The sequence below is a fragment of the Bombina bombina genome, chromosome 5, assembly GCF_027579735.1.
Source record: "Bombina bombina isolate aBomBom1 chromosome 5, aBomBom1.pri, whole genome shotgun sequence".
In the NCBI taxonomy this organism is placed as follows: Eukaryota; Metazoa; Chordata; class Amphibia; order Anura; family Bombinatoridae; genus Bombina; species Bombina bombina.
The window spans coordinates 1,029,392,653-1,029,464,741 of NC_069503.1; the positions used below are offsets into that span (position 1 = coordinate 1,029,392,653).

The 72,089-nt window shown below is 38.2% G+C and overlaps 2 protein-coding genes across 13 annotated transcripts in view; one reads left to right on the top strand and one right to left on the bottom strand.

Annotated features, from left to right (window-relative positions):
- The first annotated feature begins 8,300 nt into the window (after positions 1 to 8,300).
- Positions 8,301 to 48,810, top strand: EBAG9 (estrogen receptor binding site associated antigen 9). Of its 10 annotated transcripts, none has more exons than XM_053715290.1 (10): positions 8,303 to 8,610; positions 10,111 to 10,167; positions 12,108 to 12,146; positions 13,518 to 13,578; positions 18,646 to 18,744; positions 21,372 to 21,447; positions 29,701 to 29,850; positions 34,936 to 35,043; positions 35,836 to 35,924; positions 48,363 to 48,810. In XM_053715290.1, the coding sequence occupies exons 5-10, from the start codon at positions 18,662 to 18,664 to the stop codon at positions 48,481 to 48,483; spliced, it is 627 nt and encodes a 208-aa protein (XP_053571265.1). In that variant the 5' UTR covers positions 8,303 to 8,610; positions 10,111 to 10,167; positions 12,108 to 12,146; positions 13,518 to 13,578; positions 18,646 to 18,661; the 3' UTR covers positions 48,484 to 48,810. The 10 variants fall into 10 exon arrangements, with proteins under 10 accessions (XP_053571270.1, XP_053571271.1, XP_053571273.1 ...); XM_053715289.1 differs by having other exon boundaries at positions 8,303 to 8,532; XM_053715291.1 differs by having other exon boundaries at positions 8,303 to 8,489.
- Positions 48,811 to 65,972: 17,162 nt separating this feature from the next.
- SYBU (syntabulin) overlaps positions 65,973 to 72,089 on the bottom strand; it is a 58,658-nt gene continuing 52,541 nt past the window's right edge. For 2 of the 3 annotated variants that reach the window (XM_053715301.1, XM_053715300.1), the window contains 3 exons: positions 71,265 to 71,465; positions 68,986 to 69,138; positions 65,973 to 67,955 (listed from right to left, as the gene is read on the bottom strand). In XM_053715301.1, the coding sequence (XP_053571276.1) occupies positions 66,857 to 67,955; positions 68,986 to 69,138; positions 71,265 to 71,465 (1,453 nt within the window). In that variant the 3' untranslated portion in view covers positions 65,973 to 66,856. The remainder of the gene's footprint in view (positions 67,956 to 68,985; positions 69,139 to 71,264; positions 71,466 to 72,089) is intronic. The other variant, XM_053715302.1, reaches the window with a different exon arrangement.

Here is a 72,089-nt window from a genome sequence, read left to right on the forward strand (position 1 = left end):
TACTCCCCCTTGCCTCAAAACTTCTGGAAAAGCTAGTATATATACATGTGTATCATATTTCCTCACATTAAAATCCCTCCTTGATCCATTGCAACCTGGATTTTCCCCCAACATTCTACAGAGGCTTCAATCATTAAGATTACTAATGACCTACAAACAGCAAAATTGAAAGGCAACTTTTCTCTGTTAATCATTCTCAAACTGTCTACAGCCTTTAAACCTGTTGTCAACCCTCTCATACTCCAAACCTTTTAATCCTTAAGCATTTGCGACATAGCCCTTTTGTGGTTCTCCTCCTACCTGTCAAACCATACATTTAGTATAGCCCTCTCTGGCATTTCCTCTTTACCACTTTCTATTGGGATACCACAAGGTTCTGTCCTTGGTCCACTCTCTTTACAATCAATACATTATCCTTAGGTTCGTTAATAAAGTCTCATGGGTTTCAATATTATTTGTATACTAATGACACCCAAAAATACCTCTCTGCACCAGACCTATCCCCTTTCTTGATAACTGTCACACACTGTCTTATATTTAATTTAAAATGTCATATGACCTTGTAAAGCTATGTTCTGTAACTCTATACACTAAAGTATACATGTTGTATGCCTGTTTTTTACCACCTCAATAAAAATATAAAAAAAAAAAAAAAAAATGTCATCTGACTACCTAATGCTAAATCTCTCCAAAACTGAGCTCCTTATTTCTCTTCCCCCTTCTTCCAAAATCTATACCCCCTAACTTTCTATAACTGTAGATAACATCATTACCCCAACCACATATCTTGGGGGTCACACTTGACTCACATCTTTTATTCACTCCTCACAACCACTCTTTGGGAAATTCCTGCCGCTTCCACCTTAAAAACATCTCCAAAATTCGCCACTTCCTCACACAAGACTCAACTAAGATTTTAATCCACTCTCATTTCCCGCCTTGACTCTTGCAACTCCATGCTCTCTTGTCTCGCTAGATGCAGTCTATCTCCTTCACAAGCCATAATGGATGCCTCTGCCAGGCTGATCCTCCTTACACATTCCTCGTCATATGCTGCACTTCTCTGCTAATACCTTCACTGGCTTCCTCTAACCTCCAGAATAAAACACAAAATCCTTACCCTAACATTCAAGGCCCTTAATAACACTGCTCCCCCTATATCTTGGACCTTGTCTCCAGATACTCTCCATCCTGTCCCCTTCGCTCTGCTTATGACCTCCATTACTTCTTTCTTGTCACTTCCTCACATTCCAGTCTATTAGCGCTGCAGAATCTGTTGGCACTCTATAAATAACCGATAATAATACAGGACTTCTCCAGAATGGCCCCCAATTTTGTGGAACGGTCTGCCTAGCCCACAAGACTCTCCCTAGTTTTAAAAATTTTCAAGTATGCCTTAAAGACTTTACTGTTCAGGGATGCATGCAATGTACGCTAGCCTTTTCCTATCTCAGTTCCTCTCCTCCTTCTGGCATCCCTTTGAACCTCCTTAGCATGTAAGCCAATGAGCCCAGCTGTTTTGTAAATCCCCATCATAAGAGAAGGCACTGTACCCATTTGTTCCTATAAATGCTACTTTGCATAGTAAACCTATGTTTACAGCACTATGGAATCTGTTGGCGCACTACAAATAACTAATAATAACTTAAAGAACTGAAGAAAGACCTTGCGGAGGGGGTCCTTTTTTAGCTGACAGGATTGTATATAAGTAGCCTAATGCACAATTATAATGATTATATTCAGAGAGCAGAGCATTAGAGACAGTGGCATATCTATTAAAGGCTTAAGAGCAGCCATCTTCTGTTTAGGTTATTATATAGTTCATTTTAGCTAAAATATCTAACAAGATATTATATAGCAGAATCCAAAAGATATTCATAGAATGAATCTACGCAGTTTGGAGATAATTCTAGAATGTCTTGCTGTATTTTCTGTGTGTCTTGTTTGAAATTTTGTTATACTATATGGAAAAATTAAGTTGCATATGATGTTTAAAGTGCATTATGTGACCATATCTGATGTTTGTGCTGTTTATATTTTACAAGTTATTAAAATGTCAATACTTAATAGGAGCAATAAATGATTTATGTGAACTACAATTACCTCAATAATTTTTTTTTTAAATTGAAACCCAATCATGCACATTTCAAAATGTACTATTATGTCCTTTTAGTGTTTGTTCATGATGATAGTCAAGTGAAGGGTCCTTCAGAGTTTGAAATATTGGTAGGTATTTGTTGTGCATATGGTTGCACGGTCAGGTAATATTTGTTGAACAAAACTTGACATTTAAATATCCAGTTTGGTTTTTTTAGCCCTTACTTTTGAATATTGTGACACTATGGACATGTTCCACCCACTCCTTCCGGCTGCGGTGCTGCATGTATTACCCTGGCCCACTAACTGTCACTGACTACCTTGGTCCCACTCCTTTCTGTGTGAGTGAAATCTGTCAGTGGTAACTTGGTACCAGAGCAGCAGCGCGCTCAACTGTGACATGTCACATGATCATACAGCTGAAAGTGACATCACCTAGTAGAGTAGACTCGCATGGCCCATACATGCTGTCTGAATTCAGCAAGGAAAACACTATCTGGTTGTGGCTGACAAGTAAGCTGTTGTAGACTGTGGCTCTATGTGTAAACTGACAGCCTGTCAGTCAGTGTAAATTTTGCAGTCTATCAGTGACAGTTCACCTCACCATGCATTTATATATATATATATATATTATTTTTAATAATTTATCACCCACACAAATATATATACAGACGCACCTCAGAGATATTGTGGGTTTGGTTTCAGACCACTGCAATAAGGTGAATATAGCAATAAAGAGACTTACACAAATGTTTTTTTGTTTCCCAGCGCATTTAAAAGTTATATTTACACTATATTGTAGTTTATTAACCCTTTCCTGTCAGGGTTAAAGTGTCTACATTGGAAGAACAGTTCCGATGTAGACAAATTAAAATCACACGATCGTGCATACGATTGCGAGATTTCAATTATTGGATCGGGTCTGGGGGACGTCCCTATAACCCTAGGAACGCCTTTCAGACCGTGATCAAATCCAGGAAGCGCAGAAGTCTTCATTCAGGACAGCCGTTGGCTATGACGTTCTATTCCGTCATAACGGCTCTAAAGCCCAGTGTAATTATGACGGAATAGAACGGCATAAAGGCGTTAAAAGGTTAAGAGTGCAATAGCATAATGTCTACAAAAACAATGTATATACCTTAGTTAAACAATATTTTTTGCTAAAAAATGTTAACCATCATCTGAGCCTTCAGTGAGTCATAATCTTGTTGCTAGTTGTGTGTGTACATAGGTATGTATATATGTGTATTTATGTGTTTATATTTTTATTTGTTGGAAAAATTGTGCAGAGACTTGCTCAACACAGGGTGTTGCCACAAACCTAAATTAGTAAAAAGAACAATATCTGCAAATCACAATAAAATTAGGTATGCCTGTATATATATATATATTTATGCATATATAAACTGTAGCTTTGTGTATATATATATATATATATATATATATATATATATATATATATTAGAGATACACATATATACAGTGTATCTCTCTCTCTCTCTATATATATATATATATATATATATATATATATATATATATATATATATATATACATACATATACATACATATACATATATACACACACACATATATACATACACACAGTGGGTATTGAAAAGAATCCCTCCACTTGAAAATAATCACGTTTTGTTGATTTGCAGCCTGAAATAAAGACAGACACAGTTTTTGTTTATCCAGTTGTAATTACTCAGTGCAACTTATAACATCCAAGTGAAAGATAGAACACGAACATGTAAAAAAAAAAGAATCACTGAGTTGGAAAAAGGATAACCCCCCTTGTTACAGTATTTTGTTGAACCACCGTCTGCTTTAATTACAGCCTTTAGTCTGTTGGGATATGTCTCTACTAACTTTGCACATCTAGACTGTGCAATCTATGCCCACTCTTCTTTGCAGAACTGCTCCAGTTCTGATACATTTGATGGTGACCGTTTGAGGACTGCAGTCTTCAAGTAGGGTTGACAAAAACCTTAAAAATACCAGTTGTGTCTGTAAAATACTGGCTGGGTGGCAACCCTATCTTCAAGTCATGCCACAGATATTCAATGTGGTTTAAGTCTGGGCTCTCACTAGGCCATTCAAGGACATTAACATTTTTCTCCTTCAACCACTGTGTAGTCATTTTTGCTGTGTGCTTTGGGTCATTGTTATGTTGGAAGGTAAACCTTCTTCCCATTGACAACTTGCTGGCAGAGGGCAGCAGACTTTCTTCAAGAATTTGACAATATTTTGCCCCATCTGTTATTCCTTTTATCCTGACAAGTGCTCCAGTGCTTGCTGCCGAGAAACCCCCTTGCTTTACTGTAGGTATGGTGTTATTTAGATGGTGAGCTGTATTTGTTGAGGCCAAATAATTAAATTTTAGTCTCATCTGACCATAACACCTTTTTCCATGTGGCCTCAGAATCTCCTAGGTGTGTTGTGGCAAAGCTCAGTTGTGACTGCATGGGGCCTGTCTTGAGGAGTGGCTTTTTTCTTGCACCCCCTTTCATAAAAGCCACATTTGTGGAGAATTTGTGATATTGTCCCATGCACACAATGACCACTCTTTGTCATAAATTCCTGCAACTGATTCAGAGTTGCTGTGGGCCTCTTGTTAGCCTCGCTGTGTACCCAGTCCAGCCCCCTTCCATATTTTGTATATGTCTAGGGTGATTACATAAGTCTGTGACCCCTTGACTTGTTCACAGTTTGTTTGATTGTGAGCTTGCATTTGAACTGTCCAGAACTGTCAGGTTACGAAATGTCCAGAAGACCCAAATGCTAGGGCAAATTTAAACACCCTTGCACTCTGAGTTTAATCCAGGACGTGACCCCACGACAACCTCTAAAAAACAATGTACTCACGATATGGAGCAGAGTTAGCCTGAGTCCAAAGTAATACAAGATAACAGCCAAATAGACTTCTGAGTAAGGAACTGGTTTCAGGAAATGTCTTCCACAGAATCAGGAGAGCAGGGATAGTCCACTTATACTCAAAGAGAGGAAGGATAAAACAAGAAATAGTTAATAATGCAGGAGTAGGTAACTTGTTATCAGGTAGTTTGAGGGTTAACACTGTGTAGTCAGTCCTTGCAGAGTTTGGCAACAGGTGATCAGGCAGTTTGAAAGTTAATAATGAATAGTCAGTCCTTGCAGAGTTTGGCAACAGGTTATCAGGCAGTTTGAAGGTTAATACTGAATAGTCAGTACTTGCAGAGTTAGACAACAGGATATCAGGTAGTTGGAAGGTAGCACAGATTAATCAGTACTTACAGAGATTGGCAACAGGTTATCATTCGGTATGAGAGTTTACACTGAATAAACAGTATTTGCAGAGTTTGGCAACAGGTTAAAGTGAAGGTAAAGTGACACGCTCTATTCTAATTAATAACAGATAATAAACCAAATAAATATAACTTTCATTCATCAAATTTTTGAAAGATTTATATTACCGGATATATCTTAATTTATTATCATGTATTCGGCTTTCCGAAAATCAACCCGTATAATTGTTTTTATTTATAAACAACGATCACGTTGTTCTGTTGTCCAATTGATTCTTTGGCCGTTAGGCGGCCGTCAATTCACGTCATAATAACATGGCTCTTTATGCGCATGCGTGACATCTTCCACTGCGCATTTGTCAAGCTCGCGCGCCCACGTTTAGCGCATGCGCACTATAAAATTCCCGATATTATACTAATACTTACAAGCGCTGCAAAATAGAAGGAAACGATCGATCGCAAAAAACACAACTATTCTCTATGTGGTCCAATCTAGTATTGAATGAATACGGTAACTCATTCAATACTATGTTGCAAAGTTTTTTCGCATGCGCAGTAGAGACAGACACCCGCGATTAACGCATGCGCAAAGATCCATGGCCAAAACTTAAGTGCATGCGCAGTTACTCCATGCTCGGTGTGCACGAGCAAACTAGACACGTATAGAGCGGGTGGGACCGCTCTATACGTCACAGTATCAAAATCCAGGAAATGGAGGATGGGAGGAGATTCTGCAGGGAACGGTATGACAAATATAGTTAAAATTATACCGAAATATATTTTTTGACAAAACAAACCTAGCGACTGGTTTTGACTTAGTAAAAGGTACATATATACAATAGCTAGTTAAGAAAACTTTACCTTCACTTTAACATGCAGTTTGAGAGTTTCACAGAATAAACAGTACTTGCAGTATTTGGCAACAGGATATCAAGCAGTTTGAAGGTTTACACTGAATAAACAGTATTTGCAGAGTTTGGCAACAGGTTAACATGCAGTTTGAGAGTTTCACAGAATAAACAGTACTTGCAGTATTTGGCAACAGGATATCAAGCAGTTTGAAGGTTTACACTGAATAAACAGTATTTGCAGAGTTTGGCAACAGGTTAACATGCAGTTTGAGAGTTTCACAGAATAAACAGTACTTGCAGTATTTGGAAACAGGTTATCAGGAAGTTTGAGGGTTAACCCAGCTTAGTCAGTCTTTGCAGAGTTTGGCAACAAAAAATCAGCAGTTAGAGAGTTTCCACAGCGAAGTCCTCACAGGAGCCACAAAGAGTAACAAACAAACTGGCACTGAATAAACAAGAAGCCCAGAATAAAAAGCCTGGTAGTGACATCAGGAAGGGGCGGCTCAGACTACCTGCCAATCAAGCACACAGAGAGGACCGCCGGAGCTTCCCAGCGGCCGAGCGTGACAACATGTGCCTTTCACAAAGAAGAACTTTCCTGAAGCATAACAGTCTGATCATGACTTCACAGTACAGTCCAGCCCCGAAATACCAGGCAATCCCTCTCTGAACGAGAGAAACAGCAAAACCCCAGACGTACGTTTCGGCCTATTGTGGGCTTCGTCATTGAGGTGCAGCTATATCCCTCTAGGCACACTGAGCAATGGGTCCACGTCTGGATTCCCGCATCACACTTAGGGAGACTTCCCTAAGTGTCATAATTTGCATAAATAAAAAGATAGAAGCGCTCAACATGGGAACGAACAATAGCATAGTAGATTGTTCTATGGCTAGTTACCACCCAAGAAGCAGCCTCTTTTTGCTCAACATGTGTCTTTCACAGAGAACTTTCCTGAAGCATATCAGTCTGATCCTGACTTCACCGTACAGTCCAGCCCCGAAATACCAGGCAATCCCTCTCTGAACGAGAGAAACAGCAAAACCCCAGACGTACGTTTCGGCCTATTGTGGGCCTCATCAGTGAGGTGCAGCTATATCCCTCTAGGCACACTGAGCAACGGGTCCACGTCTGGATTCCTGCATCACACTTTGGGAGACTTCCCTAAGTGTCATAATTTGCATAAATAAAAAGAGAGAAGCGTTCAACCTGGGAACGAACAATAGCATATTAGCTTGTTCTATGGCTAGTTACCACCCAAAAAGCAGCCTCTTTTTGCTTAACATGTGCCTTTCACAGAGAAGAACTTTCCTGAAGCATATCAGTCTGATCCTGACTTCACAGTACAGTCCAGCCCCGAAATTCCAGGCAATCCCTCTCTGAACGAGAGAAACAGCAAAACCCCAGACGTACGTCATAGGATGTGTACCCAGGCCAGTCTGAGAGTGCAGTCCCCTTCTGTGTTTATATATATACATATATACATACACACACATATATATGTAAAAGAATCCAAGTTGCCATGCTCTTACTCAATAACTTCCATGTATATGCGTGGGTGCAGCCTCTAGAGTTTTAATGGATATCGCAATGCAGGTTGAGGATACTAACAAGTGCTTAAAAAAATCCTCTCTTTATTGCAGTATCTTTTTATAAAACAAACATCAAAAACAGACGACGTTTCGGCTTACATGCAAGCCTTTTTCAAGACATTATAATTCAAATTGCTCAGTTGATATTATGTGGTTTTCACCAAACTTTGTATTCCCCTTGTCCTATATATGTATAATGTCCAATATATATCTATATTTATCTATAGTCGGTTTTGGCCGTTAGCTGAAGGTTGTCCAACATCATAGTCTTTTATAAAACCCGTGTGATATCTATTAATTTTACATGGCCGAACTCTTATAAAAAAATAACACAAAAAAAACAGCCAAACCATATGATATATCGTCCAAAAATAGAATATCGCAACTTCTCAAACCATTCCTCACAAAAAAACAACATTACTTTGTCCCGCCCCTACAGCGTGATCGTGATGCTTCAACGTCATCGACGTGAAGCCAGCCAGCAATCTACACACTGGTTGGCCAGAACCTTCAGGCTTGTGAACAGCTCTAGCCCATTCTAAGCAGCGCGTAGCGCTGGACAACCAACCTCATGTCTCCCTTATCAAAGGCCTGTAGCACCGCCACTTCCTGCTGAGCCGACCTACCTGTGTTTGCCCATTCAGGCCGGGGATTTATGGGTAAGAGGAAGATCCGGTTCCGCTGGCCATAATACACAAGGAGGTGAATTTGGCTTCTGTTTGGGGTGCTGCACTGCTTATGTGTCTCGTCACTGTGTGACAGGGAGCTCGCGTAATGCATGTATGTCTAATGCATTGACATGATATCGTATTGTGCAAAATGGCTCGACCTAAAATGTTTGTCAGCTTTCTATCGTCATTGTCTATACGTATTGTTTAAGATCATTTGCTTTATCCCAGGAGTTATACATTTATATGAATCAAAGAGCAGTCACTTCAGTGTGTGTGTGTATATATATATATATATATGTGTATATATATATATATATATATATATATATAATCAATACAAAATAGTTGGGCAATGTAGTTCTGGGATCAGCTGTAAGAGCTTGTTTGTAATACACTATAGTTGCTGTAGTGTTTGGATAAGCAAGATCTTGTGCTTCTGTATTAAGCATTGTTAAATTTATAAAAAAAATATTTACTTCAACTGCAAAAGTGTTTAGAATTCATTCATTATAACTGAAGCAAATTCCTTACTAGCTAAAGGATATGAAAATTACATGACCCAGTTTATATTTTTTGATCTATTGCTGCATTATTTTGAAGTCGTCAGAGACAAACAAGGCCCATTTAAAGTGCTATTATAGTGGAAACTTAAAGGTCTCTTATTTGTAAGAGTAATTGTAGCTTTAGTGTCCCCAGGACTGCAGAAGTATTAAACAGCTAAAGTTAAAGATGCAAAGAACAATAAGCAGCAGCTGTTTCGTGTCATCAGTTTCTGTTTGGGTCCAGTAGTTCTTTGCGGCTCCTGAGCAGTAACACTTTTACTTCATGTATTTTTTTTACTATAATGTCCATTAAATCTGCCTATGTATCTTGCTTAAAGGGACATTAAACACTTTGAGTTGGTAGTATAAAATTATAAATTGTATATATAAAACAACTCTGCAATATACTTTCATTATTTATTTTGTCCTCTTTGCCTGTAATTCCATTCTGAAATTGTGAGCTTTTCAGTTCCTGTTAGAAATGGAAGTGCAGAACACCGTTAAATCCAGGACAACCATTGGCTGCACACTCTAGTGACCTATTTATAACGGTCCCTAATTGGCCACAGCAGAGAAGGTAACACAAGTTACAACATGGCAGCTCCCAGTGTTTTATAGACACTAAAACTTTACTTATTTTGTCACTTTTTAAACAACTAATGAAACTTTAAAAAATACATCTACATGTTACTCATGGACTAATCTTTTCTTTGAATGTATCATTCTATCTAGCATGTATTTAGTGTTTAATGTCCCTTTAAAGGGTCAGTAAATACAGTAGATTTGCATAATCAACAAATGCACAATAAGACAATACAATAGCTCATAGTCTGAACTTTAGTTCAATAGTCACACCTGTATCATGTGACAGCCATCAGCCAATTACAAATGCATATATGTATATTCTGTGGATTCTTGCACATGCTTAGTAGGAGCTGGTGGCTCAAAGTCTAAATTTTAAAAAGACTGCACATTGTGTTAATGGAAGTAAATTGGAAAGTTGTTTAAAATTGCATGCTCTATCTGAATCATGAAAGTTTAATTTTCACTTGTGTCCCTTTTTAAAGTGAAGGTCAACTTCATGCAACTGCCCCACTGCATCTGATAAACTTTGCAAAATAAGGGTGAGTTTAATTCATCACATTTTTTATACTTCATTATTTTTTAAAATCTTTACCTTTTTGAGCGCTCAACGATAAGCGCATAAGCGAGCCCATAAATTTAGTAGCCAGAAACATTTGGCCCTTCCTGTATTATATAATGGTTTTTAGTCTGTTTATATCCTTTTAGGGCGATATTCTCCAGATCTTTACATATGGAGACACTAGTTTTGCCCAAATATATCAGAGCAAATAGCATTTTGGTTCTTTATCTATGATTTGTTGAACTGCAAATATTAAAACCCTTCTTTTGATGGTATAGGAGACTGCAGCAATATCATATGGACCAGAAGTACATTTTTGTCGTGTTATTTAACCCCTTGTGCCAATTGGACGTAGGTGCTACGTCACACAGTGCTTTGCCCAGCGTATCATGTTGACATAGTACCTACGTCTAACACTGCAGCACAAGCTGCGGTTCCCAGTGTCAACTTAGACAGCAGAGACTGGAGCTGGGGGCAGAAGGCCTTCATATAGAGAATCAAGCATGATCTTACTATTTGAAGGCAGATCGCCGATAGTTACAGAGAGTGGCACTGTCTGTGTCACTCTTTGTAATAATCATTGTTGTTGCCAAGTTGTAGGAGTGTGGATCGGCCCAGCGGGGAAGGGGGAGGAAGGGTTCCCTACACTACAGAAAAATTACACTGCAGAAAAAGAAGTGATCTTGGAAGGGGGGGGTGTCCACTACAGTAAATAAAATTACTAAATAGAAAAGAAAAAAAAAGCTGTATAATTTGTTACTGGCAGACTAGCTGCCAGTAACAAAGATGATGGGGAGTAGTGGTAGGGGGTAGGTTTAGAGAGCTGTTGGGGGTGGGATTATGTGGGTGAGGAGGGTTCCCTACACTACAGAATTAAAATAAATAAAATCCCTAAACTGCATACTAGCAGATTGTCTTCCAGTACCTGAGATGTCGGGAGGGATCAGGGGGTGGGAGGGTAATCTCTACACTACAGCTAAAATTTTAAAGGGAGTTTTTTCTTTCATGATTCAGAGAGAGAGCATGTGGTTTTAAACAACTTTCTAATTTAATTATATTTTCTAATTTGTTTTGTTGTCTTGGTATCCTTTGTTGAAAAGGATACCTACTGTAGGTAGGTTTATGAACTGCTGATTGGTGGCTGCACATATATGCTTCATGTTATTGGCTCACCCAGTGCATTGCTGCTTTTTCAACAAATACCAAGAGAATAAAGCAAATTAGATAATAGAAGTAAACTGGAAAGTTGTTTAAAATTGTATTCTCTATCTGAATCAAGAAAGAAAAATGTTGTGTTTCTTGTCCCTTTAACTTTACATGCTACCTAATTAACCCCTTTACTGCCTGGAATTTCAGAAGTGTGGTGTGCAGCTGCAATTAGCTGCCTTCTAATTGCCACAAAACAAGGGCAAAGCCATGCATGCCTACTGTTTTTAAGCAAAGGGGGAACCCTAGAGAAGCTTTTACAACAATGTAGTAGTTGTGTGTTAATAATCGCAGTGAGAAACCCAAATGAAATATAACAAAATTGGCCTAGATCAACACCTTGGGTTGTGTTATTTAAAAATATATATTGTTTTCATAGGTAAATAAAAAAAAAAAAAAAAAAGTGGACAAATGAATAGTGACATTTCATCAGTATTTATTAGTTTTCTTTAAACTTCGTGGTGCATATGTTCGTATATTCATTTTGTGAAAATGAAACAAATATCCGGGTTAACGAATTTGGATTCATAACAACACAAATGCACGTCTATAGAGTTTATAATTTAAAAGTGAATATTTAAGACTAATTGATTTGTTCTTTTTTTTTGTATTGCATTTTTGTTTACCTATTAGTAAAAGCTAAATGCTAATACTGTAACTGCGCAAATGTGCATTGTCTATTAATGTTGAATTTCTCTGTCTTTTACATCATAGTATGGCATCCCGTTTTTGGAGGTTATAACCTGTAAAAAGGTGGGTGTGGTAGCTTGTAGTCCTTTTTAAAAAATGTTGCTTTTGTTTTTGCAATAATATATTTGTTAAATGGGAAAATTATGTTTTTTAATTTGAGATATACAAATTAAAAAACATTTTCAAACCCAGCCAATTGGGTGAGGGACACCTCATTTGAAAGGGAACAGGCTCTCATTTTCAGAGGGGTCACTTGCTCCATTGTAGTTCTTGTTTTGTTTGTGCTATGTTCCCATTTATAGGCTAGAGCACTATAAAAGGTATCTACTATACAGGCAAATGTAATTTCAATCACCTGCAGTTGAAAGGGGCATGAGACATCTCATTTGAAAATAGGTAATCCCCTCTTTCAAATGCGGTTTTTTGTGTGTTGTATGTTATTTTTGGTACCATAGCTCCGATAAAGTAAAAACATTAGTTAGGTGATTTCCATTTTAATATTTATACTAAAAACAGGGGTATGAGACCCCACTTAGGAAGGAGAGGGCTCTTCTTTTTCCAAACTGGGGTCTCATGCTCTTCTGCATTTTATGGGGGATACAGGATCTTGTGGATCATTGATCACAATTACCATGGGAATGACCTGAAAATTAAAGGGTTGTGTCTCCTGAAAAAAAAGTGAATAATCCCCTCTTTCACATGAGGGGGTCACATACCCCTGAAAGTTGTAGATGATTATCGTTAAAGTGGCAATAACCTGCAGCACATTTATTGTCTATTCTATGAGCTCTAATCACCTACATATTATGATGGGTAATTTGTCCCTCTTACCATACATATTGAGGGAGGTAGGGCCCCCTCAGTGTAAACAGCATTTTAAGTGCTGCAAGGGGTCTCTTGTACTTGTAGGTGGCCTGGTGGCTGATATGTGCTTTGAAAGTCTTCCTCCAAGCCCCCCGACTTACAACCAGGAATTCTCTTAGTCAGCAGGGGGTGGTTGCCTTTGACATTCTCTGATTTTTTTACTAGATAATTCATTTATATTTGTATCCATCTATGTATAGATATTCTACTAATTATGCTAGTTAGATACATTATTTACATTTTGTTTATATTAAAGGGATACTAAACCTAATTTTTTTTCTTTCATGATTCAGATAGAGCATGCAGATAGCAAAAGAACAAAGAAAAATTGATAATAGGAAGAAATTAGAGCATGCAATTTTAAGCAACTTTCTATCTGAATCACAAATGAAATATTTTTGGCTTTAGTGTCCCTTTAATGGCAGAGCAGCAATGGGCTCTTATTTTGGGAATGCAGGCATATAGTTAGAAACACGTTAAGTCAACAAATATTTTTCTAAATTAACATTCAGACACCTGATCACGTGTTTTTTTCTTTTTCACCCCTCTAATACTCTATGTTGAAAACAGGAACTCAGTTTCTTAATATTACAGAACATTGAATGAAGCACAAGGAATACATATTACTCAGGTAATCACATTTGTTTGTTTTTTATCATTGGTAATTACATTTAGCTAAATATGCGGCTCTGACAATAATACATTAAACAATTTACTTCTGACCCTTATCAAACACATTTTGCATGTTTATGTGGAAAATAAGATTTCAAGAAAGTGTAAAAGTTGACCTTTGTGTGGTAAAATGATCCAATTTATTGTACAGTTCTCAGATGTTTGGTGTTCGTTTCATAGAGCATTAATTGCTTCAGTGTGAAGAATGACTTGTCCTGCTATGTATGGAAGACATCTTGTACCATTATTTGCTCTGCCTTTTTTGCTTATTGTTTAGAGGCTGTATAACATAGTACCATTTGTCAACAGTGTGTGTTGACTTTATTACATCCTGTATGATAATGTAACACACAGGAGCCATGTACATGTATAATCCCCGCACTAGGCGAATCTGCTTTTATTTAATATAATGGATGACATTTACTTGTGTATGGTGTAGCTGCCAATATATGGGCTCTATAAGAGTGTCCTGCAACATGAGCAACAATAAGGTAGTGCCAAGCATTACTGATCATTTGTCCCTTAACAGTTCAGATGAACACTATTAAAACAGGACAACAAGAGAAAATGGTATCAGATGATTTGTAGTTTGGGGGGACAAAACCCCTACCCCCCCCCCCCCATGTAACACAGACATGTGACCCCTTGTTAGAAAGAGTGGAATCTTTTTTAGAATGAGGAAACGTGTCCTCTCAGGATGCAGGTGATTACTATGTGAAACAATTAATATAAGGGGGACATCATTTAAAGGAAAAAGGGTATTATAGAACTTGTAACTCTGTCCTTTATTTAGCAATGCATTACACACCTCATTTCAAAGAAGATATTTATCTTTTTGAATTAGTGCTCAAATGCCCCCTTCACTAGACACTCTGGAGCTTTTATATATGGAGGAATGGGTTTCTTTTAGTACTTCTCTCTCTCCATAGACATAGAGGCATTAACCCCCATTTTTGTGAAATAGCGGGTATTTTAAGAGATCTAGGTCTCCAAAGTAGCCCCTATCCCCTCTCTAAAGCATGCATCTCATACACATAAAACCCACCATGAACAAGGGGATTTATTTTAGTTTTTTTTCTCTTTTTGCTTATCTGCTACAGAGAGGGTATAATCTGTGTGGTTACTTTTAAGGGAAAAAAACAAACATAAAGTGCAGTTAAAATGTATTGAGGGGTGATAAATTGATAACACTGAAATGGTTAAATTGATTGCGTGTAGATTTTTCATATCTGTAGTGGTCAAACACGATCTGCTATGTATTTTTAATATCATATTGTCTGTGCCACTACTAGGGTATTAGTATGTAATCTGTTTCAATTTTTTCTAAATAGATTATAGGATCCCAAACACAGCGGTTTCATTTTAATAACCAAAGGCTTCAAAAACTATAATCAATTTAGGAGCTATTTAGAAATTTGGGGATCTGCATTATAAGTTTTGTAACAAAAAGAGCCATGAGCACTCCAGGGGTAAACAATAAAATATAACTTTTATTCCAAAAGGCAAACATGGTGATGCAGGGATGTAAGGCAAGAACCCCTGATGTGTTTCACGCTAAATTCGTGCTTAATCATAGGTTTGTAGAGATTTAAATATAGAATTGTCTGAGACATTAGGACCTATGGGTCGAATTCTAGGATTTGTGGTCCCTGAATATTGGGATTTGTCAGTCATGCGGTGTTATCCAGTATAGAAACTTAATGCTAATTTGATCAGAGTTCCATATTCATATGCTTTTTTTTCCATTTTAAAGGGACATAATACTCATATGCTAAATCACTTGAAACTGATGCAGTATAACTGTAAAAAGCTGACAGGAAAATATCACCTGAGCATCTCTATATAAAAAAGGAAGATATTTTACCTCATAATTTCCTCAGCTCAGCAGAGTAAGTTCTGTGTAAAAAGTTATACTCAGCTGCTCCCAGCTGCAGGTAAAAAAAATTCAAAAAAATGAAGAAATGAACAGCAGCCCATCAGCAGTGCTGAGGTCATGAACTCTTACTGTGATCTCATGAGATTTCACTTAACTCTCATGAGATTTCATAGTAAGCTTCCTTTACCTGATTGGTGAAATAATATGAGAGTGCACGATGCTAGTCCCTTCAGATGTCCCGGGACAAACACACTAAAATGCTGCTTAGAAATCCTTTACAATGGGAGGTGGCTACTGAGGAACTTTTGAGGTAAAATATCTTTCTTTTTTACATAGAGATGTTCAGGTGATATTTTCTAATCAGCTTTTTACAGCTATGCTGCATCACTTTCAAGTGTTTAAACATTTGGGTATTATGGCCCTTTAAGAGCTATTGCTGTAGATTCTGTTACTAATTTATGTTAGTGTTTAGTAACACAACTTGATAATTTAATTGTTACCAGTAAAATATGGTAATATTTTACCTTAAATTACCAGTTTTGGAAAATGCTATTGTATGCTCAAGGTTACTTCTCTGCCACATGCAAGTGGACGTTTTCAGCCCTGATTATGTTCAAAGTATGGAGAGACTGTTTGTGGATAAGCCTTGTGCAAGTGTAAAAATCTAACGTGTTTACATTTTTTGTAGTGTTTAGGGATGCTGAATCTACTAAATGTTCTCTGGTTGAGCAGAGGGTACCCTACTATCTTTCATTATCACCCACTTTATGCAACATTTTACTTTTCAGATTAAATTGTCAAGGATTAGTATTTGTAGAGGAATTCAAATAACTTGCCCCTTTTTTTTTCCACACACTGTTTTTATTTGTTAGCATTATTATAATTATTTCATACAAGATGTACTGAAATCCCTTGTTGTAAATTAAGACTAGACATATCTAAGGAGAACATAAAAGAGAAATTGAAGTAATTTTATTTCATATAATCATCCAGTAATTATTGGATTGCAACAGATCTGTAAATAATTTTTTATTTTACAAGCATTATTTTAACTCCCAAAAAAATCTTATCAGGATCACACACCTTAAGAAATCTCTTAAGTGTTATAAATACTATCGCTTCGCTGTGGCCAATAAAAGGGCTGTTATAGTAGAAAAATCAGCAGTTTCTGTTCGGGACTAGCACACCCGTACTTCTACTATGTGTTAACCCCTTTGCGTGGGTTAAACACAGTGTTACAGAATCGCAACACTTAAAAATGACATACTCTAAAGAATTAGAGCATGTCATGTTTCTACTGTACTGGCCCTTTAAGGGCAGATGTAAATTAGATCCTGCATATACCAACCAGTCAACATGTAGCATGTAGTACGTTTAGGATTCTGCATCCCTCAGGATTCTCTGGGGGAGTAGAAATGCTACAATATTACAGTTTAATTAACAGTAAAAACCGGCAAAATAAATAAGGAACGTACATTGGAAATTATTTTCACTGTGCATTTTATGGTGAATTTAATTGTTTAATGTCCCTGTAATATAAAGAAATGTCCATTTTTATATAACTTATCTCTAAATTTAAATTGCTCAGACCCGTTTCCAGTTTAGCTCTTTGCTGTTTATCAAATGATTGTGTGATTGCAATCTTATATTCTTACAAACATTTTAATAACATACAAATGAACTGTGCTTGTGGCTGTACAGTACAAATGCATGCTGTAGTTGAATGAATTGTGCTTGTGGCTTTACAGTACAAATGCATGCTGTAGTTGAATGAACTGTGCTTGTGGCTGTACAGTACAAATGCATGCTGTAGTTGAATGAATTGTGCTTGTGGCTGTACAGTACAAATGCATGCTGTAGTTGAATGAATTGTGCTTGTGGCTTTACAGTACAAATGCATGCTGTAGTTGAATGAACTGTGCTCGTGGCTTTACAGTACAAATGCATGCTGTAGTTGAATGAATTGTGCTTGTGGCTGTACAGTACAAATGCATGCTGTAGTTGAATGAACTGTGCTCGTGGCTTTACAGTACAAATGCATGCTGTAGTTGAATGAACTGTGCTTGTAGCTGTACAGTACAAATGCATGCTGTAGTTGAATGAACTGTGCTTGTAGCTGTACAGTACAAATGCATGCTGTAGTTGAATGAACTGTGCTTGTAGCTGTACAGTACAAATGCATGCTGTAGTTGAATGAACTGTGCTTGTGGCTTTACAGTACAAATGCATGCTGTAGTTGAATGAACTGTGCTTGTAGCTGTACAGTACAAATGCATGCTGTAGTTGAATGAACTGTGCTTGTAGCTGTACAGTACAAATGCATGCTGTAGTTGAATGAACTGTGCTTGTGCAGTACAGTACAGATGCATGCTGAGTGTAGATGAATCAACTGTGCTTGTGGCTGTACAGTACAAATGCATGCTGTAGTTGAATGAACTGTGCTTGTGGCTGTACAATGCAAATGCATGCTGAGTGTAGATGAATGAACTGTGCTTGTACAGTACAAATGCATGCTGAGTGTAGTTGAATGAACTGTGCTTGTGGCTGTACAGTAGCAAATGCATGCTGAGTGTAGATGAATGAACTGTGCTTGTGGCTGTACAGTACAAATGCATGCTGTAGTCGATCAGTTGATTTTCCCTCCCTATGGTGTGTCAGAGATGATTAGTTGTGGATGTGTGATAACTGTTAGCTTACGGCCTTGGTCCACATTTGACATATTTATTACACTACATGGTTTATTACATGGATTACACTTTGGTTACTCCTGTAATAAAATAAGATATAAAAGGAACATACTGTGATCTGAGTATTAATAGACAATGTTATGCAGTGTCTGGCTACAATTCTTTGAGCATCAGATACTTTCATGCATTCATGAGTAATTTGATAATGTGAACCTCAGCCCCAATGTAAACATGCTCTGGGATGTAAACTATAGTTTTCCATTTGTAGACTGAGGATTACAGGAGCCGTACCGGAAAGAATGTGTAAAGCACAATGTGTGTTTGCACCTCAGTGTGGAAAATGAACTCTAGTCCCTGAACTCGGTCTGATTGTGACATTTTATACAATTGCAGATCAGTTTAGAAATCTTATTAAAAAAAGCTAATATCAATTGGCTAATTTGTTTCTCTTTCTTTATGTTAGGTAAAGTGAACTCAAAATGGCCATTACACAGTTCAGACTTTTTAAAATTTGCACTTGCTTTGCCTCTGTGCTCGCTTTCTTCAAGAGACTGATATGCAGGTATTGTTCAATAATAATTTAAGTTCCTTTTGTTTTTTTTCTTTTAATTATGTTAATAGATTGACGTGTTTTAAAACTATCCATTTAGCTCTGATTTGTAACATTGGACGTTGTATTAAATCATATAATATGTGAGTGTAACAGTAACTTTTGTTTTTCTGTTATGGTTGCTGTTGTGAAAATACCATTAACTCCGTGTTCTTCCCAGGACCTTTTTAATAGGCACAACACCGGCTGATTTTACTCACCATCCAGCTAAAATTTAAGCCGATATTAAACTAAAATTTTCAATGCTTGCTGCACAAATTATCAATAAATACATTTTATTTTATTATGTAATTCATTTGTGCTTTGTATAGCAGAAAATGTTAGTTTAGTCACTTAGCTACCTCATAATGCCACACTGATTAACTGTTCATATGATGGATTTTGCACCATAAGTTGTTGTTGTTGTTATTATTATTATTATTATATGAAGTGCCAACATATTCCGCAGCGCTGTCCATGGATACAATTCATATAAATAAAACGGCACAAGACTTGTAAGAGACGGGACAAAATTTACAAACACATACAGGAGGGATAGAGGGCCCTATTTCCGTGGGAGCTTACAATCTAGAAGGGGTAGGAGGTTGAGAAACAGGAGGTGAGGACTGCAAGATTGAGAAAGATGTTAATACAGAGTTAGATGAGGGAAATGTTAGGTAAGTGAAATTAATTTATTATTAAGTTGGGTGGTAGGCTTCTCTGAATAGAAAAGTATTCAGGGAACATTTAAAGGAAGAAAGATTAGGGCAAAGCCTGACAGCACGAGGGAGAGTGTTCCAGAGGGTAGGTGCTGCACGACAGAAGTCCTGCAGTATAGCATGAGAGGAGGTGATAGTCATGGATGCAAGGAGCAGGTCATTGTTGGATCTTAGTGGGCCGGTTGGAGTATACTTGTGTATTAGAGAGGATAGGTAGAGGGGAGCGGCGTGGGTGAGAATTTTGAATTTAATTCTGCTGTGAATGGGGAGCCAATGAAGGGACTCGCAGAGAGGTGCAGCAGATACAGAGCGACGGGAAAGGTGGATCAGCCTGGCTGAGGCATTTAGGATGGATTGAAGGGGAGAGAGGCGGGAAAGAGGAAGGCCAGCGAGTAGGTTATTGCAGTAGTCAAGTTGGGAAATAACAAGGGAGTGGATTATTTGCTTTGTGGTGTCAGCGCTCAGAAAAGGGCGAATCTTTGAAATTTTGTGTAGATGGTTGAGGAAGGATGTAGAAAGCGATTGGATATGGGGGACAAAGGAAAGATTTGAGTCAAGTGTAACTCCAAGACAGCGGACTTGGGGCGATGGGGAAATGGTGATGCCGCCAACAGGGATAGAGAAGTCAGAAGTCGGCATAGAGCTTGAGGGGGGGATAAGAAGGAGCTCAGTCTTGGACATGTTAATCCTTAGGTGGTGAGAGGCCATCCAGGAAGAAATACCAGATAAGCAGTTGCTGACATGAGAAAGGACAGATGGAGAGAGAGCAGGAGTGGAGAGGTAGATCTGGGTATCGTCGGCATAGAGGTGATATTTGAAGCCATAACTGTTGATAAATTTACCCAGTGAAGAAGTATAGTTGGAGAAGAGTAGAGGACCCAGAACAGTTAGGCTCTGCAAGTTTAGCAGCTGTTTTATAAGGATGACATATACAAAATTTAATAGTTCAACTTTATCTGTTATAGCTGTCACACAGACGTTTATACTATTACAGCTAATAATATGAATATGAAGGAGAGCTACCAAAATGGTACATGGTCTAAAAAATAAAACTTACCAGGATAGGCTCAATGACCTAAATATGTATAGCTTAGAGGAGAGAAGGGAAAGAGGTGATATGATAGCAACTTTCAAGTACGTTAAAGGGCTTAGTAAAACTGAGACTGTGGGTATTTTACATAAAATGGAAAATTCAAGAACAAGGGGTCATGAGCTCAAGCTAAAGGGTAGTAGATTCAGGAGTAATTTGAGGAAGCACTTCTTTACAGAGTGATTGATTTATGGAATAAACTTCCTCAAGAGGTTGTAATGACAAACACTATGGGGGACTTTAAAAATACCTGGGACAAGCATAAGGCTATCCTACAAACTAGATAAGTTTATATTGTTAGGTAACATCGGGCAGACTTGCTGGGACTATGGCTCTTATCTGCCGTCAATATCTGTTTCTATGTTTCTAATAAAATAACTGTATTTTTAAAGATATCATCTGTTCTGCTAACAGGAATTTTAACATATTGTGTAGTAAGTTTTTTGTTTTTTTTTATATAAAGAACAACAAAAACACATGAATCTTGTCTAGCTCCAATCCATATTCTTTATAGTTTCACTTGTTTGGGAATGTGAAATATTGAGCTATCAATCGGATTATAGCAGAATTTTTTCCATATATACTATATATATAGTTCACTGGCTCACAACATTTGCATTAGGGATATTTTATTTATTTATTCGTGTAAAACCACTGTATACAAGACATACTTGTTTTTATTTACATGTTTTGAAAATACAATAAATTAAAAAGTATGTTTGTTTCTTTGCATCTATTTAAAATGTTTTAAGGTGAACAGCAGTTGTTTTGTTGTGATTTTCTGTTTGTAGATCTGGACGGGGCAGAAAGCTAAGTGGGGATCAAATAACTTTGCCAACTGCAGTGGATTATTCTGTTCCAAAACAGGTTAGTTGCATGCATTGTTTTCAAGAGTTTTGAAGCTGTGAAGTGAGTGGGTAAAGCTCTGTAGCGTGAAAGGGTACTTTAAATGTTGTGTATATAAAACCTTCTTACGTATCCATACAGTTAAAAATAATACAAAAAATAAACTTGACACTAACCTAAAATAAAAAGTGTACATGTTTAAGAAAGCATGCCATTTCCTGCATGGGAGCAGCAATTCACTGCAACGCTAAAGCTCAACTTTCAGGGTCGGTAGTGCAAAAATGATATGATCTAAACAAATAAGAGCATGTCATTTTTTTTTACTATGATTTATTTGCTGGAGTAATGAAACAAACATATCTGATTCTCACCCTTTTACAAACCCGGGCGTGCTTTGCTGCCTTTCAGTGCTTGAGTTAAATACCGCGATTTAAACTGTTGACAAGTTTGTTAGACCCCAAAGTATTTACCTTAAAAGGACATGAAACCCAAAATGTATTTCATGATTCAGAAAGAGCAGGTGATTTTAAACAATTTTCACATTTTTAAACTATTTTCAAATTACTGTTACCAAATTTTGTTTCATTCTGTTGGTATCCTCTGTTAAAGGTTAAGCAGCGCACTATTGGGAGCTAGCTGAACACATTGGGTGAGTCAATGACGAGGCATATATGTGCAGCCACCAATCGCCATGGTGCATTTCTTCTCCTGAGCCTACCTAGGCATGCTTTTCAACAAAGACATACCAAGAGAACAAGTTTTGGGTTGCATTTTCCTTTAAGATGAAAAACATTGGGATCTAACAAACTGGTTAAACAGTTTTAAATCAGGGTGGATCTGATTTAAATCAAATTGATTAAATTTATGATTTAAAGCACACTAAGTAAGGTTTGATTTTAAATAATGTTTCTTCTACAAGATATGACGAGTCCACAGATTTCATCCTTACTTGTGGGATATTAACCTCCTGCTAGCAGGAAGTGGCAAAGAGCACCACAGCAGAGCTGTATATATAGCTCCTCCCTTCCCTCCACCCCCAGTCATTCTCTTTGCCTGTGTTAGTAATAGGAAGAGGTAAAGTGAGGTGTTAGTTTAGATTCTTCAATCAAGAAGTTTTTTATTTTAAAATGGTGCGAGTGAGTATTATTTTTCTCAGGGGGAAATTGTCAGTCTATTGCTTCCCAAGAGGAGTGGAGACATCTTATTTTCTGCCCTGATGTTGATGATCTTAGCAAACATTATCTAAGATCCATGATGGTTCCCACAGCGCAGCTGAAGGTAGTGTAAGAGAAATCTTCAGTGTGGAGAACGGTGTCTTGCTACAAGCAGCATTGAGGTATGTTCAGTCTTTTGTTTCTGGGGAGACTTGATACATCAGAAAGAACAGGCTGACATTTTTCCCTATATGGGGAAGGGTAAGCAGTATGCACTATATGAAAGGAAATGGTGTACCTGGAATCCCTTTATTTTATTTGCCAACGTATGTAAATATATCCTTGAGGCTTATTCAAGGGCTGGATGCTGGGAGTTGCGGTTTGCTTAAGGGCTGTTACCTTTATCACTGGCCTGAGGGAGTGCAGTGTTACGATGTTACAGTGTATACTAGAGGGCACATGGCTTTATTTTTTTTTACAAGTCGACATGTTTGTTTTTACTTACGACCCATGCGGGTCTTAGTCAGGAATAGAGTTACGCCCATGGTGGGCGGGGCCTATTTTCGCACACTCAGATGCGCAGTATCATCCGGATCGCATAGCAAGCCGAGGCTGGGGCTCCGGTGGGGCCTAAGTTGTCTCGGCCTTCAAAGGGTTTTTTCAAGCTTATCAGGCTACAGCAAGTGTATTCCGGGGGCAGGTAGGCGCCACAGCAGAGCTGTGGCGTGGTGCAGGGGCCAAATTAAGATAATAAATAAATTTCTGTTATAATCAATATATATTGTTTTCTTACATATCTCAGCAAGTGGATGCAATACTAATAGAGTATTTTGGGCACTTTAAATAATTTTTTCTGTTCCAAACACGTTTTTGCAGATATCAGAAAAATAGTTGCGCTTTTAAAATTTAAAGGCGCAGTACAGTTTTTTTGCATTAACATTTTTGCATACAATTTGAATTCAGAGCTCAATATTTTAAGCAAAGTACGACTATTATTAATATTGCTAGTCTGTTTAACATGTCTGACACTGAGGAGGAAACTCCTTGCTCTGTGTTTAGATGCCACTGTGGAACCCCCTCTGTTTTTTTGTCCCTCGTGTACCGAGAGGGCCTTACAATGTAAAGCACAAATTTTATGTAAAGAAAATGTGTCTAAGGATGATTCTCAGTCTGAGGAGAATCAGGGTATACCGCTAACTTCTCCCCAAGCGTCACAACCTTTAAGAAATTGCAGGGTCTTCTAAAGAAAATGTTTATTCATCAGGGTTTCCTTTTACAACCAACGGCCTGCATTGTACCAGTTACCACTGCGGCGGCCTTCTGGTTTGATGCTTTAGAGGAGTCTCTTAAGACTGAGACTCCTTTAGAGGAAATTTTAGATAGAATTAAGGCTCTTAAGCTGGCTAATTCTTTTATTACAGATGCCGCCTTTCAGATTGCCAAGTTGGCGGTTAAGAATGCCGGATTTGCTATTTTAGCGCGTAGAGCGTTATGGTTAAAATCTTGGTCTGCTGATGTGTCATCTAAGTCGAAGCTTTTGGCTATTCCTTTCAAAGGGAAAACCCTATACGGGCCTGACTTGAAAGAGATCATTTCTGACATTACGGGAGGTAAGGGTCATCTCCTACCTCAGGATAGAACTGCTAAACTGAGGGGTAAACAAAATAATTTTTGTTCCTTTCGGAACTTTAAAGGAGTCCCCTCTTCTTCCTCTTCTTCCGCCAAGCAGGAAGGGAATTTTGCTCAGGCCAAGTCTGTCTGGAGACCCAACCAGGCTTGGAACAAGGGTAAACAACAAAGTTCTCTCCCAAGGGGGAGGTTTCTTCTGTCACGATTGTCTGCAAACCAGACAAAAAGAGAGTCGTTCTTACGTTGTGTAAAAGACCTCTCTACTATGGGAGTAATTCGTCCCATTCCATGACTGGGACAGGGGTTTTACTCAAATCTTTTCGTGGTCCCCAAAATAGAGGAGGGCACGTTTTGACCCATTTTAGATCTAAAGAGGAGGGCACGTTTCGACCCATTTTAGATCTAAAGAGTCTAAACAAGTTTCTCAGAGTCCCATCCTTCAAAATGGAGACTATTCGAACAACTCTGCCATTGATCCAGGAGGGTCAATATTTGACTACCGTGGACTTGAAGGATGCATACCTTCATATTCCTATCCACAAGGATCATCATCAGTTCCTAAGGTTTGCCTTTCTGGACAAACCTTTTCAGTTCCTGGCTCTTCCCTTCGGGTTGGCCACAGCACCCAGGATCTTCACAAAGGTTTTAGGGTCCCTTCTGGTGGTTCTCAGGCCACGGGGTATTGCAGTGGCGCCTTATCTGGACGATATTCTGATCCAGGCGTCGTCTTACCATCTGACAAAGTCTCATCCTTTCTGAGGACTCACGGGTGGAAGGTGAATCTAGAAAAGAGTTCATTAATTTCACAGACCAAGGTTCCCTTCCTGGGAACTCCAAGAAAATTTTCATGGATATGGAATCTATTAGACAGAGGTCAGAAAGTTAAAGATTCTGAATACATGCCGAGCCCTTCAGTCCAATCCTCGGCCATCAGTGGCCCAGTGCATGGAGGTAATTGGATTCATGGTGGCGGCAATGGATATCATTCCGTTTGCTTGTTTTCATCTCAGCATGCTCAGACAGTTGAATGGAGATTATGCAAATTTGTCTCCTCAGATAGATCTGGATCAGGAGACAAGAGACTCCATTCTTTGGTGGTTGTCTCAGGATCATCTGTCCCAAGGGACGTACTTCCGCAGACCCTCATGGGTGATAGTGACGACCTTCTAGGTTGGGGTGCGGTTTGGAATTCCCTGAAGGCTCAGGGTGTGTGGACTGAGTCGGAGTCACTTCTTCCAATCAATATTCTGGAATTGAGAGCAATATTCAATGCGCTTCAGGCGTGGCCTCAGTTGGCTTCAGCCAAATTCATTCGCTTCCAGTCGGACAACATCGCGACTGTGGCTTACATCAATCATCAGGGAGGAACAAGGAGTTCCTTAGCGATGACAGAAGTATCCAAGATAATTCGTGGGTGGAGGCCCACTCTTGTTATCTGTCAGCAATCTACATCCCAGGAGTGGACAACTGGGAAGCGGACTTTTTAAGCAGACAGATGTTTCATCCGGGGGAGTGGGAACTCCATCCGGAGGTCTTTGCCACTCTGATCCTTCTGCTCGTAGAGTTTCAGAGCTTGGATCTGATGGCATCTCGTCAGAATGCCAAGCTTCCAAGATACGGATCCAGGTCAAGGGATCCTCAGGCCGAACTGATAGATGCCTTGGTCGTTCAACCTAGCTTATGTGTTTCCACCGTTTGCTCTCCTGCCCCGGGTGATTGCTCGGATCAAACAGGAGAGGGCTTCAGTAATTCTAATTGTGCCTGCGTGGCCTCGCAGGACTTTGTATGCCGATCTAGTGGACATGTCCTCTCTGCCGCCATGGAAGCTTCCATTGAGGCAGGACCTTCTCATTCAGGGACCCTTTCAACACCCAAATCTAATTTCTCTGCAACTGACTGCTTGGAGATTGAACGCTTGATTTTATCTAAGCGGGAGTTCTCTGATTCGGTCATTGATAGTTTGATTCAGGCACGTAAACCTGTCACTAGAAAGATCTATCATAAGATATGGCGTAAATATCTTTTTTGGTATGAATCCAAAGGCTACTCATGGAGTAGAGTTAGGATTCCCAGGATTCTGTCTTTTCTCCAAGAAGGATTGGAGAAAGGGTTATCAGCGAGTTCCTTAAAAGGACAAATCTCTGCTTTGTCAACTTTACTACACAAACGTTTGGCAGATGTTCCAAACGTTCAGTCTTTTTGTCAGGCTCTAACCAGAATTAAGCCTGTGTTTAGACCAATTGCTCCACCCTGGAGTTTGAATTTAGTTCTTAATGTTCTTCAAGGGGTTCCGTTTGAACCCATGCATTCCATAGATATTAAGTTGTTATCTTGGAAAGTTTTATTTTCGGTTGCTATTTCTTCTGCTCGTAGAGTTTCAGAGCTTTCAGCGTTACAATGTGATTCGCCTTATCTTATCTTCCATTCTGATAAGGTGGTTTTACATACCAAACCTGGTTTCCTTCCTAAGGTTGTTTCTAATAAGAATATTAATCAGGAAATTGTGGTTCCTTCATTATGTCCTAACCCTTCTTCTAAGAAGGAGCGTATGTTGCGTAACTTGGACGTGGTCCGTGCCCTGAAGTTTTCTTTGCAGGCGACTAAGGATTTCCGTCAATTATCTTTATTATTCATTGTTTTTTCTGGAAAGCGTAGGGGTCAGAAAGCTACAGCTACCTCTTTCTTTTTGGCTGAAGAGTATCATCCGTCTGGCGTATGAAACTGCTGGACAGCAGCCTCCTGAAAGAATTACAGCTCATTCTACTAGGGCTGTGGCTTCCTCCTGGGCATTTAAAAACAATGCTTCTGTTGAACAGATTTGCAAGGCTGCAACTTGGTCGTCTCTTCACACTTTTTCCAAATTTTCCAAATTTGATACTTTTTCTTCTTCTGGGGCTGGTTTTGGGAGAAAGGTTCTTCAAGCAGTGGTGCCTTCCGTTTAGGTCCCTGTCTTGTCCCTCCCGTTCGTTTAGGTCCGTGGACTCGTCATATCTTGTAGAAGAAAAGGAAATTTATGCTTACCTAATAAATTTATTTCTTCTACGATATGACGAGTCCACGGCCCACCCTGTCATTTTTAAGACGGGTATATATTATATTTTAATTAAACTTCAGTCACCTCTGCACCTTTGGCTTTTCCTTTCTCTTCCTAACTTCGGTCGAATGACTGGAGGTGGAGGGAAGGGAGGAGCTATATATACAGTTCTGCTGTGGTGCTCTTTGCCACTTCCTGCTAGCAGGAGGTTAATATCCCACAAGTAAGGATGAAATCTGTGGACTCGTCATATCGTAGAAGAAATAAATTTATCAGGTAAGCATAAATTGCCTTTTTTTCTATATTTTTAGAATAACTTTTCAAAATATTTTCTAGTTATATCAGATAGTTGCTGATTTAGTTATATACCATTAGAAATACATACTGTGTGTGTGTATGTATATATATATATATAATTGGGTGGTGAACTATCTCCAGTTTAATAGGTTATTTATATTTGATTAACATTTCAGCTGTACTTTATTAGAAGGAGAAAAATAATTGTTACCTTCATAATAACAATTTTAATAGTTTTATTTAAGAAATGAAAAATAATTATTACCTTAATAATAATCAAAATAATAATCAAAATTAAACTTCCATGATGATTCAAATAGAACATGCAATTTTAAACAACTTTTCCATGTAATTCTATTATCTAATTTGCTTTGTTCTTGTAGATAAAGAAAAAAAATGCCCACAACAATCTTGCAGAAAACTCTGGGAAAGCATGACATTGTGAATGGATTAATAATTAATAACCTGAATAAACATTATAGCCGTGAATACACAGCCTCATGCTACATACTTGAAAACAAATCATTATTTTAGGATGAATAACCTTCGGATAATGTTTCTTGAATAGAAAACTATGTATAGATTTTGCCTCAAAGCATTTTATTTAAAAAAAAAATCCTATTTAAAGGGACAGTCTAGTATAAATTAAACTTTCAGTATTCAGATAGGACTTTTAATTTTATTCCACTTTCCAATTTACTTTTATCATCAAATTTGCTTTTTTCTCTTGGTATTCTTAGTTTAAACTAAACCTAGGTAGGCTCATATGCTAATTTCTAAGCATTTGTGGGCTGCCTCTTATCACATGCTTTTTAAATCTCTTTTCAACACAAAGAGACAGAAAGTACACGTGGGCCATATAGATAACACTGTGTTCAGGCACAGGGGGTTATTTAAGATTTAGCACATTACAATGCTAAATGCAAGACAATGGATAATAAACAGTCACAGTCATGTGATCAGGGGGCTGGAAGAAGGTTCCTAGATAAAAGGTAATCACAGAGGTAAAAAGTGTATTAATATAACTGTTGGTTATGCAAAACTGGGGAATGGGTAATAAAGGGATTATCTATCTTTTAAAACAATAACAATTCTATGGTAGACTGTCCCTTTAAATAGAAATAAATTCCGATTTGAAATGGAAATTTTTTTTATTTTTTTTGGATTGATTTTGATCCACACTGGTTTAAATCAGAGTATTCAACCCCAGCACTTCTCTGGGAATTGCTGAAAGATGGTTATTTTTTTGCTGACAGTTCAGATGTAGCACTCAATGCTTTATTAATGAAGTAATACAGAAGTATCACATACATATCTCTGTAATAACAGTAGGCCTTAAAATGAAGGCAGGGATAAAGATGAGGTCAAATCAGGATGCAGGGAGGTAATGGTCAGTGGGACACAGTGTACAGGTAAAGGTCAGCAGGTATTAAATGGATAGCAAAGTCCAAATTAAACTTGCATGATTCAGGTAGAGCATGTCATTTTAACACTTTTAAATTCACTTCTATTTTCAAATGTGATTCGTTCTCTTGGTATCCATTATTGAAAAATAATATGCACATATCATACACTAGTGGGAGCTATCTGTTGATTGTATTCAGCTAGCTGTCAGTGGTGCAATGCTGTTCCTTCAGCAAAGGATAACAAGAGAATGAAGCAAAATACATTGGAAAGTTTTTTTTTTTTAAATTGTAAGTTCTATCCAAATCATGAAATAACATTTTGGGGTTTCCTGTCCCTTTAAAGCAATTCAGCACACTTGTATATCGATCATATTGATTTTATTTGCAAATTAAATTAGAATCATTATTTAAAATGGTAATTTTGTCATTCTTTCCATGTGACTAAGCTAATTTTGACATATTCTTCAATCTAATGTTTCTATAGTAGTATTTATCTTTTTTACTTTTAAATGTCCATAACTGTTGGAGGTTTTAATTTGTTTTCATTGTGTAGTTTATAGAAAAAATACAATATTGATTAATCATTTGCAAATGTAAATCTAGATGAATATTTTAAAAAGATGTTGACTAATGCTTTTTTGATGAGCTTATATTGGTACACAGTAGCTTAACCACATTTTGCATTTTTTGCTTTTGAAACATCAATATATTCTGATATGCAGTTCTATTTTTGTTCATTTGGGTCTCTTTGAAGGTGGAGGAATGGAGCTCTTGGGATGAAGATGGGCCGACCAGTGTAAAAATTGAAGGTGGTAATGGTACCTTATCTACACAGAATTCTCTAGAACAAGACGAACCTGACTATTTTAAGGATATGACCCCAACTATCAGGAAAACACAAAAGGTAATTGTATCAAATGTAGCTTAGTAAAATGCAGAGCTTAAAGGGATAGTAAACCAAATTGTTTTTCTTTCATGATTCAGATACAGTATGTAATATTAATTAAATTTCTAAATTACTCCTATTATCAAATTTGCTTCATTCTCTTGTTATCCTTTGCTGAAGGAGCAGCATTGCACTACTGGCAGCTAGCTGAACATATCTAGTTAGCCAATCACAAGAGACAAATGTGTGCAGGCACCAATTAGCAGCAGTTCCCACTAGTGTAGGATATGTGCATATTCTTTTTCAACAAGGGATACCAAGAGATTGACGCACATTTAAAAATAGAAGTGATTTTAAAAGTGTATGAAAGGGGGCGTGTCCGGGCTTAGGCTGAAGATGGCCGCAAAACTGAGAGCTCTGGCAAACTAAATTACATTCCGCCATGTAATGAATATATTTTGAAGCCATCCAGCACAGAAAAGTGTATCACTTGAAAGAAAAAAGTGTGCTGGCAGAGGTAATACTTATATTGTGTAACTTCAGGGTCTCTCAAACCGGATCGCTGTAGTTGATTCTTGGCGGCCTCCACAGAGGTAATCTCTCAGCACCCCCCCGGGGAACCGGGTACGTGGAGATACGTTCCAAATCTCCTTATACATCACCTATAAATTTCATTATGGAGGAACTAATTGAGGCTATGCAAGGGTGGATGACTGATCTTGATCATAGTATGCAAGCTAGATTTTACCGCCTTCAGTTCCAGATCACACTTACTTCGAGATGGACTCATCCGGAAATGGGGCTAATGCGGAGCTCCCTGGATTATGTGGTGACATCCTAATCGAGATCAACCCGCATATCGTAATGGATACACAGGAATGTGTGCAGCTGGAAGCCTGCAAGAACTCTATGCCTGCTCTGGTTCCTAACCGGGGAGGTACGGCCGGCTCTCTGGGGCGAGGTAAGGGCTGAACTGTTGATGAGTGATAATCAGCATGCTAAGCCTCAGTTACTGACATCAGGACCCTTCTATATACCTGACACAAGATTTCTTTTGCTAAGAGAGGAAGGCTATGAAAATCTGCGTTTTCTCCCAGCTGACCCGTTTTTGTTTAGAGGAGCCACCTCCAGGCTGATCTCACAAAATCAGAATGCGGCTGTGAATTGTACCTCCCGGTCCGGCATAGGATAATTGCACGCAGCCCCTGCTAACACGGAGAGACAGTGGAGGACTCTTGCAGGCCCATTTATCAAAGGGCTTGCGGACCTGATCCGACACTGCGGATCAGGTCCGCAAGACCTCGCTAAATGCGGAGAACAATACGCTCTCCGCATTTAACATTGCACCAGCAGCTCACAAGAGCTGCTGGTGCAACGCCGCCCCCTGCTGACTCGCGGCCAATCGGCCGCCAGCAGGGAGGTGTCAATCAACCCGATCGTATTTGATCGGGTTGATTTCCGGCGATTTCTGTCCGCCTGCTCAGAGCAGGCGGACAGGGTTATGGAGCAGCAGTCTTTAGACCGCTGCTTCATAACTTGTGTTTCTGGCGAGTCTGAAGACTCGCCAGAAACACGGCCCTTCAAGCTCCATACGGAGCTTGATAAATGGGCCTGTTGGACTTCTGCGGGGATAGATACAAGTAGATCTACAGGGGTAACATGTGTGTGCGATCTTGGCTTTGAACACTGTGCCTACTTTGGAGCCCTGAGAGCTTTAGGATGGGCCTTACTACAAGTGTTTCTAATCTCTCCTAATACTGAACTATGTGAGTGTGCGGGCACAGATTCGTCCTATTAGCTGTATGGGACATGTATGTAATATACTGCTCTATCATGCTGGAACACTTATATTTACCTGACCGTTTAGGTATGAGACTAACTTTTATAGAGTTTGGGGTTGCTGTATATGTTAATCCCATTATTTTAGTGAGTTTAACCAGTAGCCTTTAGAATAGCTCCCACTTTGAGGTGTGTACAGCACATGTAAGCAAGTACTTTGCTATACTTATACCCATTACTAGCCTGTTCAAAATGTGCCTTATGGTTTAGTTTTGCACAGCACTTTAGTTATATAAATACCTTTTATCTCCTACTGGTTGTTCTAAATGTTATGTCATTTAATTGTTATGACGTATGTGTATATATGCAGGTGTATACATGTGTGTATATATAATGAACAAGGTTCCATATTTCTACTGTACTAAACATGCTGTTTAATACTATATGCAAAACTCCATAGCATACCCTGCTAATATAATGTTAAAGGAGCAGTCAACACATTAGATTTGCATAATCAACAAATGCAAGATAACAAGACAATGCAATAGCACTTAGTCTGAACTTCATATGAGTAGTAGATTTTTTTTATAACAAATTTCAAAGTTATGTATATTTCCACTCCCCTTGTACCATGTGATAGCAATCAGCCAATCACAAATGCATATACGTATAGTCTGTGAATTCTTTCACATGCTCAGTAGGATCTGGTGACTCAAAAATTGTAAATATAAAAGACTGTGCACATTTTTTTTAATTGAAGTAAATTGGAAAGTTGTTTAAAATTACATGCTATATCTGAATCATGAAAATTTAATTTAACCTGAGTGTCCCTTTAATATAGGAGTGGAATATAAAATACATGTTAGTGTTACAAGGGTTGCCCAGGATATCTATTGTGAAATATTATTCCATACCCCATAAGACTTCCTATGACAAAGCATGTCTCTAAGAATATAGTACTTGAATGCCTTACATATAGTACAAGAGAGTATTTCTCTATATTTTAACAGGGCCTTAGAGGGCTCCTGTAGCTATAATCCTCTACATGTATCTCTAATTCCTTTTCAACACTCAGGGTCTAAGATAGGCCGCTACTAGTTAATTGAGGTATATTTCATTCCTATTCGTGGCCTATATGTCTTTTATTATATTACTTTATCTAAAGTAGGTCCAAGATTGGATCTGCTTCATATAATGTTACACTGAAAAAGAGGTTTAGCTTGTAGTTTGCACCTTAAATTTCTGCTTTCTGTTACTAAATCATAAATGGCATTTGACATGCCTTTTGCATTGCGCAGTCTGGATGCTACTTGCATTTGTAAACCTCAATATATTATTTTATGTAGAATAGATCCAAGATTGGACCTGCTAATATTTCCCCTAATTTTTACCCCCTGTTTCTACTCTAAATCTGTGGCCCAAGAGTGGTCACAAATCCTTAGCTGGGGTATGCCTCACCTATACTTGTTTGTGTATTATTATGAGGGGCTCTTTGACATAACGTTATAATGAAAAAGAGGTTTCATATGTAGTTTGCACCTTAATTTGGCATTGTATTTTGTGATATTGATATGTTGGCCCTGGAGGGCCTTTTAGCATGTAGATCTAGACATGGATCACTGGTTGGTATGAGATCTATAGTTTAGACCTATGCTGGGGTACTCTGAAGGTCCAAAAATGGCCAGCCTGGGATTTATAGGTAATTTTACATAATTCTAAGGTTTTGATTTGTACTGTGATGTCCTAACATATATGTAAATGACTTGGGCCTTATTGGTGTCCTTTGACATGCCTCTGTATTGTGCAAACTTGATGTTACTTGTATTTGTAAACCTCAATAAAAATTATTTGGAAAAAAAAAAAAAGTGTATGAAAATTGCATGCTCTATCTGAATCTTGCAAGTCTAATTTTGAATTTCCTATCCCTTTTTTTTTTTTTTTTATTAAAGATCTACGGTTCTTTCTGTTTTTTAAATTTTAAAATCCTAATATTAAAAACAAAAGTTAAGGGGACAGTAAAGAGCATGTCCTATTTACTTTTATTTTAAATTTAGCTTTTTTCCCTTTGGTATTCTTTGTTAAAGAGTAATCCTAGGTGAGCTCAAGTGCATGCATGTGTGCTTTGCCATCTGGCAGCAGTGTCTGCAAAAATGTTTATAGCAATGTTATACATAGTTGTAAACTTTAGACTCTAGAGTGTCTGTAGCATTCTGTGGTAGTAGTGTATGAAACTATAAATAAAACGGATGTAAACATTGTTGCAAACCCTGCTGCATATGGCTAAATACACAAGCACACTCCTGAGTTCACCTAGGATTACTTTTTAACAAAGAATACTAGAGAACAATGCAAAATTAAAGTTATTTCAAATTCTATGCTCTATCCAATCCATTTAAAGGGACAGTATACACCAAGTTTCATATAACTGCATGTAATAGACTACTATAAAGAATAAGACACACAGATACTGATATAAAAATCCAGTATAAAACAGTTTAAAAAACTTACTATTTGCAATGTCTGGGTTAGATGTTTTAGTACATTTCGTTGCCCTGTTTTTCTACTTGTGCAATGACAATAAAAAGGAATCAATCTATCTATCTTACTTAGAAGCTCTCAGTTTAGCTCTGTTGAAAATGTAGCTGGAAAGCCCACTGCAAGTGGGAAATAAGGCACCCCCCTTCTTTTGCATTTGAAAAGACCCTTTACACAAAACAGGAGCAAGCTGGAGTAGGTATCTGACAGTATTCTCCTAAAACTTATAATTTAGCCCCTTCATTACTGGGCATAATACACGTGTGGTGCTTAGCAGCCTTCTAATTACCAAAAAGCAACGCCAAAGCCATATATGTCTGCTATTTCTGAACAAAGGGGATCCCAGAGAAGCATTTACAACCATTTGTGCCATAATTGCACAAGCTGTTTGTAAATAATTTCATTGAGAAACCTAAAGTTTGTGAAAAAGTTAGTGAAACATTTAACAATTTTTTTTATTTGATCGCATTTGGCGGTGAAATAGTGGCATGAAATATACCAAAATAGGCCTAGATCAAGCTATAGCATGTGTGTTAAAACTTTCCTTTTTGGTAAATGTTTTCACTGATTTAGGTGAAAAAGGAATTTCTGTGACCAGGTTAAAAAAAAAAAAAATTTTTTTTTATCTAAACAGATGTTTTTGAAAACATCATAGACCTACCAACGTGAGGCGAAACGCCACATTTCAAATTTGCTGCAGGAGCTATACATATTTGAGCATTAGGCTTAAGAATAAAAAAGAAAAAAAAACTAATTGCTCATGTTGATCACATACTTTTTTTTCTCCAGATTGTTATCAAAAAGAGGGAACCTATAAATTTCATTGTTCCTGATGGTAACATAGGATTTTCCAGTAGGCTAGCAGCTACACAAGATATTTCTTTTGTCCATCAGTCTGTAAGTATATTTATTCTACTTTTATGAATTGCCTTAAAAATATATATTTTAGACCACTCTAGGTCCTATCTTGCTAAGTGACTTGGATGTCCCTTGGTCCCAAGTTGTTTTGTCCAAATCTTGTGTCATTGTCAGTACAGGCAGTCACAAGCTTTACTGCCGGTCCCACTGAAGAAAGAGTGTATTCTCAGCAGCAGTTTTAAATACAGTATACAAAAAAGTTAAATCTGTAGTATCCTGTGTACACAGTCACACGTCCCAACCAGCATGTCGCTTGAGATAGAGGAATAGAAGTTCTCAGCAACTGTTATTACAGACGAGTCCTAAGGTTTACCAGTCCTCAACAAACTTGTCGTATTTTATGCCTAACACCTACCGCTTTGGTACAAATAACAACTGCTAAAGGATGGAGAATGACCAGTCCTACTCCACCTCAGCTTAAGTAGCTCCCTATCACCCTTTTTTCTGTTCTCTCTTTATCATCATCGTTTCTGTCTATTCTCCCCATCTTTAACATGTGCCTACTGTCCCACCACATATCTGTCTCCCAGAACCAAATGTTTCCTCCCCCACCAAACACTCTTCCCACGTTCGCAGATACTTTTCTCTGCCCTGCAGACCTCTTTCTCATCCCCAGGTTTCTGTCTCTCTACACCTAAATGTCTCTTTCCCAACAGGTCTTTCCCAATACTGCCCTCTCCTGTAATCCACAGATCTTCTCTATTTCCCTCCTTGTGTATCTCCTTACCAATTGTGCATACTCCATTTTTTTTACTTTCTCTATCCATATAGCCAGAGCTGGGGGACTTGGAAACATGGCAAGAGAACACCAATGCTTGGGAGGAGGAAGATGCTTCTTGGCAAGCTGAAGAAGTTTTAAGGTAATGTTTGAAAATGTGAAATTTTGAAGGCTTAAAGGGACATGAAACACAAAAATTGTCTCTCATGATTTGGATAGAACATATAATTTTAAACAACTTTCCAGTTTATTTCTGTTATCAAATTTGCTTCATTCTCTTGGTATCATTTGTTGAAGGAGCAGTAATTCACTACTGGTTTCTAACTGAACAGATGGGTGAGCCAATGACAATCAGTATATATATATATGCAGCCACCAATCAGCAGCTAGAATCTAGGTTCTTTGCTCCTGAGCTTACCTAGATAAACCTTTTAGCAAAGGATAACAAGAGAAGGAAGCAAAGGAAGTAAATAATAGAAGTAAATTGGAATGTTGTTTAAAATTGTATGTTCTGCCTAAATCATAACGGTCTAATGAGTTTACTGTCCCTTTTAATAGATGAAATGTATTTCTTTCTTTTAAGTTTGAAGATCATGGAAAGGAGCCTAGTACTCAAAATTAATATTTTATGCATAAAAAGGTAAACACTGATTAAATGTATAGTGAAACAGGATAAAATTGCTTTTGTACAACAAATATCTAGGTATCGCTTATGGGGCAACACCACAAGAAAAAGGAATTTTGTTTGTTATAAAATACTAGTACATTTAACATTTTCTCTCTCAGATGGAGCAGAGATTTTTTATTTTTATTTAGTATAATGTCTCTTTAAAAGACCATTTTCTTTATCAGAGCAGGATTATTTCCCAGGATGTGACAGAAAAGACCCCTTGCTAGATGTGGTGAGTCCAGTGGCCTTTGCTAAAGGCAGAAGAGTTTATAAACGGGTACTATAATTCATTTAAGACACCTTGGTTATTGCGTTGGTTCCTTTTTCACCTTGGGTTCCTCATTCTGATTACATTTTCTTGTAAACGTTTTATTTTATTTGGCTACTGATGTCCTATTTATTATATTACTGCGTTCCTTTTTTGGTTATCCAATTGTGCAAGTCTAGTATGTTACAGCATTTTACTATTGCTTGTGTAGAACTGTTTGTTTAACCCCTGCAAAAAGAATTTAAGGACCCCGCTATAGTTGAAAAACTACATGCTCTAATTTGTTAGAATATGTCATTTTAAAAGCAGAAACCCTGAAATTCTGCTAAAGTACGGCTCAGGAGCCGCAGGTTTAGAATGGAAACTGTTGCGCCCTCGGTTTTGCAACTACTGCTGTTGATTGGGTCAGTGGCAGTTTAAAGGGACAGTCAACACCAGATTTTTTGTTGTTTTAAAAGATAGATAATCCCTTTATTACCCATTACCCTATTTTGCATAACCAGCACCGTTATATTAATGTACTTTTTTACCGCTGTGATTAACTTGTATCTAAACATCTTCTGACAGCCCCCTGATCACATGACATTTTATTTATTATCTTTTGACTTTCATTTTAACCAATTAGTGCTGTGTCTGCCACAATCCACGGGCGTGCTCACAATGTTATCTATAGGGTTTACTTGAACTAGCTCTCCCCTGCTGTGAAAAGCAAATACAAAAGCATGTGATTAGAGGTGGCCTTCAAGAGCTTAGAAATTATCATATGAGCCTTCCTAGGTCTAGCTTTCAACTAAGAATACCAAAAGAACAAAGCAAAATTGGTGATAAAAGTAAATTGGAAAGTTGTTTAAAATTACATGCCCTATTTGAAACATGAAAGTTTTTTTTGGACTTGACTGTCCCTTTAACAAGTGGCACATAGTTTACTATGTGTTTAGACAATGACAATAGCCACATGTGTATCCACCAATACGAGCTAGCTCCCAGTAATGTAAGATATGTAGACATTCTTTTTCAACAAAGGATACCACAAGATCATAGTAACTTTGAAAATAGTAAATTTATGTGTCTACAAATTGCATGCCCTATCTGAATCATGAAAGTTTTAATTTTGACTAGACTGTCCCTTTAATAGTGCACGCTCTAGCTCACTGGTTTTCAAACCTGCCCTCGACCTTCAGGATATCTTAAAGGGACATGAAACCCAACATTTTTCTTACATGATTTAGGTAGAACATACAATTTTAAGCAACTTTCCAGTTTACTTATATTTTCAAATTTGCTTAATTCTCTTGGTATTATTTGTTGAAGGAGCAGCAATGCACTACTGGTTTCTAACTGAACACATGAGTGAGCCAATGTCAATCACAGTGTATATATGCAGCCACCAATCAGCAGCTAGAACCTGGGTTCTTTGCTGCTCCTGGGCATACCTAGATAAACCTGTCAGCAAAGGATAACAAGAGAAAGAAGCAAATTAAATAATAGAAGGAAATTGGAAAGTTGTTTAAAATTGTATGCTCTGTCAAAATCATGGATGTCTAATTATGACTTTACTGTCCCTTTTAACTAGAACACAGGTGAAATAATCAGCTAATTAGTAAACATGGTTATTAACCTGCTCTCATCCAAGGTAATCCAGAAAACATGCACTGCTGGGGAAGCCCAAGGAGAGGTTTGAAAACCAGTGCTCTATCTGAATCATGCAAGTTTAATTTTGACTTAAAAAATCCCTTTTAAACCTGAGCAACAGATTCAGTGTTCGTTTATTATGTTTTCTCCTCCCATTGTTCCAAATTCCTATCAAGCTTACAGAGGCTTTTCGTCCTTAAAGGGACAATCTAGGCCAAAATAAACTTTCATGATTCTGATATGGCATGTAATTTTAAACAATTTTCCAATTTACTTTTATCACCAATTTTGCTTTGTTCTCTTGGTATTCTTAGTTGAAAGCTTAACCTAGGAGGTTCATATGCTAATTTCTTGCACCTTGAAGGCCACCTCTTTTCAGAATGCATTTTAACAGTTTTTCACCACTAGAGGGTGGTAGTTCATGTGTTTCATATAGATAACACTGTGCTCGTGCACGTGAAGTTATCTGGGAGCAGGCACTGATTGGCTAAACTGCAAGTCTGTCAAAAGAACTGAAATAAAGGGGCAGTTTGCAGAGGCTTAGATACAAGATAATCACAGAGGTTAAAAGTATATTAATATAACTGTGTTGGTTATGCAAAACTGGAGAATGGGTAATAAAGGGATTATCTATCTTTTAAAACAATAAATGTTCATGTGTAGACTGTCCCTTTAAATCAAGGGACCTAATCAACAACACAGTCTTGATTTCTGACATTTATTTCATACAAAATTAGGCCCTTTTGTGTTAGAATTAAGAGAGTATCTCAGTTCTACAGCTATTAGACCTTGTAGATGTTTATATGGTATAGCAGTTGACTGATCATTACTGAGAGATAATAAGCTGTTCATGGCTACTAAATCTTCTGGTTTTCATCAGCATTTTCTGTTGAGGTTAAGGCCCTGTCTTTTCATTAATCATTTCTGTGCAGCCTTTGGCATATTTGCGCAGCCGAAATTTGTTTTCTCGTTTTGTTAAAGTGGAAACTTGTACTAGAAGTCGAGTTAAAGGGATATGAAATTTTCTTTCTAATGACACGGTTAGTCCACGGATCAACTAATCACTATTGAGAATATCACTCCTGCCCAGCAGGAGGCAGCAAAGAGCACCACAACAAAGCTGTTAAATATCACCTCCCTTCCCTCCAACCCCAGTCATTCTCTTTGCCTACGTTAGAGCAAGGAAGTGGTAAAGTTAGGTGCTGGAAAGAAGATTCTTCAAGCAAGATTTTATTCTTTTTCAAACAGTGCAAGATTGTTCTGCTTTGTCCTAGGGTGTAGCCGTAGTCCATATCAGTCTCTTCAGTAGAGCAGTGGTGGCTTTCAAGCAATGGGAACTTGTGGGGTACAATCCTCACTGCGCCTCCCATGTATTTAATGCTGCCCTATTCGTGCAAGCCTAAGTAAGATTACTCAGTCTTTGTTTTTATCCACAGGTCCATGTGAGGGAACTGGCCTTCTCAAACCTAGTGAGCTGCCGTGCTGCCTGGCAGAAATCTAAAGGTAAGTGCTAACTTTATTTTTTCTGGGACACATTGCAGAAAATAAAAGGATGGCACTTTACAATATGATTGTGGGACAAGAAACATTCACCTATGGCTTGGAGGATCATTTTATTATGGGCAGCAATAACAGGCACTGGGGACGAGGAGATATGGCTCAGAGGTGGTGTTTTTATTTTTACTTTACTCCCTGCAGCTTGGTAATACTTTTAGCCGATCGGGAGGTTATCATACATTATAACGCCCACGATGGGCGGGGCTAGCTGAGGCGGCATTTCCTGTGTTACAGAGCAGAGTTATAGCTGTGTCACAGACAATAGCTGAATAACGGTTACCGGTCTTCACTTTCAGAAAGAATAGCAGTTGAGTCCGCATTTTCTAGCAGGATAATCGCTCCGTTTTCAGTCAGGCAGGCAGGCAACTCAGCAAAGCTAAGCTGAGGTGTAGAGGTTGTCTGGAGTGGTTTTTGTTCTACCTTATATTTTTATTGCTGAAAAAATAAAGCATTTTCGTTTTAAAATTTAAAGGAACAGTAACATTTTTTTTGTGGGGTATTTTCTAAACAAAATATCAGTTTTGCTTATGTATTTATCCTGTTTATTGGTGAATAAAGATGGACCAAGACGCCCTGCAAGAGGTTACATGTACTTTGTTTTAATGCTAATGTGAAACCACCAATCCCTTTCTGTTCCTCATGTATTGAGAGAACTTTACATTACAGAGATAGACTTTTTCCTGAGCCAACATTGTCTAAGGTGGATGCTGTTCAGGAGTCTTCTGACAATGTTCAAGATATGCTGCAGCTTTCTCCTCAAGTGTCCCAAAATTTATCGTCCATACAGCCAGTGCCCTGCGCTTCCTCTATTACTCCTTCTGTTGTTACCTTTCAAGACATCGCTTCCCTAATGTCCTCAGCGGTATCTGATGCGTTGTCTGCTTTTCCCATGCTGCAGGGAAAGTGCAAGAGGAAATGTAAACAATCAGTGAGTAAGGTTACTGACACAGTAATGGCTATTCCGAATGCCCCTTCCCAGAAATCTGAGGAGGAAGATACTTTGGTAGCATCTGAGGGTGAAATCTCAGACTCAGAAAGTGCAATTCCTTTGGCTGACATGGAAGTTGTTTCTTTCAGGTTTAAGCTTGAACACCTCCGTTTGTTACTTAAGGAGGTTTTAGCTACCGTGGACGACTCAGACACTACTGTCATAGTCAATCCTAAGAAGTCTAGTAAACTAAACAAGTATTTTGATATTCCTTCCATGGTAGTGGTGTTTCCTATACCAGATCGAGCTACAGAGATTGCTAGGGAATGGGAGAGACCGGGTATCCTTTTTTCTCCATCCTCTATTTTTAAGAAGATGTTTCCTGTTGCTGACTCTATCAAGGAGTCTTGGCAGACGGTCCCCAAGGTGGAAGGGGCAATTTCCACGCTAGCTAAGAGTACCACTATTCCCATAGAAGATAGTTGTTACTTCAAGGATCCTATGGACAAGTAATTAGAGGGGTTACTCAAGAAAATGTATGTACACCAGAGTTTACAATGGCAACCTGCGGTGTGTATTGCTACAGTCACTAGTGCGGCAGCATACTGGTTTGATGCGTTGTTATTACGGATGCCTCCCTACAGGTTATTAAACTAGGAGCAAAATTTTCTGGTTTTGCCGTATTGGCTCGCAGAGCCTTCTGGTTGAAGTCCTGTTCTTCGGATGTGTCATCCAAGTCTAAGCTTTTGGCGATCCCTTTCAAGGGAAAGACCTTGTTTGGGCCGGGTCTGGCTTAGATAATTTCTGACATTACGGGAGGAAAAGGTAATTTCCTCCCTCAGGATAAGAGGAATAAGCAGAAGGAACGTCAGAGTAATTTTCGTTCCTTTCGAAACTTCAAGGGTAAGCCTTCCTCTCTCTCTATAAAACAAGAACAGTCCAAGCCTTCCTGGAGGTCCAACCAGTTGTGGAACAAGGGAAAGCAAGCTAAGAAGCCAGCCAATGACTGTCAGCTTAAAGGGTCTGCCCCCAATCCGGGACCGTATCTTGTGGGGGGCAGACTATCCTTCTTTACTCAGGCTTGTGTTCGGGATGTTTAGGATCCTTGGGCGGTGAACATCGTGTCCCAGGGATACAAACTAGGAGTTCAAAACGGTTCCTCCCAGGGGCAGGTTTCTTCTCAAGATTATCTGTAGACAAAAAGATAGAGAGGCGTTCTTACACTGTGTTCAATATCTTTCTGACCTGGGAATGATAGTGTCTGTTCCAATGCAGGATCTGGGTCAGGGATTTTACTTCAATCTGTTTGTGGTTCCCAAAAAAGATGGAACCTTCAGACCAATTTTATATCTTAAAAGTCTAAACAAATTCCTCGGAGTGCCGTCCTTCAAGATGGAAACTATTTGTTTCATTCTTCCCTTGGTTCAAGAGGGACAATTTATGACAATGGTAGATTTAAAGGACGCATACCTGCATGTTCCCATCCACAGGGACCATCACAAGTTTCTGAAATTTGCATTTCTAGACAAACACTTCCAGTTTGTGGCTCTTCCATTCGGCCTTGCCACAGCTCCCAGAATTTTCTCAAAGGTTTGGGGATCCCTGTTGGCAGGGCTCCGATTGCTGGGCATTGCAGTGGCACCTTATCTGGACGACATACTGGTTCAGGCGCAATCCTTTCAACAAGCAAGATCCCACACGGAAATGTTGTTATCTTTCCTGCGATCTCACGGATGGAAGGTGAATTTGGAAAAGAGTTCCTTAGTTCCATCTACAAGGGTAATTTTCTTGGGAACCATAATAGATTCCTTATCAATGAAAAATTTTCTTACAGAAGTCAGGAAATCAAAGATTTTCGATTCCTGTCTAGTGCTTCAGTCCACTCCTCCGCCATCAGGGGCTCAATGCATGGAGGTAATCGGTCTGATGGTAGCAGCCATGGACATCATCCGTTTGCCTATTTCCACCTCAGACCACAAGTTATGCATGCTCAGGCAGTGGAACAGAGATTATGCGGATCTGTCTCCATGAATACATCTGGAGCAGGAGACAAGGGATTCTCTTCTTTGGTGGTTGTCTCAGGAACATCTCTCCCAGGGAACCTGCTTCCGCAGACCCACCTGGGTGATTGTGACAACGGACGCCAGCCTACTGGGATGGGGAGCAGTCTGAGGCTCTCTAAAGGCTCAGGGGACATGGACTCAGTCGGAGTCTGTTTTACCCATAAACATTCTGGAGCTGAGAGCAATCTTCAATGCTCTTTTGACCTGGCCTCAGTTAGCCTCGGCCCGGTTTATCAGGTTCCAGTTGGACAACATAACTTCAGTGGCTTACATCAACCATCAAGAGTTCCTTGGCCATGGCAGAGGTAGCCAAAATAATTCAGTGGGCGGAGTCCCACAACTGCTACCTGTCGGCGATCCACATCCCAGGAGTGGACAACTGGAAGGCGGATTTTCTGAGCAGACAGACTTTTCACCCAGGGGAGTGGGAACTCCATCCGGAAGTGTTTTCCAGCTTGATTCTCAAATGGGGACAGCTGGAGCTGGATCTCATGGAATCTTGGCAGAATGCCAAGCTTCCAAGGTACGGGTCAAGGGACCCTCAGGCAGTACTGATAGACTCTCTGGCGATACCTTGGAATTTCAGCCTTGCATACATATTTACCCCGTTTGCTCTCCTCCCTCGAGTCATTGCTCGAATCAAACAGGAGAGGGTGTTGGTGATCCTCATAGCACCGGTGTGGCCTCGCAGGATCTGGTATGCAGACCTGGTGGAGATGTTATCTCTTCCACCTTGGAGGCTTCCGTTGAGAAAGGACCTTCTACTTCATGGGCCCTTCCTTCATCCCAATTTTAGTTTCTCTGAAGCTGAGTCGGTCATTGAGACCATGATTCAGGCTCGTAAGCCTGTGACTAGAAAGATTTACCATAAGATATGATGTAAATATCTGCATTGGTGTGAATCCAAAGGATACTCTTGGAGTAGAGTTCGGATTCCTAGAATTTTGTCTTTTCTCCAAGAGGGTTTGGAGAAGGGTTTATCGGCAAGTTCCCTAAAGGTTCAAATATCTGCCTTATCTATTTTGTTACATAAACGTCTAGCGGATGTACCAGACGTGCAATCGTTCTGTCAGGCCTTGGTCCTCTCCATACTTTTTCTAAATTCTTTAAATTTGATACTTTTGCCTCGGCTGAGGCTTCTTTTGGGAGAAAGGTTCTTCAAGCAGTGGTGCCTTTCGTTTAGGTTCCCTGTCTTGTGCCTCCCTATCATCTGTGTCCTTTAGCTTGAGTATTGATTCCCAATAGTAAGTAAATGATCCGTGAACTCACCGTGTAATTAGAATGAAAACGCATTTTATGCTTATCTTGACACGGTGAGTCCACAGCCCGCCCTGTTTTCTTAAGGACAGGGTTTTTTTTGTTATAAACTTCAGGCACCTCTGCACCTTGTTGCTTCCTTTCTCTCCTTTGCTTCGGTCGAATGACTGGGGGAGGTGATATTTAACAGCTTTGCTGTGGTGCTCTTTGCCACCTCCTGCTGGGCAGGAGTGATATTCCCAATAGTAATTAGATGATCCGTGGACTCACCGTGTCAAGAAATAAATACATTTATCAGGTAAGCATACATTTAGTTTTTTCTTTCATGTTTCAGATAGAGAATGCAATTTTAAGCAACCTTCTAATTTACTCCTATTTATCTTTGTTCTTTTGGTATCTTTATTTGAAAAAGCAGAAATGTATGCTTAGGAGCCAGCCCATTTTTTGTTCAGAACTCTGGGTAGCTCTTGCTGATTGGTGGCTACATTTAGCCACCAATACAAGTAAAACCATGGTGGTGCTCCTGTCACATTTGGAGGTAGATTCATTAAAAACAATATTATATAGCTTTATGTATAGAATTATCAGACGTATATTCTGTTGTGTCGGCCACTGCCATTTTAAGATACTGTAGCATTTGTCTTTTCATGTTTTTATTCACTCCCTTTATTTACAAGACTTGTAAATGCAAAGTGATCATAGAAGGGGCCAGAGACTATGAAGATATAATTGTCCATTTTTGCATTAAATTAATGAAAATTCCATTTGTAATGTTTATGGTTTTTATGTTTAAATAATTTTTATTAGAAATTTTTCCAGATAAGAACATGGAATAAACGATCAGAAAAAGCATACAAAAAGAGTTTAAATGCCCCTGTTTGGGGTCTAACATAGATAGATGTCCTAGTCAGTTCAATTGTTCAGAATCAGAAATGTCCTTCTCCATTTATCAATTGGACATCAATAAGTTAAAGGGGCATGAAACCCAAATTTTTTCTTTCATGATTTAGAAAGAGCATACAATTATAAACAACTTTCTAATTTACTTCTATTATCTACTTTGCTTCATTCTCTTGATATTCTTTGCTGAAAAGCATATCTAGATATGCTTAGTAGCTGCTGATTGGTAGCTGCACATAGATGCCTCCTGTGATTGGTTCACCTTGTGCATTGCTATTTCTTAATTAAAGTATATCTAAATAATGAAGCAAATTAGGTAATAGAAGTAAATTGGAATGTTGTTTAAAGTTGTATTCTCTACCTTAATCATGAAAGAAAATGTTTGGGTATAGTGTCCCTTTAACTCTTTACATCCAGAAGGGTAAAAGAATATCTTCAATGTATGTGACCGAAAGAAAAGTAAATAACATATAAAGCTAAAACTATTTGCCAAGAACTTAGAAGAATTCTTAAGTGGTTCTGTAAATTAATTTGACACAACAATGCATTTCAGAATATAACAGGTTGTGTATATGTGTGTCTGAGGTGTTTTTCCTTAGGAGAAATTCCAATTTAGTGTAGATTGGGGCCATCCTTAAAGGGATGGTAAACTCCATATCAATTGATTTATAGGATTGCTATTGTTAGATTACATTCGATTTAGACACTCAATTTCATGTAATGCAATGTATGTAAAATCACTTTCAAATCGTTATATAATAACTCTGTCTAATGAAGTCTACCTCCAGCCCCCTGTGACATCATATCGTTTGTTTATATTATTCTACCCATCAGTAAGCCTGTCGCCAGACAGGCTTACTTCTATGCAACACGATTTACGCAAGCGCAGTCTTGCATTCTTCTAAGAATACGCCCATCCAATCAGGAGCGTTTCAATGCTATGACAATCGTTGTCAAACGATTCATTGTTTACTTAGGAATAATTGCAGTGGGTGGGGATGGTTAGCATTAATTGTATGCATGTATGCTCGTTTTAGAAGGAACCGATTGCTCGCACTCTCTCTCAAGTCAAACTTTTCCTTCAGACTGAAACAAGTAAACATTGAATCTCGTGACTCAATGTTTACTTGGTATACGTGATTTGCTCCAATGCTCATGCGTTAAAAATGTCAGTGTTGGGAGCGCGCAAATTGTCTGACGTGCAGAGAGGGTGTAGACTAGGTAAGCATCCAGTTTATTCAGGCAACTAAATAAGAGGGGCGGAGCGATGTGGTGCAAAAATGGTTTGTCAATATCGATAAATTTTAATAAAAATACATATAAACATTTTGAAATGATAATGTGGTTTAATATATATATAGTACTAAATAATCAAAATCTGTAACTTAGCAATAACGGAGTTTACCATCACTTTAATAATCCAGTAATACTAAATTCTATTAAATGATTCCCTATTATTTAGAATCCATAAGGCTGATTCGTTCATAGTGTATGTGTATTGGATTTTATTTAGATTTTCGGTCCATGAGGGTATCTCCACCTTCCAATATTTTGCTATGCGGGTCCTAGTGACCTTGCATAGTATTTTAATGAAGCTGTTAATGTGTTAGTTATATTTCTTAATGCATTCATGGAGTATAGCTTGTGATATAGTGAGCTGTATGTTTTCGTCTAAAAGGTGAATAAGTAGAGAAGAAAAGGCGTTTGAACTTTGCGACAGTCCTACCACATATGTCTGTATGTGCCTAATTCACCACACCCCCTCGAGCAGAGCCTACTACTATTTTCGTGCATATGTGAAGTTTTTAAAGGGGTCAGGTACTAGCGAAATATTGTTTTTATAGAGTTCTCTCTTAAGTCAGCACTCAAGAGTCTTCCTCCTGCTGAATCAAAGATATCCTCCCATACCCGCTTCTCCAGAGAGACCTCCAAATCTCTCTTCCAATTAGCCATGATTGAAGTCTTGAGATCATTTGGTGTTGTTTGAATAGCTATATATAGTCTTGAGATGGTCTGTTTAGGTCCATATCATAAGTAGCATATGTTTTCTAAGACTGTGGGTGGGTATGAGGGAGGAATTTATTTGCAGGTAGAGATAGCAATGGATCTCTAAGGGTGCCAATCTGTGTTGTAGTTGGGTAAATGTAATCACTTTTTTATTTTCCAATAGGCCAGCCACTCTGTAAAGGTCCTTATTTTCTCTGAATAATAGGTATCCAATCGGCATTAGCAGAGAGTGGTCGGGAAATAGTTTAATTTTCTTTGCCAATTTAGTCCATGTGTGCAGTGTCGTTTCTATAGTAGGGGGTTGAAATTGTTTGGGGTGAGTATTAAGAAGTCGGTTGTCCCATAATAGAGTGTCAGGTGTTTCCCGCCCACCCCCATATCCATTTCCAAGTGATATCCAAAAAGCCTCACTGGGCAGTCTGCCAATAATGGAACCTTGGGCTAGTCTAGCAGCTCGATAATAGTCGATGAGGTAAGGGGCTCCCACTACTCCCAATTTCCTGTGTCGAATCAGGGTCACATTTTGAAATTCTGGCTGTTTTTTGCCTCTAATGAATGTTAGTAGGTCAGACTGTAGGGTAGCGAAGTCTGATGTTATAATTTTGATAGGGAGCGCTCTGAATAAATACAGTAAGCAGGGTAGTATATTAATTTTGACCACTGTCAACCGACCTAACCAGGAGAAATTATATAGCTTCCATTTTTGTACGTCTCTTCGTAGGATTTTAAAGTGTGGAGTATAGTTATATTTGTATAGTTGATGATATTTAAGTGTGAGGTGAATCCCAAGATATTTAAGGGAATGTTTAGCCCATTTAAATTCGAAATGTAGTTCTATTTATTTTTGCGTATGGGAAGGCAATGCTATGGGGAGTACCTTGCATTTGTCTGAGTTTATTCGATATATCGAAATTGTGGCAAATCTATCAATTGTTTGGTATAGGTTGGGAAGAGAGGTAAGTAAAATGTTGTCCGCAAACAAGGTGTTCAGTGTGTCTAATTTGGATTCCTGCAATATCTGTGTTTACTCGGCCAAGGGTTCAATACACAGGGCAAATAAAAGTGGCGAAAGGAGGCATCCCTGTCTTGTATAATTCTTTATTGTTAAGATTTTAGATTTGTAGCCAGCTGAGGATACCTGTGCTGTCGGAGTAGAATGTATTGATATGCCATGTACTGGAGCACCGTCAACATATGTCTCCAGTCAATTCTATCAAACATCTCTGCATCCAACGCTAGGAGCAGAGAAGGCGTCTGTGCTCTATTAACTTATATTTGTATTCTCTTTATTGGTACAGGCAACAGAAGATTGCTGAAAGGGAAAAGAGGACAGCAGAACAACAAAGAAAGAAAATGGAGAAAGAGGCACAACGTCATATGAAGAAAGATCAAACTAAAATTGGTGTCAAATTATCCTAACACGTGATATTTATTAAAACAAAACCATTTATAGGGTTTCTGAAAATTTGAGAACTCTACACTAATGCTCATTGGCAAACCAGGAAAGGGAAAAATCCATTCAAAAGGGATTCTTCAGGAAGGGGCTGATGGGATCTGTGGGTATGACCGCCTCAGTCCCTTTTTATGACTTTGGAAACGTGCACCATTTACAAGATGACATTTGCAACTAGTGCATGGAACTTTCAGTAGATTTATAAAAGGTGTAAATAATTGTGGTGAAAAAAGATCTACTTTTTCCAAAATGCATTGTGAAATATGTAATTAATAAAGGTTTTTAAAGGAAAAGCTTTATATATTATTTTTTTTTTTTTTTTAAAATATTGCATTTATTTTATGTATTTCCTTATGGTGTTGTATTACTATATTTCTTTTAACTGCAAGCAACCTCACAACAAATGGTACTGTATGTGTTTTGTGTTAAATTTATTTAATAATATACATGTGTAAACCCCTTCCAAAACAAGCTGTATGGTTATTAGATGCTTTTTCAATTAGGTCAAATTAGTTCTCCAATTACTAGCTTTTAGCATAAATTCCAAATTACCAAGGTAAGGTCCTTCAGCTTGACTTGCAAATCTGACAAGTACAGTATTTTGCTGTTTGTTGAAATTATGATACTTGCCATAGGCTTTATATGTATAAATTGTGTGATTATGCTATAAGTATGTCTATATTATAAGGCTCCATTTTTCACACTTTCTTGATTAAAATTTTTTAAATGTTTCAGCTGCTGGATTTTACTCCATTGTTTTAGTACTTTGAAGGTGATATTTTTTTTTAAGTTAGACACTTAGGTAGATTTGACCCTCATTAACAATTGTGTGACTCTTCAATTGACATGGTATAAAAAAAAATATATATATATGAAATCCACACCATATTTTAAACCTTCATATTGTCAATCATGAATTTATTGATCTCCATTTTTGCTACAAATTCTCAGTTATGGAAGGACAATGGCACTATACAAATAATGTCATTACATGAATCGTATAATGCCGATATTCCTGTAAATTAGATGGTAAAAAAAAAAAATATCTGCTCAGAATAAAACAGAAATGTGTATTCCTTATAATTGTCTTACACTTTAGTAAAATGTTCAAATTATTTCACTTGAATCAAAATTGATTAAATTTATGTAAGAAGATCAATTAATTCTTGGCTGTATGAATAAAGTAAGTTTGCTTGTAAATCTATTCATTACGTTCCATTCCAAAATATTTTTAACTTTAGAAGTCGAATGTTGTGGTTATTCTTATTTGTTATATCCTTAGAAGTTATCACCTTCAGTTTTAAGGTATCTGAGTAGGAATATCAGTTTGGGGTGGTGCTCTCTGGGGGTTTTTTAGCACCCAGAATAGAACAGAATTTTTTTTTTTTATTACTTAGGTGATATTATGTCTTGATCAAAAATCAAAACATGGTTTTAATTACCTTTATGAAATATAGCTTGCATGGGTACATTTTTCAAACCCAAAAATTTATTTTTCCTTCTAATGGCAGTGAGGGTCCACGAAAACATTCAGAACCTATGGGAAATACTTCACCTGGCCACCAGGAGGTGGCAAAGACACCCCAAACAAAACATTAAATATCCCTCCCACTCCCCCTACCTTCTCAGTGGTTCTTTGCCTCGTTTCATGAAGGTATACAGAGAGAAGTGCTGGGCTGACGATTCAAGTTTTATTGTCCTCAATTGATTGTTTCCTGCAAAAGAGGACAGGGGAGTTGTTAAAAGCCATGTAATTCTCTTAGTAGAGTTTTGGTGTATATTAGCTACTGGATATAGCAGAGAAGTTCCCATGCCTCCTTCCAGTATGAAACAAACACATTTTTTTTATATATATATAATATATATCTCTATATCAAAGGTAAAAAAGGCAGGCACTCTACGTATCTTTAAACGTCAATTTGTTTAATCCATAATCGTGACGTTTCGGGGTTTCACCCCCGTCTTCAGACTTACATAGCATTAAATATTGTGAAGATAAACTTATATACCCTACTTACCCCAGGTGCCTTGTCTAATGGTAATCACACCGTGAGTGCGTTCCAGCGGAAGCTGCCCGGCGCATTGCTTGAGTCATCAGAGCCGACGTACATTGCCTAGCAACCGGCCGTCAGAAGCACCCACCACTTAGTGGAAACAGTAGCCCGGCGCATAGCTTGCGTCATTGCAGGCGCCGTTCGTTGCCAGGCAACCTATTCACCATACACTACTAACATAGTGAACTAACAATCTAGGGAATATAATTTATAGACAATTAAAACCTTATGACAGTATGTCAGTATCTCAACTGATATCTGTTACTATTGACCCAAGTAACTACTCTATACCTGAAATAAGGGAGCAGCATATCTTACTAGATATCACATAGGAAACAGAAAATTTATATATCTCTTATTTTTTAAGGGGTTATATCTGTATATGGCTGACATAATAACTATAATCTTCAAGTTGACCAGCATATTATAGCTGGATTAGAGGAAGCAATGCCATTCCATTTTAACATTTAACCCCTTTGGAGTCAGGGTTTCTAGTTCATATGTCCATCCTGTCTCCTTCTGCATCAGGATCTTGTTCCTATCTCCTCCTCTTGAGAGGATGGGGATGTGATCTATTATTGTATAACGCAAATCAGATACGTTATGACCATTCTGGAGGAAGTGGCGTGCCACTGGTTGGTCTGATTCTTGTTTCTTGATGGCTGTGCGGATTGCACTCCTATGGTTGGCCATCCTGGTTCTCAAATTTTCACTGGTTTTACCCACATAGAATAAACTACATGGGCAGTGTAGCAGGTAAACCACATGACTAGTGGTACAGGTCATCCTGTGCTTGTGATAATACTTTTTCCTACTCCTTGGGTGGTGAAAGTATTGACCTGTTAACATCCCATGCAGGTTGTGCATCCACTACACTTGAAACAGCCAGGTTTGGCTTCTTTAAGCCAGTTTTTTGTGGTGTAACAATGGATGGGATCAGTTTGTTGTAGAATATCCTTTAGAGGTCTGCCTCCTCTGTATCCAATTCTTGGAACCCCCATTTCCTTGAAGGGAAGCGATTCCTCTGCGCTCAGTATCTTCCAATTATCTCTGAGGACCTCATTAAACCTGTTTTTATCTGCGGCATAGTTGGTTGCCATAGTCATTTTTTTGTTCTTCACTACCTTTTCTTATGTTGGCAATATCACTTGTTTTTATTTCTTATGTGTTGCTGGACGAGTTGATTGATAGCCTCTTTTCAGGAACCGATCACGCATTTCCTCAGTTTGTATATCTGCCATTCGTTTGTCAGTGTTATTTCTCTTAACTCTGAAAATTTTCGGTAGAGCCCTCTTTGAGGTCAGGGGGTGGCAGCTGGATGCATCAAGAAGTGAATTTCTGTCAGTCGGCTTTCTAAACAAAGTAGTGCCCAATCTGTTTCCTTCTTTGAATATCTTAAGGTCTAGGAATTCAATTTCCTGAGGACTATGGTTCATTTTAAATTTTAGAGTTGCATGTTCCGTGTTTAATTCGTTAAACCAGTGGTGCAGATTTTCCTCTTTACCTGACCAGATTATCATAAGGTCATCTATGAATCTCTTGAAGTATATTATCTCCGGCCTCTGGAAACATTTGGTGCCATTATTTTCAAATTCATACATAAAGAGGTTCGCGTATGATGGGGCCACATTTGACCCCATCGATGTACCCATTAGTTGTTGGTAAAACTGCCGTTCGAATCTTAAGTAAATTTTCTTTAGGCACATTTCCAATAGATCGAATATGAATTCTATTGGTGGTCCTATGTAGTGGTATCGCAACATATGTTTCCTTACTGCTGCCAATCCCTCATGATGGGGGATGACTGTGTAAAGGCTAGTTGCATCCAGTGTTACTAGCTATTCTTCTCCCTTAATAGGAATGTTTTTTTGTTTTTTTTAATTTTTTTATTGAGGGTAAAGCAGATAAATAACATCTCAATTCAAATACAGAATACATACTTAACTCCTATACAATCAACATGAGAATAGGCATTGGATGACACACAGAAACAAAATCATTATTTACCTGCTCATTACAAATTATTCTTATTATTACAAGACACATTTGATAATATATCCTAGCTTCTCCCTCAATTTCTGTTTTTCTCTTTCTTTATTTTAGCCTACAAAACACTTACATACACATACATATACCAGATAATTTATACTATTCGTATATCTGTAATCTTGGACTCGTCTGTATTCTTCTTAAATTATTTGCCTCGACTTCCTACAGAGCAGATACTAATCACCTGTGAATTGTGTATATATCATACAAAACTATCGCAATTTGTTCAAAGGAAAAAGAGAAAAGAAAGTTCCTTAAACCAAGCTTCAGCTCTACTATCTGTTGAACCTTATTTCCGAATAACTCCTAACCTTATCTATTTTTTTTTCTTCTCGTTCTTTTTCCCTTTTTTTTCTTTTTTTTTTTAAGTTGTATCGTGTAGTCTAATTGCGAATGATATGCTCAAACGGCTATCTCCACGCCTCTTTGAATTACTATTTCTAAGTCCGTCATCAGTTAATCATTTATCCCTAACTATATGGGTAGAAAAAAAGAAAAAAAACGGAGGGGGTGGGGGGGGGGGGGGGGAAGGAGAGGAAGGGGAAAAAAAATAAAAAAAAATTGTACCTAAAATTTTAATTCCATATGATTGAGCACCTGATACTACTCACCCCTTAGTGGTGAAGTACCCAGTTCGGAGGTAGTGAGCCATCTATAATCAGATTTAAAAAGGGTAGGGAATCTTGAAGTGGGGATATGATCTGATAGTGTACTGTTATGGGTAATCCCCATATATATATTTTCCACTTCTTAAAAAAAGTTATCTGTTTCTCTGCACCTTTATCTAGTCCCATAAACTATCATAATCTGGCTTTTTATACCATTTTGAAATTCCATTATAGAGGGTAAATTCCTTTGTTTACACATTTTACATATAAAATTTCTTGCGAGCAAAATCGCTACATTTATAAGCAGCCTGTCCCCTATATTCTGCGCTGGATATAAAAAAAATATATGTTTTGCATTGAGTTCTATCGTATTCAGTACATTACGATTTATCCAGTACTGTATTTTCCTCCAAAATTGCACTATCTTTGGGCAACTCCAAAAACAGTGCAACAAGTCCGCATTTAGATTGTGACATTTTGGACATAGATTTTGATGGGGAATAGGAATGTTTGTTAGTGTCTTTATCACAGCATTTGAGTCTTTAATATAAGTGTCCATGTTTTGAACCAGTGGTTGTAGTAGGCTATTTATATAGATAGCCAAAGGCTGAAGTAATGAATCCACAGCAGATACTATTGGTCTACCAGGTGGTCTCTCCAGGTTCTTGTGTACCTTTGGGAGCGTATAGAATATTGGAGTCTTTGGGAAGTCCATAGTAAGTTAACTCATTGTACTTTGGTCTAACCAGTTATCATCTAGTGCTCCTTTAAGATGCTCATCAATCTCTCTTTTTTTTTTAAATCTTGTAGTAGAGTCCCTAGGTAATCTTGAGTATACCTTGGTATCATTAAGCTGGGTTAAAATGTCTTCTCTATAGTATGTATAGTCCAATAGGACTATTGTGCCGCCCTTGTCCGCTCGTCTTATTACTATAGTATTGTCTTTAGCCATATTCTTCATTGCTTCCCTCTCCTTCTTTGTTAGATTAAATCTAATTCCTTCCAGTTGTGTGTCTATTGAATTATGCATGTCCCTCTCCAATATTTTGCTGAAGGTTAGTATAATAGGATTATTAGGGTCAAATGTTCCCTTCTTTTTAAAGCCCACTGTTTGTTCTGCTTTACTTGGTCCAAAAAATTATTTCAGCCTCAGAGATCTTTGAAATCGTTGTATATCGATCTGTAAGTCAAATTTATCAGTAAGCCTTGTTGGCACAAATGATAATCCTTTTTATAGTAATGACTTATCCACTTCTGATAGAGAACTCTGACTTATATGAATTACTACAATAATATGAGAATGGTACTGGCACTAGGACCCAGACCCCTGGTGGGGTTTAATTTATTATATAGAGGTTGTTTCCTCATTTTTACCTTTTAATTATTAAGTTATTTTTTAATTTCTTACTACTTAGACTAGAAAAGAGTGCTTAATAAACCCTAAACCTTTATTCTTAACTTTTATTATATTAATTACTATGTTCTCATTTACCGCCTCTGTCTTGGTGGTCTGCCTCTTATGTTGCACCCTCCTCGGGTGGGGACGTCCCCTACTGCGTTTTTTTTATCTTGTCATCACCCCTCCTTGGTGCTATGTACCACCTTGGAAGTTTGTTTCGGGTGCATTGTTGGAGTCTGTGCCTGAACTTGAACTGTCTATTGTGGTAAGATTCACAGGTGGTCTTGTCCTGAATCGTCTGGGGCGATATTCTCTTATTCGTTGCCGCTCTTCTGGTTTTAGGGTCCATTTATAGACTTTCTTTTCCCGGTAATCTTCCTGGACTATTTTGAATTTTCTATTCTTAAAGGCTATTAATTCTTTCCGTTATTGATCTAGTTTTATTTGTAGCTTGTCTGCCCAATCTTTCTCTCCCCTTTGAGTTAGGGTTTTGTTGTTTACTGTTGTATATAGATCAATCTCTATTTTTACTTGTGAGAGTAAATTCCTTACTTCCTGGATTACCAACAGCATCAAGTCTAGTGCACATTTATTAAAATGTTGCACCATTTTTCACAGAAGATGGGATTATTCCTGCCCAATGTTGGAACGTTTTTCACCCTGAAGCCTCTGGGTATAAATTTCTTCCTATGGTATTCTAAGAGGTACTGGCCAACCCTGGCTGTTTCAAGTGTAGAGGATTTTAACAGGTCAATTCTTTCACCACCCAAGGAGTAGGAAAAAGTATTATCACAAACACAGGATGACCTGTAACACTAGTCATGTGGTTTACCTGCTACACTGCCCATGTAGTTTATTCTACGTGGGTAAAACCAGTGACAATTTGAGAATCAGGATGGCCAACCATAGGATTGCAATCCGCACAGCCATCAAGAAACAAGAATCGGACCAACCAGTGGCACGCCACTTCCTCCAGAATGGTCATAACGTATTTGATTTGCTTTATACAATCATAGATCACATCCCCATCCTCTCAAGAGGAGGAGATAGGAACAAGATCCTGATGCAGAAGGAGACAAGGAGGACATATGAACTAGAAACCCTGACTCCAAAGGGGTTAAAATGGAATGGCATTGCTTCCTCTAATCCAGCTAAAATATGCTGGTCTACTTGAAAATTATAGTTATGTCAGCTATATACAAATAGAACCCCTTAAAACATAAGATATATAAATTTTCTGTTTCCTATGTGATATCTAGTAAGATATGCTGCTTCCCTTATCATTTCAGGTATAGAGTTGTTAATTGGGTCAATAGTAACCGATATTAGTTGAGATATTGACATACTGTCATAAGGTTTTAATTGTCTATAAGTTAGATTCCCTAGATTATTGTTAGTTCGCTATGTTAGTAGTGTATGGTGAATAGGTTGACTGGCACCTGCAATGACGCATGCTATGCGCCGGGTGCTTCTGGCGGACGGTTGCTAGGCAATGTATGGCAGCTTTGATGACTTGAAGGACGCCTGCCTTCATGTACCAATACACAAGGATCACTTCAAGTTCCTTAGATTCGCTTTTCTGGACCAGCACTTCCAGTTTGTAGCTCTCCCTTTCGGTCTGGCTCTGCCCAGAGTCTTTACAAAGGTTCTGGGAGCTTTGCTCGCGGTGGCACTTTATCTGGACGACATCCTGGTTATTCTTGGCATAAAGTCAGGGTATCCAGGATACTTTCCTTCCTCCAGGATGGCTTGGAGAAGGGACTTGCTGCCAGTTTCTTAAGGGGACAGATTTTGGCTCTGTGCTGTTACACAAGAAGCTCGCTGAGCTTCCTGATATACAGTGTTTTGTTCAGGCTCTATTCAGGATCAGGCCTGTATTTAGACATTCTGCTCCTCCTTGGAGTTTGAATCTGGTTCTTAGGGTTTTGCAGGGGGCTCTGTTTGAGCCTATGCATTCTCTAGTTATTAAGATTCTGTCTTAGAAGGTTCTTTTTCTACTGACTTTTGCTTCGGCACGCAGTCTGAGTTGGCAGCCTTGTAATGTAAACCTCCTGCCCTTTCATGCCGATAAGGCTGTCCTTCGCACTGGGTTGGGATTTCTCCCGAAGGTTGTGTCTGATCGCAACATTAATCGGGAGATTGTAGTTCCTTCCTTGTGTCCTAACCCTTCTTCTTCAAAAGAACGGTTACTTCATAACTTGGATGTGGTTCGAGCTTTGAAATATTATCTTCAGGCTACGAAGGATTTCACTCAGACTTCAGCATTATTTGTTGTCTATTTGGGGAAGGGCAGAGGGCTTCTTCTACTTCCCTATCTTTTTGGCTAAGGAGCATGATTCGCCTGGCTTATAAGATAGCGGGACATAAGCCTCCTCGGAGGATTACGGCTCACTCAACTAGAGCTGTGGCTTCTTCCTGGGCCTTCAAGAATGAGGCCTCTATGGAGCAGATTTGTAGGGCGGCTACCTGGTCCTCCTTACATTTTCAAAGTTTTACAAATTGATGCGTTTGCTTTAGCTGAAGCAGCTTTTGGGTGAAAGGTTTTACAGGCTGTGGTGCCCTCAAAATAGGGTCCGCCTCTTTTTTTACCCTCCCGTTTTCATTGTGTCCTCTAGAGCTTGGGTATTTGTTTCCCACAAGTAATTAATGAAGCAGTGGACTCTCCTCATATTAAGATGGAAAACAAATTATGCTTACCTGATAATTTAATTTCCATCTGTACGAGGCGAGTCCACGACTCCCGCCTGGTTTTCCATTGGGCGGACCTAAATTTCTTTTGTTTTTCTTCTGGCACCATTTATACCCTGATATTTCTCCTACTGTTCCCTCAGCAGAATGACTGGGGGACGAGGGAGGTATTTAAGCCTTAGGCTGGAGTGTCTTTGCATCCTCCTGGTGGCCAGGTTCTGTATTTCCCACAAGTAATGAATGAAGCCGTAGACTCTCCGCGTACAGATGGAAATTAAATTATCAGGTAAGCATAATTAATGTTTTTTTGTACTCTTCCTCAGATCTGTGCTTCATGGCTTGGTTGTTGCTCTGATATGCATTTTCAGCTGCAATACCTTATATAGGCAGGTTTGTACCTTTCCATATCATGTCCAATCAATTGAATTTACAACAGGAGGACTCAAATCAAAGTTTAGAGACATTTCAATAATGATCCAGAGAAATATGTACTTGAGCTAAATTTCAAGTGTCAAAAGCTAAGGGTCTGAATACTTGCGTCAATGTGAGGTTTTAGTTTTTTCTTTTTAATAAATGTACACAAAAAAAATCTGGGTTTGTGCTTTGTCATTATGGGATATGGAATGTAGCTTGAAGTTTTCTTTCAAACTCAAGGTTGTGGTAGGTTGCTTGTAGTTTATCAAAAAGATTGACAGACACTGAAAAAAGATTTATGCATCACCAAGAATTTAACATCTGCATTAAAGCTCCAGTCATGTCACTTTACCTTAGATATTAAACCTACAATATCAGAAATCCCAACCATTGTATGTTTTAAAGTACATTATAGCAATAGGTAGAAACAATCCTAGAAACAGATCATCTTACCATCCTATCACATTGAATTCTGTCTACGTTTATAGAATGAGATCTAAAACTAATGACTTTTACAGATAAGGAAAGAACTTTGACCCTTTAGTACAGTATACTCACCTCTGCAAGGGTCCAGCAATTATCTGGCGTCTATCAGGGCTGCCTGTTGCCTATATGTGGTTTAATAATGTAGTTTAAAGGGACACTGAACCCAATTTTTTTTTTCATGATTCAGATAGAGCATGCAATTTTAAGCAACTTTCTAATTTACGATTATCAAATTTTCTTTGTTCACTTGCTATCTTTATTTGAAAAAGAAGGCATCTAAACTGCTTTTTGGTTCAGACCTCTGGACAGCTTTTTTTTTTATTAATGGATGAATTTATCCACCAATCAGCAAGAACAACCCCAGTTGTTCACCAAAAATGGGCCGGCATCTAAACTTACATGCTTGCATTTCAAATAAAGATACCAAGAGAATAAAGAAAATTTGATAATAGGAGTAAATTAGAAAGTTGCTTAAAATTGCATGCTCTATCTGAATCACAAAAGAAAAAATTTGGGTTCAGTGTCCCTTTAAATAGATGATTGCATAGATATATTAAAGGGACAGTCTAGTCCAAAATAAAAACTTTCATGATTCAGATAGATCATGTAATTTTAAACAATTTTCCAATTTACTTTTATCACCAATTTTGCTTTGTTCTCTTGGTATTCTTAGTTGAAAGCTTAACCTAGGAGGTTCATATGCTAATTTCTTAGACCTTGAAGGCCGCCTCTTAAGAATGCATTTTAATAGGTTTTTCACCACTAGAGGGTGTTAGTTCATGAATTTCATATAGATAACACTGTGCTCATGCACGTGAAGTTACCTGGGAGCTATCACTGATTGGCTAAACTGCAAGTCTGTCAAAAGAACTGAAAAAAGGGGCAGTTTGCACAGGCTCAAATACAACATAATCACAGAGGTAAAAAATATATAAATATAACTGTGTTGTTTATGCAAAACTGGGGAATGGGTAAAAACATAATTTATGCTTACCTGATAAATTTATTTCTCTTGTGATGTATCGAGTCCATGGATTCATCCTTACTTGTGGGATATTCTCCTCCCCTACAGGAAGTGGCAGAGTGAGCACCCACAGCAGAGCTGCCTATATAGCTCCCCCCTTAGCTCCACCCCCCAGTCATTCAACCGAAGGCTAGGAAGAAAAAGGAGAAACTATAGGGTGCAGTGGTGACTGAAAGTTTAAAAATAAAAATTTATATGCCTGTCTTAATAAACAGGGCGGGCCGTGGACTTGATACATCACAAGAGAAATAAATTGATCAGGTAAGCATAAATTATGTTTTCTCTTGTAAGCTGTATCGAATCCACGGATTCATCCTTACTTGTGGGATACCAATACCAAAGCTTTAGGACACGGATGAAGGGAGGGACAAGACAGGGACCTTAAACGTAAGGCACCACTGCTTGTAGAACCTTTCTCCCAAAAATAGCCTCCGAAGAAGCAAAAGTATCAAATTTGTAAAATTTGGAAAAAGTATGAAACGAACACCAAGTCGCCGCATTACAAATCTGTTCAACAGAAGCCTCATTTTTAAAAGCCATGTGGAAGCCACAGCTCTAGTAGATTGAGCAGTAATTCTTTCAGGAGACTGTTGGCCAGCAGTGTCATAAGCCAAACGGATGATGCTTTTCAGCCAAAAGGAAAGAGAGGTAGCCGCATCCTTCTGACTTCTCTGCTTACCAGAATAAACAACAAACAATGAAGATGTTGACGGAAATCTTTAGTTGCTTGTAAGTAGAACTTTAAAGCACGAACCACATCAAGATTGTGCAACAGACGTTCCTTCTTTGAAGAAGGATTAGGACACAGTGAAGGAACAACAATCTCTTGATTGATATTCTTATAAGAAACAACCTTAGGAAGAAACCCAGGTTTGGTACGCAAAAACATCTGCATGGAAAATAAGATAAGGGGAATCACACTGTAAAGCATATAGCTCAGAAACTCTTCGAGCCGAAGAGATAGCTACTAAAAACAAAACTTTCTAAGATAGAAGCTTAATATCCATGGAATGCATAGGTTCAAACGGAACCCCTTGAAGAACTTTAAGAACTAAATTTAGGCTCCATGGCGGAGCAACAGGTTTAAATACAGGCTTGATTCTGACCAAAGCCTGACTAAATGCTCGAACGTCTGGGACATCTGCCAGACGTTTGTGTAGAAGAATAGACAAAGCAGATATTTGTCCTTATAAAAGGAACTAGCTGATAATCCCTTCTCCAAACCTTCTTGGAGAAAAGACAATATTCTAGGAATCCTAATCTTACTCCACGAGTAACCTTTGGATTCACACCAATAAAGATATTTGCGCCAAATCTTATTATAGATCTTCCTGGTGACAGGCTTTCTAGCCTGAATCAGGGTATCAATGACCGACTCAGAGAAACCACGCTTTGATAGAATCAGGCGTTCAATCTCCAAGCAGTCAGACGCAGAGAAATTAGATTTGGATGCGTGAACAGACCTTGGATTAGAAGATCCTGCCTCAGAGTCCATGGTAGAACTGAGGACATGTCCACTAGGTCTGCATACCAGGTGCTATCAGAATCACCAAAGCTCTCTCCTGCTTTATTCTGGCAACCAGACGTAGCAGGAGTTGAAATACATAGGCCAGATTGAAGGACTAAGGCACTGCTAGAGCATCTATCAGTACCGCCTTGGGATCCCAGGACCTGGACCCGTAACAAGAAAGTTTGGCATTCTGACGGGACGCCATCAGATCCAATTCTGGTGTGCCCCATAGCTGAATCAGCTGGGCAAATACCTCCGGATGGAGTTCCCACTCCCCCAGATGAAAAGTCTAACGATTTAGGAAATCCGCCTCACAGTTCTCTACTCCTGGGATGTGGATTGCTGAGAGATGGCAAGAGTGATCCTCTGCCCATCGGATTATTTTGGTTACCTCCATCGCTAGAGAACTCCTTGTTCCTCCTTGATGATTGATATAAGCTACAGTCGTGATGTTGTCCGACTGAAACCTGATGAATTTGGCCGCAGCAAGCTGAGGCCATGCCTGAAGCGCATTGAATATCGCTCTCAGTTCTAGAATATTTATCGGGAGAAGAGATTCCTCCCGAGACCATAAGCCCTGTGCTTTCAGGGAGTTCTAGACTGCATCCCAGCCTAGCAGGCTGGTATCTGTCATTACAATGAGCCACTCTGGCCTGTGGAAACACATTCCGTGAGACAGGTGGTCCTGAGACAACCACCAGAGAAGAGAATCTCTGGTCTCCTGGTCCAGATGCAGTTGAGGAGACAAATCTGCATAATCCCCATTCCACTGTTTGAGCATGCATAGATGTAGTGGTCTGAGGTGTAGGCGGGCAAAAGGAACTATGTCCATTGCCGCTACCATGAGTCCGATTACCTCCATATACTGAGCCACTGATGGCCGAGGAATGGAATGAAGAGCTCGGCAAGTGGTTAAGAGCTTTGATTTTCTGACCGCCGTCAGAAATATTTTCATTTCTACCGAGTCTATCAGAGTCCCTAGGAAGGAAACTCTTATAAAAGAGGGAAGAGAGAACTCTTTTTTTATGTTCACGGTCCACCCGTGAGATCTCAGAAAAGCCAACACAATGTCCATGTGAGACTTGGATAACTGGAAAGTTGACGCCTGAAATAAGATGTCGTCTAGATAAGGCGCCACAGCTATGGCCCATGGTCGTAGAACCGCCAGAAGGGACCCTAGCACCCTTGTGAAAATTCTGTGAATAGGGATGTGTAGATACGCATCCTTTAAGTCCACGGTGCTCATATATTGACCCTCCTGGATCAGAGGTAGAATAGACCGAATAGTCTCCATCTTGAATGATGGAACTTTGAGGAACTTGTTTAGAATTTTGAGATCCAAGATTGATCTGAAAGTTCCCTCTTTTTTGGAAACCATAAACAGGTTTGAGTAAAAACCTAGCCCCTGTTCCTCTTTTGGAACTGGGCGGATCACCCCCATGGTATGTAGGTCTTCTACACAGCATAAGAACACCTCTCTCTTTGTCTGTTTACAGACAATCGAGAAATGTGAAAAGTCCCCCTTGGAAGAGAGCCTTTGAATTCCAGAAAATATCCCTGGGACACAATTTCTAAAACCCAAGCCTGAGCGAAGAGAGAGAGTCTGCCCCCTACTAGATCTGGTCCTGGATCGGGGGCTACCCCTTCATGCCGTCTTAGAGGCAGCTGCAGGCTTCTTGGCCTGTTTACCCTTGTTAGGTCTCCAGACTGACTTGTATTGGGCAAAATTCCCCTCTTGCTTTGCAGCAGAGGAAGCTGAAGCGGGACCACTCTTGAAATTCCAAAAGGAATGAAAATTATTTTGTTTTGTTCTCATCTTATTTGATCTATCCTGAGGGAGGGCATGACCTTTCCCTCCAGTGATGTCTGAAATAATCTCTTTCAGTTCAGGCCCGAATAGGGTCTTTCCTTTGAAAGGGATGTTCAAAAGTTTAGTTTTAGATGACACATCAGCAGACCAGGATTTAAGCCATAACGCCCTACATGCTAAAATGGCAAAACCTGAATTCTTTGCCGCTAATTTAGCCAGTTGAAAAGCGGCATCTGTAATAAAAGAATTAGCCAATTTAAGGGCCTTAATTCTGTCCAAAATTTCTTCTAATGGAGTCTCTATCTGAAGAGCCTCAAACCAGAAAGCAGCTGCAGTAGTTGCAGGAACAATGCACGCAATAGGTTGAAGAAGAAAACCTTGATGAACAAATATTTTCTTCAGGAGACCCTCTAATTTTTTATCCATAGGATCTTTGAAAGCACAATAGGTATAGTTGTACGCTTAGACAGAGTAGAAATAGCTCCCTCCACCTTAGGAACTGTCTGCCACGAGTTCCGCATGGTGTCAGATATGGGAAACATTTTTTTTAAAAACAGGAGGGGGAATGAACGGAATACCTGGTCTATCCCACTCCTTAGCAATAATATTCACAATCCTCTTAGGGACTGGAAAAAAACATCAGTGTAAACAGGAACCTCTAAGTATTTATCCATCTTACACAATTTCTCTGGGACCACTATAGGGTCACAAACATCTAGAGCTGCTAATACCTCCCTGAGCAATAAGCGGAGGTGTTCAAGCTTAAATTTAAAGGCCGTCATATCAGAATCTGAGGAAGCATCTTTCCTGAATCAGAAATTTCTCCCTCAGATAATATATCCCTCACCCCTACCTCAGAGCATTGTGAGGGCATATCAGATACGGCTACTAAAGCGTCAGACTGCTCAGCATTTTTCCTTAACCCAGAGCTGTCCCGCTTTCCTTGTAAACCAGGCAGTCAGGATAAAACCTCTGTGAGGGTTGTATTCATAACTGTGGCCATGTCTTGTAAAATAAATGAATTTGACGCACCAGAGGTACTTGGCGTCACTTGTGCGGGCGTTACTGGTTGTGACACTTGAGGAGAGCTAGATGGCTAACCCTCATTTACTTCTGACTGAGAATCATTCATTGCTCTATTTTTAAGTGCTAATATATGTTCTTTATAGTTTATAGACATATCAGTACAATTGGGACACATTCTAAGAGGGGGTACCACAATGGCTTCCAAACATATTGAACAAGGATTTTCCTTGGTGTCAGATGTTAAACAGGCTAGTAATGTAACAAGCAAGCTTGGAAAACACTGTAATCAAAGTAAAAAACACTTAGAAATAAAACGGTACTGTGCCTTTAAGAGAAAAAAAGCTGCACAAATTCTGCAAAACAGTGTAAAAAAGCAGTAAACATAACTAAATGTTTACAGTAGTATCATATAGCCTTAGTAACTTTGCACAGCTATGCAAATAAACAATTAACCACTTAATGGCAAAACCGGATTGAAAAAACATAAAAACCAGTAAAAAAAGACTTTCAGCACTTTGCCACAGCTCTGCTGTGGCTCCTACCTGCCCTTCAGAACAATTTGTGGGGAAACAAACTTCTTTTACAGCTCTCAAACACGGCAGGAACCTCTGGAGAAGCAGAAGTCTCAGAGGAAAAGAAACTGCACAACTGAGGCACAAAAATAGGCCCCTCCCACCTCACTCAATGTTTTGAGGCCTAACAGACAAACACTAGAGTGTCTCTAAATTAACCATGTGGGTTAGAAAACTAAAAAACAAGCTACAATGACCCTTTAGTCCCTTCAAAAAAACGTTATAATTGCATCATTCACTGAAAAAAAAAAACGTTTTTACCAAACAGTGTCACCAGTAACTAATGAGCCCTTCATGCAAGCTGAAATTCCTATCCAAGTGTCTGAATACAGCTTACCCTTCCCTCATGGGGATATTGCCAGCCTTTTCTAGAAATAACATAGTCTGTCTAGAAAAAAAATAGACTGCAGGCTAAACTGCATTAAGGTATGTTCAAACTGTTCCCCCAACTGAAGTTTTCCTGTACTCTTCAGCCCTTGTGAGAACAGCAGTGGATCTTAGTTACAAAATGCTAAGATCATCATCCTCCTTGCAGAAATCTTCATCCCTTTTCTGCCAGAGAGTAAATAGTACACACCGGTACCATTTAAAAATAACAAACTTTTGCTTGAGAAAATAAAAACCTAACATTTTTGTCACCACACTCCTCTTTGTCCTTCCTAGCAGTTAAGCAGGCAGAGAGAATGACTGGGGGGTGGAGCTAAGGGGGGAGCTATATAGGCAGCTCTGCTGTGGGTGCTCTCTCTGCCACTTCCTGTAGGGGAGGAGAATATCCCACAAGTAAGGATGAATCCGTGGACTCGATACATCTTACAAGAGAAAAAAGGATTATCTATCTTTTAAAACAATAACTATTCTGGTGTTGACTGTCCCTTTAAAGTTTTAGAGCTCATATAGAGAGTGTAATTTTTATACTTATTTTACTTCTATTATCAAATTTATTTTATTGGTATTTTTTTTTTTTTTTAAAGATATCTAAGTAAGCTCAGGAGCAGTAGTGCACTATTTCAGAGCTAGTTGGTGATTGGTGGCTACACAAGTATTCCTCTTGTCATTGACTCACATGTGTACTAAGTATGTATTCAACTATTTTGCATAGTTATATGAAAGCAGAAGTGCATAATAAAATTAGAATATTTTCTAACAAAATGTGTTCTAAATACAGGAACAAACCAAAAAATGGAGGAGCTAGACATTTGTGGGCTGCCACATGAATTATAGAAGGTGATCAATCAGCCTGGCTGTTGCTGGAAGATGTACGAGCAAGTCAGGAAATATGAAAAGGAAAAATAATGTATAATAAACTAGAAAACAGTTAAAGGGACACTGAACCCAAAAAAAAATATTTCGCGATTCAGATAGAGCATGCAATTTTCTAATTTACTCCTATTATCACATTTTCTTCATTCTCTTGGTATCTTTATTTGAAAAGCAAGAATGTAAGTTTAGATGACGGACTGTTTTTGGTGAACAACCTAGGTTGTTCTAGTGGATTGGTGGATAAATTCACCCACCAATAAACAAGTGCTGTCTAGGGTACTGAACCAAAAATTGTCTGTCTCCTTAGCTTAGATGTCTTCTTTTTCAAATAAAGATAGCAAGAGAATGAAGAAAAATTAATAGGAGTAAATTAGAAAGTTGCTTAAAATTGCATGTTCTATCTGAATCACGAAAGAAAAGAAATTTGGGTTGTGTCCCTTTAAGGAAATGTTTTTTCTAAATATTACAAATATAATACAGCTTGCAACATTTATTTTTGAAGTTATCACTTCTAAAGTGCACCAGAATAGTTCATGAAAAACAAACAAAAAAAAATTACCACTTATAGATTTTATTACATTTTTGTTAGAATAGAGGTTAAACATTTACATCTATAAATAAATTTCACCATGCTATTTTACTTTGTAAACAATGTTCAATAACATATATAAGTACAGTAACAACTTTCAGTACAAACATGCCCCGACATTACAATAGTTCTAACAAAAAGTGAGACATACTGTAGGACAGTGTTGCTTTTCTCCACAAGTACCTCTAAGAGGCCACATTTTTATCTCAACTAGAGTACAGGTGATTGGAGAGAGCAGATTAGTAACCATGGTTACTGATCAGCCGATTATTTCACCCGATTTTCAGACAATATGAAAATCTGGCCTGTTCGTGGTACTGGAGAAGCACTGTTGTAGGAGACAAATGCCATTCAATGCCAAAAACAATGAACCATCCAAACAACGTAACTAGAAGCAATATCACTATTAGCTTATGTGAATAATTATTGCACAAATACACCAATACAGGCAGTAAAGCAAAGTCATTTGGAGGCCAGTATATTTTTCAAGTGCTATTAAATAAGTGCAGACAATCACATTAAGCAGAGCAAAGCTATGCTATTAAGAGCAGGCTAGCTGCATTACGAATACATTTTATAGTAAGTGCAATCATTAAACCTCAATATTTAAATGGGATCTCTTTTTTTTTTGTAAACTTTAGTGCAAATCAGAAGAAAAAAAAAAAAGCTATACAATTTATATTTTATTCATTTTCTCTTTTAAAGAGATCTTAAAATATGCTGGGTGATAAAGTGCAAACAAAACAATTTAGGTGCAATAGTGATAGAAATGCAATTTATTTCATATGGTAAGTGCTCTAGGTAGCTACAAATATTAAGCATTTTGCAGGGAGCTTTGTACAGGTTTAAATTAAATGGCGTCAGTATAAGAGGTTTTCCTTAGGGAATGTAAAGCCATCAAACAGCAACCACGCATCATCATACCAAAGTTATATACAGGGTCAATGCCACCTCTCTGGGCACCAAATGCCCACATCACTGTTGGAATAACTGGCACAGCTACAGCCAGTATATCAGTCCAAATATTGTTGCTCCAATATTTCTTTGTCATATTTGTCTGTGCAAAGTTTTTGTAAAGCAGAAATGATGAAGGTCCTTCAAAGTCAAGTTCTTTCATTGCACGGTTTGAGTTGGAAGGAATCTCATTACGCAGTGACTCAGGAGATAAAAGAATAGCAGAGTTTGGATCATCTGGTGTCAAATCAATTAATGCAGATGAGCCAGAAAAACATTTAACATGAAGACCGCCTAGCATAGATGATCTACTAACTGGATAGTCCTTATGGGATTTAAAAATCTTTAGAAGGACATTCTCAAAATCAAGGCTGAAAGGAACAATATCTGTCTGAATGGCTTGTTCCATCCACTGTGAATCTGTAGTCTTTTTAGAACTGGTTGATTCATTGGACCTCTCCACATTGGCTGCACCAAGACTAGATTGCAAAGCTGTGGAACTCAGAATTGCTAAATTATCAAGCTCACATGTGGTCTCCATAATAATATCATCATACAAATCATCTCTGTTTGCAAGTTCATCATTAAGGAGAAGGTCACAATCTGCCATCTCCTCTGTTGCTTGGTCCTCTAACAAAAGTCCTTCTGAGATTTTATCATAAATTGCACTTTCTGTGAGTGAAGCTCCCGAAGAATTACAGATATAATCCAGACACTGGTCATCTCTGAAAGAGCTATCCTGTGCCATCTCCATGCTGCGAAGCAATGTCTCTAGTTTTCTGTTCTGAATATTAATGTCTATGAAATATTTCTGGATGCCTTTATCTTTTTCAGCCAAACTATTTTTCATGGTCTCAATAAACTGTTTTAGCTGCCTTATTTCCTTCCTTGCTTCTTTTAGGGCAAGCTGAGCTTCCACGCGATGACACTCTTCTTCAATCCAGTCCTCCCTCATTCGTCCCAACTGAGACTTTAGGTCTTGTATTACAGCTTCTCTGCAAATATTAAATCACAGACACATTGTTATGCCAAAACTGTTTAGCAGAACCATAACTTAAATTTTGTTTGATAGAGAACTTATTGAGATGTATTATTCAGCATCTGTCAGCTAGGCATAAAAATGTACTTGGACTGAATTAAAAACAATCTTTGAAGTTTGCTTCCTAAAACTAATTAGATGCTACAGTGATTTAACATCCAATCTCCCTGTAAAAACAAACTTCACTATACATTTATTAGTAATTTTGCAGTAAAATACCTCAGATAAGTAACTGGAGTGCCCCTATCATACTTAAACGGGTTATTAACATCTTCCAATTATAAGACATGTCTCTTGCCTTGCTATAGATTAACATAACATTTTAAGAACAAATTACTATCTCACTTGCTGAAATGTGTTTTTTCAACATCCAAACTTCACCAAACCATTTGCCTTATTTGGAGGAGCCAAGCCTGACTTGCTATTGGAGTAGAAAATGATGGCTATAGCCATTATTGCTAGCAAAAAAATGCATTGTTTTGCAGTTCATTATTTGAAAAGGCAAATTAGGGACAAATCTGCAGTGTGCACTTCCAATTTTGAGGATTAGAAAACTCTAAAATCTCAAAGTTAAAATACACAAAAAAGGAGCAAAATAAATATTGAAATGATATTGCAAAGTTAATTTTACTATGCATTTTATATTACTGTCTGCTGTCCCTTTAAGTATGGTGAAATGTACCTGAGCATGCAATATTCTACACAGTATTGGATATTTCTGAGCATAAGCTAATTTACATCTGTTTCAAAATGGCCACTGCAAAGGAGACCAGGAGCATGGAATCCACTCCACTTTTCAAGAAGTGCATCTCGGAAATCACTCTCTATTATTTGCAAAACTTTGTACATTGTACTAACAAAATGATAGCTACAGGATTTTAAAAATTATATTTTGCAATGCAGTGCTTTTTCTGATATGTGTTATGAGTTTAATGCCCCTTTAAAAAAAAATAAACATGAAAATGCTGTAAGCGCAGCATTCGTACCTTTCCTGGAGTGTGGCCTGAGATTCCTTCAATTTTGCTTTTAGGTGTCGTATAGAGACTTCTTTCTGTTGCAAAGGAGTCAAATACTGCTCAGGAGATGGTGGTTTAACTCCATGGTTATCTCCGCAAGATGTATGGTATCTCATGGTGCGTCTGTATTGGACAAAATATAAATCATTCTAAATAGATATTACAGATGGTGCTGATAATCAAGACACGTTTCTGAGATGTAGATTAATGCAGAGACATAACATTGTGCATTTTAGAAAGAGCCACCAACTACCAGATGCAAATAGAGTGAAAATTTAGTTTAAAAAAAAACAAAAAAAAAACGAATCCATTTACCGATGGGCTCCAGAAAAAGTGCCCTGTGTATGTAGATGGAATATAGCTAAGCAAATCCCCAAATTTTAAATATAGATGCTAATTGATCACATTACAACTTACTGGTATCTTCATTTAAAGAACATCAGGTCTCGATGAAACAATAAAAATACTTCCCATGAGTCTTTAAAAAAAAATAATTGTATAGATTTATAAAGAAATTTGAATCAAATGCTCTTATGACGATTTCCTAATAACTATGTTATTGTACAAGCAAAAAAATTGAATGAAATAAGAGCAAAGTCCATGGTTTACTCTGATTGCCAACTGAGGCACTATGACGTGTTTGTGTGGGCAAACTACTTTTATCTACCTATGTAAAAATTGGTGCAAAAAAGATGCATTTCAAACAATCTTTTTCAAAGGAATAAAGCAACCAATTAATTATTTTTTAATTCCTTACCTCCACTCAACAAAACAATCTGGTTTTGGTCACGGTTTTAAAATTTGATTAAAGTGAAATGAAACCCAAATTTTCTCTTTCACGATTCAGATAGAGCATGCAATTTTAAGCAACTTTTAGCACCCTGGATGGGTAGCGCTTGCCGATTGGTGGCTACATTTAGTCACCAATCAGCAAGCACCACCAAGGTGCTCAACCGAAAATGGACTGACTAAGCTTATATTCCTGCTTTTCAAATAAAGATACCAAGACAACAAAGAAAAATTGATAATAGGAGTAAATAAGAAAGTTGCATGCTCATATGACTCATGAAATAAAAAATTTGGGTTTCATTTCCCTTTAATTTTGCCTAGACTTGGCACTGTTTTTACCTTATTAACTGACCACTTCCACCTGGGTTTTGCATTAAAAAAAAAACTTTTAGTCTTATTTCATAGGCACCTTGTTTTCAATGTTTGCTTTCCATATTTGCTATGTAGCTATATTTGCAAATAAAAGGGACATTAAAACACTAATTCGATTTTAAAAGCATAATAGGAAGGTTGTTCACCACTTCACTCAGTCATGGGAGCCGTCATGTTGAAATCTAGCTTTCATTGTGTTCCAGTGCTGACATGTTTGCGCATGTGCAGCAAATTTACTGCAGATACCTGCAGTGAAACCTAAGTCCCAAAATGGCAGCACCCATAATTAAATGGAGGTGCATGAAATGTATTTAGTGTTTAGCATTCCATTAAGGGTCCGATTGTCTAAAGCTCTCTGGTGTGGTGAGATTCTATGAGAAGTCTCATCAGTACTACCAGGCACACACTGTTGTACTCTTATTAAAACACAAGGTAGCCAGATAAATTATGGGTAGAGTTTTGTATTCAACAGGTTTCTGTAGCATCTTTTCTTGATAGACTGTATTTAAAAACCCTTTTTAATATAGCTTTTTTTTTCTAAATGAACTGACCCATAAAATAATACATATCAAGAATAACATACGTATTGTAGCTGCAATACTTTACTGATATGCAAATAGCAGGTTCCATTACTTAAAGGACAACATGTTTATTGCAAGGAAAGCAGTCTCTATAATGCTGACCTCTGGTCATTTAGCCTTACAGACAGTCTCGCTGAGACATTTATTTTTCTTTCTACAGCTTCCCTATTTTAATTTCCCGAGTCCCATACTGCAACCCATGCTCCTTATACAAGTTCCTGACATTACAGTTTTCATTATTTCATAATTTACTCTCTACATTCACCCAACCACATCTTGCTCATTTCAACTGCTGTTGTGACACTTTCACGAATATGATTACTGTGGTCACTGGCTAAATTGTGAATAAAACCCTCTGTATTTCCAGGATTCAATCCCATTAAAATGCACTATACTCTCTGAATGCAGTAGTTTCTTTGAGTTACACACACTTCTCAAAAAAACAACATTTCCATCACAAATACAAATTCATGTGGGAAAAAAAAAAACAAGAGAAAATGATGCTACCGTTGGGTTGGACTTGTATCACTTCCTTTGAAGGAGCCAGAGTTACTACTGCTGGCAGATGAGATACCATACGCATCAGCTGCATTCACTGGGCTTAGCTGATTTCTACACAATGCAGAAAATAGTTCCTTGTCACGCGCAGGGGGGCTGTTTCCAGGTTTGCTAGATGAACATGTGATACCCTTTCCTTGAGAAACACGACTGTAAAATACCAAGATTTTTTTTTAAATTAAAAAATGTAGAATATTCACTAATGCAACCAGGATACCATATACCTTCAGATTTATATGAGGTTTTGATTAAAGTCAACTTAACTCAGTCTGATTATGCAAGATGTGCATGTAAATGGAATATATAAGGACACGGTGCACACACAATGTTTTAAATACATATGATGTTAAAATAATAATAGAAAAATAAAAAAAAAACGTTCTAGAGTGAAAATTATATGGTAAAATGCATTAGAACAGGTAATTGTTTGCCTTACTGACTCAAGCTCCTACTATGCCTACTATGTATTTATATGCCCATAAAATCAAACTCCTGTTTAAGAGCTGTGAGCCTTGCAGCTTCTCAGCAGAATGCAGCCAGTGCTTGGCACGTTTGTGTGACTGCTGCTCCCAATTGGCTCATTTGGCTGACAAGCTCAAAATAATGAAGACCCTCCCCAGTAATGTTATGATAAAGCTATGTGCCATAAAAAGATATATATATATATATATATATATATATATATATATATATCCAAAAATGCAGGAACTCACTGGGCTTTGTTATATAAAAAGTATATATGTATTATTCCATTTAAAAGTTAGACATAACGTT

Bases quoted from the DNA above. Each gene is read 5' to 3' on its own strand.
- EBAG9 (XM_053715290.1), top strand. From the start codon at position 18,662: ATGGCCATTACACAGTTCAGACTTTTTAAAATTTGCACTTGCTTTGCC. The intron at 29,851-34,935 runs GTAATTGTATCA...TTTTTTCTCCAG, and splicing joins CTATCAGGAAAACACAAAAG to ATTGTTATCAAAAAGAGGGA. The intron at 35,044-35,835 runs GTAAGTATATTT...CTATCCATATAG, and splicing joins TTTCTTTTGTCCATCAGTCT to CCAGAGCTGGGGGACTTGGA.